At 30.5% G+C, this 72,089-nt stretch overlaps 5 protein-coding genes across 8 annotated transcripts in view; 3 read left to right on the top strand and 2 right to left on the bottom strand.

Moving 5' to 3' along the window:
- The window catches only part of LOC129313902 (transcription factor TFIIIB component B''), a 7,398-nt gene extending 3,716 nt beyond the window's left edge, over nucleotides 1–3,682 (top strand). Inside the window, exons 10-11 of the mRNA XM_054957296.1 lie at nucleotides 292–1,741; nucleotides 3,170–3,682. Coding sequence (XP_054813271.1) covers nucleotides 292–441 — 150 coding nt within the window. The 3' untranslated portion in view covers nucleotides 442–1,741; nucleotides 3,170–3,682. The remainder of the gene's footprint in view (nucleotides 1–291; nucleotides 1,742–3,169) is intronic.
- Nucleotides 3,683–27,343: 23,661 nt separating this feature from the next.
- LOC129313605 (SCARECROW-LIKE protein 7-like) lies at nucleotides 27,344–29,962 on the top strand. 2 transcript variants are annotated; one of them, XM_054956862.1, is made up of 2 exons: nucleotides 27,344–27,470; nucleotides 27,602–29,962. In XM_054956862.1, the coding sequence occupies exon 2, from the start codon at nucleotides 27,631–27,633 to the stop codon at nucleotides 29,509–29,511; it is 1,881 nt and encodes a 626-aa protein (XP_054812837.1). In that variant the 5' UTR covers nucleotides 27,344–27,470; nucleotides 27,602–27,630; the 3' UTR covers nucleotides 29,512–29,962. The 2 variants fall into 2 exon arrangements, with proteins under 2 accessions (XP_054812837.1, XP_054812836.1); XM_054956861.1 differs by having other exon boundaries at nucleotides 27,376–27,470; nucleotides 27,585–29,962.
- Nucleotides 29,963–36,454: 6,492 nt separating this feature from the next.
- LOC129313575 (D-xylose-proton symporter-like 2) lies at nucleotides 36,455–49,250 on the bottom strand. Its single transcript, XM_054956815.1, has 14 exons — nucleotides 49,052–49,250; nucleotides 47,986–48,083; nucleotides 46,971–47,049; nucleotides 45,854–45,913; nucleotides 45,633–45,699; nucleotides 45,429–45,553; nucleotides 44,671–44,772; nucleotides 44,107–44,475; nucleotides 43,977–44,024; nucleotides 43,817–43,879; nucleotides 42,632–42,712; nucleotides 42,327–42,425; nucleotides 37,465–37,602; nucleotides 36,455–36,966 (listed from the first exon to the last, which is right to left on the bottom strand). Exons 1-14 carry the CDS (start codon nucleotides 49,076–49,078, stop codon nucleotides 36,835–36,837), a joined length of 1,488 nt encoding a protein of 495 aa, XP_054812790.1. The 5' UTR covers nucleotides 49,079–49,250; the 3' UTR covers nucleotides 36,455–36,834.
- Nucleotides 49,251–53,570: 4,320 nt separating this feature from the next.
- LOC129312915 (probable NADH dehydrogenase [ubiquinone] 1 alpha subcomplex subunit 12) lies at nucleotides 53,571–58,240 on the bottom strand. 2 transcript variants are annotated; one of them, XM_054955700.1, is made up of 5 exons: nucleotides 58,061–58,235; nucleotides 57,676–57,702; nucleotides 55,048–55,139; nucleotides 54,035–54,144; nucleotides 53,571–53,941 (listed from the first exon to the last, which is right to left on the bottom strand). In XM_054955700.1, exons 1-5 carry the CDS (start codon nucleotides 58,147–58,149, stop codon nucleotides 53,789–53,791), a joined length of 471 nt encoding a protein of 156 aa, XP_054811675.1. In that variant the 5' UTR covers nucleotides 58,150–58,235; the 3' UTR covers nucleotides 53,571–53,788. The 2 variants fall into 2 exon arrangements, with proteins under 2 accessions (XP_054811675.1, XP_054811677.1); XM_054955702.1 differs by lacking the exon at nucleotides 57,676–57,702 and having other exon boundaries at nucleotides 58,061–58,240.
- Nucleotides 58,241–63,065: 4,825 nt separating this feature from the next.
- On the top strand, nucleotides 63,066–70,212 carry LOC129313784 (ERAD-associated E3 ubiquitin-protein ligase HRD1B-like). 2 transcript variants are annotated; one of them, XM_054957171.1, is made up of 8 exons: nucleotides 63,066–63,203; nucleotides 64,142–64,679; nucleotides 65,763–65,939; nucleotides 66,687–66,836; nucleotides 66,918–67,120; nucleotides 67,701–67,866; nucleotides 68,999–69,278; nucleotides 69,805–70,212. In XM_054957171.1, exons 2-8 carry the CDS (start codon nucleotides 64,147–64,149, stop codon nucleotides 69,952–69,954), a joined length of 1,659 nt encoding a protein of 552 aa, XP_054813146.1. In that variant the 5' UTR covers nucleotides 63,066–63,203; nucleotides 64,142–64,146; the 3' UTR covers nucleotides 69,955–70,212. The 2 variants fall into 2 exon arrangements, with proteins under 2 accessions (XP_054813146.1, XP_054813147.1); XM_054957172.1 differs by lacking the exon at nucleotides 64,142–64,679 and having other exon boundaries at nucleotides 63,142–63,203.
- Nucleotides 70,213–72,089: the final 1,877 nt, after the last annotated feature.

The raw sequence follows: 72,089 nt of genomic DNA, 5'->3' as shown, positions 1-72,089 counted from the left end.
TTGGAAGGACCTAAAACAATGGAAAACAAAAGTGTAGGGACCTAAAACACCAAAAAAAAAAGTATAGGGACCAAAAGCAAAACGCAAGTAAGGTACAAGTACCAAAAGTTATATTTAACCTTAAAATTATGACTAAAGCTGCTAAACTTGATGCCAATCTGGTTTCACAACTCACTCTAACTAATGTCTTCCCTAACAGTTTGTCTTTGATGCAAGTAGCAATGTCTTGTGGGAAGGGCGTTTCTTAACAATAAATTGACTAATTTATACCTTCTTTTAAAAAAAACTCAGGCTGTTCGGCAGTTTGGCACAGATTTTTCTATGATACAACAGCTTTTCCCAGGTCGAACGCGTCATCAAATTAAGTTAAAGTACAAACAGGAAGAACGTCAACATCCTTTACTCCTATCTGATGCTGTAAATAATCGTGGGAAAGGTTAAGACCTTTGCTTACTATTTTGGTCTGTTTTTTCTTTGCATGATGATTACATTTTCTGTGCTATATGTATTTTCCAAAGGTTTTCCCCAATTAAGAGTGATTCTACTTTTCTGAGTTTTTATTTGCTCTCTTTAATAATTGTTCCTATTTTAACAAGTTTGTGTCGCTATAATCATCAAACTATCCATCTTGTAGTGATCAGAAGAGGCATTTACTTTCTCGATCTATGGTAGTCTAACTTTATAGTAGAAGATTAAAACCCGCTACAATGTACCATATGACACTGTTTATTTGATTTCATTGACTATTGGATTATAAATTGCTTGATCAAACCAGTACTGCTCCTTGACGGGTTGATTGCTTCATTGAAAGGAATGGCATTTCAAGCTTTAAGGGTTAGTTAGGGTTTAGATGTGAATGCAATTGTATTTTTTATGACTCTACTACCATTTCCATTTCTCAAACCTTTCATGCCCAATGTAGCATCAACGGTCGATTAGGTTCTCACTGTGATTTGAACTTGGATTCTTTGGTTCCAATTCAACTGAGCCAAAGTTCATTTGTACCTTTATTTATTTGTTTTTTATGGTAGTGACTTGTGCTTATGACCCTTGTGATGTTTCGGTTGCTTCATAATGGTGCCTTTTTATGTTAAGTGAGGGATTTTTTTTCTTTAGTCTTGTAACTCTTTATTGCAAATCACTTTTATGCTGTGCTTTTTTTTCCTTTTTTTTAATCTTTTTTATCATTTTAAAAATATTTTATGTAATGTTTGCTATGTCTAGCGCTTCTACTCCATCTGTGACTACAATTTCTGGTTGTTGCCTTCATTGGCTGCTGTTAGCCTTTATTTTCTTTATATTTGCCACTTTATTTTGTTTGTTATATTACCGGGTAAAATTAGTTATATTGTCCTGTTTGCTTTGTTGAGTTCGTTTTCTCTTGGCTTCAATGCTTTGATGACTATCTGCTGCTCTAAAACTTTCCAGAAATGATGCATGAGAGGCCTTTTAAGAATATCGGTTATTGAGTTAATCATGTCAAATAGTAATTAAATGATTAGTTGGTTCATGGGGTAAGGCCTGTTGTTGTTGTTGTTTGTAACCCATTGATGAAAGAATATAAACTAACGGGAGCAAAACTGTACACTTATCTTTTTTTAGATCTTCTCATTTTAAATCGGTTATTGAGCGGCTGCAACTAGCTTCTGCTAAGACAGAACAAGACCCTAGAAGAGATTCCGCAGTTGACACAACAGAAGAAGTGGTGGGCATGACATCCTATCCTAATCCTAATCCTAATGTATGTCCCTTTGGCCCATTTGATTTATCTTCTGACATTTTTCTTCTTTTGGTGCAAGTAGTTTCTGCCATTTTTTTGATAGCATGCCAGTTTTATTTCAATAACATTCTTTGAACAGAAACCGAAAATTTTTCTGTATTAGAATATAGTGCCTACTAGAAAATGATCTTGTATATGCTGCATGATGTTTGCCAGTTGGTGTGTGGGACAGAACAGATCCCTGCAGTGATATACATTACTGGCCTGGCCTCAGTTACCTGATTGTTTATGTGAAACTTACTTCCATGTGTACATTTATTCTAGTTCATCTGATCATGATGATTCCTTTGGCTTCAATTTATTCATCATGCGCTCACAAACATGCAAGATGGCCGGCATGCTAATTTTCTTCTTAAAAAAACATGGGAAAATGACATTTAAGGGCCCTCTAAGAACCTTAACTACAATTAAGGATCTTGTTATTTTGGAATTTCAGAAAAGGAGTATGGTCCTTGGTCGGAATTAAAATTTTCTAAGTGAATTTCTTCGGTACTCTTTTTTCACATTTTCAATCCTTGGCTTCTAAATTTTCAGTACTCATATTTCACATTTTCTTTATTCATTTTTAGCATTTTCAGTATTCAATCTTTAGTTTTTCAATAGTCATCTTAAACGTTTTCAATCCTCATCTTCCATATTTTCAGCACTTATTTTGATTCTTTTCAATACTGAAAACATGAAAGATGAGCATTGAAAACGCCTAAGATGACACTATGGAAAATGTAGAAGATAAATGCTAAAAATATGGAGTATAAGTATTGAAAAAAAATTAACTCAAATTTTTTAATTCCAACCAAAGATCATGAACCTTATCTCAAATTTCAAAATTTCAAGTTCTTTAGATGTAATTAATGTTCTTAAGGGGTCTTTAAATCTCATTTTACCGGAAAACAATGTTCTGTCCAAATAACTAGATGTATGGGTACTGTCAGAAAATGACTTGCTTGGTTCAGGCACCGATATCATTCAATTCATGTTTTGAGGAAACCCTGATCACGGAATCATATCTGAGATGATTGATATTGCAGAGATTAGTGAAAACATCACTAACAACTAGCCTTTGTCAATTGCACAAACTGATCATGGGCCGGGCCGGGCTTGGGTCCTACACGTGTCAACCTTCGACGATCTTTGAAACCAAAGCCCAATAAACTTCTAGGAACAGCTTGAAGCCCGCTTGATGATCAGATTGCGATCATAACCGAGATAGTGCCAAGCCAAGATAGATCATAATAATCGTCATTTGACTCATTTCTCAAAGCTGACTAGTCTTACCCTTAAAATTATTTGATTAATAACATTTTGTTGAACCATTCATTTAAAGTTTTGTGGGGCCTACCCCCATCATAACAAGCCTTGCGAATTAACAACCGTTTTGTTTGGATGCAGGAAGAGAGCGATGCAAAACCTCAGCAAGACGGAGCTGTGCAAGATCAGGAAGATAATGAGTCATTTCATAGTGCTGAGAAAGCTAATGAAAGTGATAATGATGCCGACGACGACTTCCAAAGATGGTGTCAATATAAAAGCGATTACTAGTGTTATAAGATACTTTTTATCTAATTAAATTAGATTAGAATGGGTTTCAATCCTAGATGTTACGAAGTGGCCCGAAATCAAAAGCTTAGATATTACTCGCACCTAACCTAACCCTTATCAGTATTACAAAAGCTAATTCCAGATGGTAAAAAAATTCTTTTTATATATATATATTGTGTTTTTTCTTTCCAGTTACACCAGGAAGATTTGTACTTTAGGCTTCTCCCTACGCTCCACAACCACCCTTCCCATTTGAATTAGTCTCAAGTGACTTGCAAGCATTGTATTGAAAACCGGATAATAAACTGGTGAACTGATCAGATGGCAGGTCCAGAATTGCGTTTAAACTATTCTTTTGGTGAACTGATTGACTCACTGTAAGCTGGCTAAACTGATAGGTTGAATGGTTTGATGACTGGCTCAGTTTTCAATGACTTCATTCAATCCATTAACCCTTAAATCAATCATTTAACCAGTTCAATAATCGGTTTGGTTTCAATACTTTGATTCTTCTGTTCATGAGGTAGTTACTCCACAATTTGATTTCAGTTAAGATACTAGTTTGTCGTATTTCTCCATCTATTGCAAAGTAGTCTGAAATTTCTTTTCCCTGAGCTCTTAAAGAATGAAAAAAAATTCACATATAATCATTTCTGTTGGAATTTCAGATGTCTAACAAGTGCTGCAGGACCAGTGAAAACCAAAGGTTGGCAGCGTAATCAAACAAATGCAATAGGCAAACTTTGTTTTTATTTGCTTAATAAAAAAATAAAAAAAAGTAGTTAGAATTTGAAAGAAGCTGATGAATAAGTGAGCTGTGGCTGGTGGGAATTTTGTCAAAGTTTTTACTGTGTCTCCCACCATATCATGTGACAACGTCTCTCTGCTTTCTAAAGTCCAAATAATCAACAGACATCATCTCTTTATTGTAACCACTAATTATGTCAACCTGTCCTAATTTTCCGACAAAGCTAATTGTTTCTTCAACAAAGTACTTTACTACAACTTTGACTGGTTTTTCATTTCAGAAAATATTAATGAAAAATGAGTCTTCATAGCCATCATTTGGCCAAGGTTCGAGTTCCTTTTTTTTCTCTTCTTTTTTCTGGGGATGCTTCAACAGTGTAGTTGACTCATGGCTTAGGTTCGTTTCTGCTCATTGTCTCATTGACGTGTTTAAGTAAAACCTGTATTAAGAACGTCATGCATTACGTTGGGAAATTATTAAGATCTGAAGAATGCTAATTTTTTGAGGTAGGTTTGGGACTAGGTGATCTGTTGACTTGTGCTGTAATTATTGGTGCTTCTATTCACTGTAGATGATACTTGCTCGGGGAAAAAAATGTTTACTTGTTTAGAGGATCCTGAGGGACCATTGGTTTTTATGCCAAAAACATGGTGGATACTTTCTCCAATCCTATATATACAGGACAAGTTATTGTTTATTGTTGGTCTTTTTTGTAAGTTACTTTGCATAAAACGATATATCATAAATTAATTTATTCTAATTTTATTCTTTCACAATTTTCTATGAATAAAGTAAAGTGTTATATATGAGGGAGAAAATATTTTTAGAGATAATATATATAATAAGGATAAAGTGAAATTTTTTTTCAAACAACATCAATAATTTAACTATTTTTTCTTTATTTTGATGAAATAATCAAGAGTGACTTACTCCTTCCATTCCTGTATATTGGATATTTTTAATCGAATCACGCAAACTAATAAGAATTAGTTACCTAATTAAAAGCATAATAACATTTTAATTTTTCTCCTAATTATTGTAAATAAAAAATAACTCTCTTTTTTTAAAGTAAATTGACGAGAGTACTTATTTTTTTCTCTTTTCAATTTAATAAAGGTATAATGATCTATTTATTAAAAAATATACTAACAACCTCTTATATTTAGGGATAAAAAAAATTTAAAAAATCTCTTATATATAAGAAGAAAAGAAGTATATATAAAATTAAAAAAAAAAGTACTTTATACCAACTTGAATGGTAAATATTCTTGTCATTTAAGTAAATGATTAAAAGTTTGAATTTCATTCTGTAATAGAAAAAAATCTATCATTTGCCCTTACTCTCGAGGGAAATAATCTTTATTATTAACAGAACTTTTTCCTTGTACTTTGAAAAAAAAAAAAAAACAATTACTTGCATGGCCTCAAAAGTGTGTATCTATACATTTTGGTAACTATGAGGCCTGTTTCTTGCTTTACTAAGTTCTTATGTGTTCCTTCATTGTGGATGATAATTCCTCGGCAAAAAGGTTTCTTGTATAAAAAGATTCAAAGTGAAACTCAAATAACCATTTTTGATGCCAAAGCACACGCAAGAAAAATAAAAAGCGTTGGTTAAAAGTTGGGTCACACGCAAATAAGGGTATTAATGTAAAAGAAAAATGTAAAAGTATACGTTTAATCATTTTAATTTAGTTTCTTAATTTTATACAACATCTGTCTAACTCTTTAATTCTAATGTTATTAGTTTTAAATGATAATTTTTTATATTATATTAAAAAATTAAGCTTAACAGTCTGTTTAAAATTTCAATGTCATATTTTTTTTAATAAAACTAACAATTGTTAGGACTACAAGATTAAAAAAATATTTTATAAAATTAAAATATTACTTTACATAAAGTCAAAGAATCCAAGCATATTTTTGCCCAAAAACAAAAAAGAGGCATTGGTAAAAGTACCTACTATGTTGGTTACAATTTTTATTATAGAATATTTTCAATCATTTCACATATTTTAATAAAAATTAATTTTTTATCATAAAAAAATGAAATATGACTTTAAATAATGATGTAACTACATCAAAAATTATGGGTTTAAATTACACTATCAATGTGAAAACCTTGTTCATTAAAAATATTTTTACAAGCGTTTTTTGAACATGAAGATATTTTTTAATCTTGGTGAGCTTGAGGAACCTAATTTACTAAAAAAATTTCATATAAAAAAACAAGGGTAAAAAGAAAATTTGTTTTTAACCGATAAATCGAGAAGTGTTTAGGACCCTAAAAATATTTTTGGTGTAATATTTTTTTTTAATTTTTAAAAATGATGCAATATGACTCTTACGGTTGACAAAATTTAATTTTGATAGTTAATTGACTTTAAAATTATAAAAAAGAACTAAAAAAATCACAATAAATGACCCAAAAATTACAGAAAAATATCAAGAAAAAATTTGAGATCTTTTTCTGTTATTCTCTTATTAATTAATAATCAAATTTAATTTTTATTAATGATAAAGGCCAAGTTGTACTGTTTACAAAAGTTAAAGAAGAACATTACATTAAAAATAAATTTAGAATCCCAAACACTTTTAGATTTATAATTTAAAAATTAATTTGCTTTTTTTATGCAAAAAAAGAAAACAAAGAAAGATGTTTTTTAAAAGGATAAATCAAAGTGAATTTGATCCCCCAAAAAAAGAGCCAATTCAAAGTGAAACTCATAAATAACTATTTTTTACGAGCCTTTTTTTTTTTTCAGGGGACAAGCACACAAAAAGTTGGTAAAAATAAATCTTACCAAGGTTATATTATATTTATTATTTACTTTTGGCGAATTGGGTCTTGGGTCAGTTGGGTGAGGTTCGAACCAAAACTCTCGTGACAAATGAATGAATTGCATGCTTATTAATTAAACCAAAAATTTGACGACATTGGCTTCTATTTTAAAATTAAATGGCACTTAACTACTCTAATTAATAGTTTACTAAGTGAGTATTGAGGACATAATATAACCTTGAAAACGATGAACTAAAATCAATATTGAGGACAAAAACTGAATTGAAAAAGACTGAAAAGCACAGTATTCTTTGGTATTTAAAATTTTGTTCTGTTATATTTAATTAATTACGAATGAAACAAGAAGAGTAGTTTTCAAGATTTGGAGAGCATATGAGTTGCATGTGGGAAGACAAAAGTGGGACTTGTGACATATGAAGGTGCCTTGTGGGTTTTGTCTTCCAATGAATATGATGTTTTTTATTTTGCGTATGGCTCCTGATATCCTAGATGTACCTCACTTTAACAGGAAGATCTATTAAGAGTCTAGACTAACCTGAATTGAGTCAAACAGGACAATAAAGAGCGGCAAAGCCCTCGCTACCACGAATATCTTTTTCATAGCACACCTAGTATTTTGGTCATGTCCCATGTCAAACTAAAGAGACTTTAATAGTGCCTAGACTAATTCATATTGAGCCAAGTTAAGATATTCTTTTGAGCAAAAGCTCTACCATTAATACTATTTCATTCATAGAGCTTGAACCTAAGATTTTAATTAAGAGGGTATAACTTTCTTTATAGTTGAACCAAACATTCGGTGATCCGATCACAAATTATTTAACATTCGTATATTTTTAAAATTTCAACTTGAGATTTTTGGTTAAGTAAATATAACTTTTATTCTAGTTGAATCAAGTAATTGGCGGTTGAATATGATATTTTGGAGAAAGAGTACAAGTCATGTATGGCCCCTACACACACAAACACAAATTATTTGGGAACAAAAGGACACAAGAAGTCACATTTCACAGCTAAATAACAATGGACACTTCCATGCTCAATGTTTCATTGTCAATACTCACCTATCAATCTTTTTCATTCAAAATTAATCAAATTGTTTCAATTTCTCATGTATTATTGTTATACTTCGATTGGTTTCATATATATAACTAAGTAATGTTGTAGACCCATGTGTTGCACAAGATATAGTAGTATTCTGATAATGGATTGTACTCAAGTCATGTATGTATTACTTCTAGCTAATAATCTAATATTAACATGATAACGTCTTTGATTCATGTTGTAAAATTTGATAAAATTTTACATTGGCTATTAGAAGTGAGAAAAACTAAATTGACATCAAATATTTAAATTGAATCAAATTGAGTTCTATCTATTTTATATGGTTTGATTTATAAGTAAAGTCATATAGTTTGACTTTTTATAGAAGAGGAGACATAGTATAGAAATAAAGAAAAATGAAAGATTGATGTAATAAGAAAAAAAAAACTTTGTATATAACTTTATTTCTTTACAAAGGATTATTTTTAATTGAAACTTTTATTTATTGTTTAATTCTTATATTTTGAGTGGAATCATTTATTATATGTGTGTTATATAAAATTTGAGAAATATATTAATTAAGTTTTTTAAGAAAAATTATGCAAGACACTTTCTTGCTTGGAAGTTATAAACTTTGAAAAAGTAATTAGTTTTCTCGGGGGGAGGATTGTCCCCAGAACCAGAAGTCATTGGAAGTACAATTTAAGGAAGTGTTTTAATTGTAAATTTTGCGGCCCAAAAAAAGTTTGAATTGTAAATTTTTCTTTTGAAAATTAATATGATTTTTTATAATATTAAGTTGCAATGAAAATAAAATCACTTAATTAGTATGAAAGTTGGTTTAATTGGTGACAGTATGATTATATACTCAACAAGGGTATGGACTATGAATTCAAATCTTTTTGTTAGTAAGTGTTTTTTTTTTAAATACTTCTTAAATATTAAGGGCAATCTTGACCTAAATAAAAGTCTAAGGTAATTAACTTCATTATTTTAGTAAGTGTTCTTTAAATATGGAGATATGCCCTGGCTTAATAAGTTCTCAAGATCCAACTCATCTAAACTTTTTCATAAAAAAAAAATAAATTTTCACTCTAATTTAACAAAAGTGGATATGGATTATGCATAATCTAAATATAAATAAAAGGAGGCCAATTAATGTGAGGTTGGATTATCTAATCCTCCAACCACTTTAACTAAATTGATAAATTAGTTGATAAACTTGTGGGCCCGATAATTATTAATTTAAATTTTGATTTTAGCATGCCAGTTGGAGAGTAAATTCATAATTCACTGTTTATTTTTTTTGGCCAAACATAATTGACTGTTTGAAATTTAACATTCTTCAGAGTTTAATCTTCTAAAGATAAAAATTCCCGATTCAGCCTTCGAAATATATTTTCTTAATTTAGTCTTCCAAAAAAAAACTTTTTTAGTTTAAACAAAATCAAAATCACATTAAACTTGGCAAGAGCCTAGTTGTTTAAGATCTAAAATTTCATTATTTTAAATAAAATCTAGATTCTATCATATCACAGAGATATAGATATTTCTTAAAAGATCATCTTTAATCAAACAAAAAACATTTAACAAAAAAGATCGAGAGATTTTATCTGTAGATAATAAAACTGAGAATGACTCTTCTAAAAACAACTACATCATTAATTACTCCAACTTAATTATTCATGTAAGCTCAGAATACATTAGGGAATATTATTTTTTTTTCATATCTTAGAAAATTAAGATATTATACACGCTCATCAAGTCATCATCCTTAGCCCATAATCTCAATTTTTTAAGTTTAGAGCACTTTATTGATACATAATTTTTAAATATTTCTGGAGGAACTTTTGAGGTTATGAAATTCATTTTTGATCTTGGTGAAGTCTCAAAACTCAACCCATTGCAATTTTTGCTTTTAAAACATATGTAAATATTTTTTGTTAATATTAATTTTACTTGAGTTGATAAAATTTAGGGCTAATATTAATTATAGTAAACACTAAACAGTCACAATTCTAAGAAAAGGTAATTGAAATTTCATTGTTTTAAAAAATTATATATCTTTTAATTATATCATAAATCATAAGTTACTTTCATAATGATAATTGAAATCTCAACTGAGCATTTTTTTTCAAAGGATCATGTTCTCATCAGTTCTATTTATGAGAAGGGAGGGAGAATTTCTATTTATGAGAAGGGAGGAAGAATTTGTCTATAAATCATGTCATTAATTTTTATCATAACTTTTTTTTTATCCTCCATTAAATATTGATAAGAGAAAGTATAGATGGGGGAGAATTTGTTTATAAGTCATGTCATTAATTTTTATTATAACTTTTTTCTTTTATTCTCTATTAAATATTGATAAGAGAAAGTATAAATGTTATTCCATCCGTCTCAAACTATAAACACTTTTGAGAAAGTTAAAAATTTATTAAATATTTAGACAAAGTTAATAAGTTTTAATATTTTTATTGATTTTAATGAAACATGTTAAAAGTAATTTATAAATAAGATTAGATAAATAATAAATAAAATATGAGCATGGTGAAAAAAATTATAAGCACTGATCAATAATTTATATTTTGAACTAAATATGATTTCTAAAAAATACTCTATCCTATAATCCAGCAGGAGTATATATATAAAAGGGAAAAAAAAACAGGAGAAAAAAAAAAGATAAAGCAACGGTGTGAAAATGATAATGAAAAGAATGAACTTTTAGGGTGGATGAAAAAGTATTGATAAGGTTGAATTTTGATTATGGTGGTGGCTTTAGTGTTTAAAAGATAAGCAAAGTATGGTTTGCTTTGATTTCTTGTCTAATCATGTTACCATTGACTCTCATAATAACCTCTAATCTTGTCCCCTCTTAGTTTCCCATTAATTCTCACTTTTTTTGGTCAAATTCAACCTTTTAATTTTTTTTTCCTCATGTATGAATAATTCATTATTAATGCTCATATATCTCTCTAATAATATGTATCATACGCATCCCACTCAATCTATTGACTTAAAATTCAGACATGCAGTGTACGAAGAGATGTGTATCCATTAATTGTCATTGAGTTTGAAATATAATGTATAATTTATAATTTATAAATAATATAGCTTATTGATCTATTTTGTTATGAATAGAATTTAGTCATATTTAATTCAGTATCTAATTCGATATCTCGAAAGAGATATTCTCTATTATTAACAAAGCCTACTCTTTATATTAAAAAAAAATAGTCACCCAATAAAAGGCGCGTCTCCTTGTTTGTAGAGTTTGGTGTTTTTATTATTATTATTTTTACCGGAATGTAGAGTTTGATGCGGTTACACATGACATTTTATATGGCTAACGTTTTATATTATATTAACTCAATGACAATAAAACTATCATGTGAATGGGTGTTTATAGTGATTTTCTCAAAAGAAACAAACCAGAAAAAGGCTTATATCTTAAAAGCTAGAAAGTAAGAAGAATAATTACTAACTTAATATTCTTAATATTTTTATTTTTATTTTAAACCTTAAATGCACCATATATGCATGCACTGAAGATATGTATTGCAATCTCACTGCCGACGACAGGATTTTATTGGTTGATAATTTATAAATATTTTTTAAATATAAAATATAATTTAATTTTGATAAAACTTTAAAACCCAACTTACATAAATTTTTTTTACCAAAAAAAAAAGGAAAATAAACGTATGAGTTGCAAAGGAGAGAATCATCAAAATTTATAAAGGACCATTCAAGACCCCCACACAAATGTAATAATGAGTTATTGATCATACTTGCATCATGATTTTATTTATTTTTAAAATACTCATTCTTTTTTTTAAAAAATACACATACTTTGGGCGGCTTGAGGATTTATGTGGGCCCACAAAATGTCATCCAACGCTGCTTTTCATTTTTTTTATTTTCAAAAAACCTTTTAATAATTTTTTTATATGTATACATGGTAAATTAATTAACATATCCTTTAGAGAAAGATTAGGCCAAAGTTCACCTCTTTAACTTCAAATAAGTTATTTTGCTCTATTTATTTTATAATATATATTTTTAATCTTTTAATTCTAATACTTTTTATTTTAAATTATTATTTTTATACCAATTAATATTATTTTAAAAAATAAATTTAATTTTTCAACATTTAAAAATATTTTATTAATATTTAAAAGTTTAATGTAAAAAATTTTTTATTTATAATATTTATAGTGTTATATAGTTAAAGAACTGAAAGGTACTTTATAAAATTTAAAAAGTTAAACTAAAATTTTATATAAAATTAGGGATTAAAAGTATAGTTTAAACTGAATATTACTGTATAAGATTTGGATAATAAGTGACACTTGAGTAATCTATTATAACATTAATGATAAGAAATATTTTTTTTATGAATTAGGGGCGTCAAAAGAATAATAAAAACGTATAAATAAGATTTTTTTAAAATAAATATTAACAATTTAATATCGGATATTTATATTAAAAAACGGAATAGGGGTCATTGGGATTATAAGTTGGTCTTGGTGGGGCCCGCATTGCACCGCTTTTTATAGATAAGTGTTTCCCCAGTTGGGCCGTTCTGGACCGTTAGTGGGCCCGTCAACCGCCCCATCTCTTGTCCTTTCTTATTAATTAATAATTAATTAACTCAAAAACCCTAATCCTAATCCTCTCTTCCCACGCGCCGTCTTAGTACCCTTTTCCTTTTCTTGTATAAAAAAAAAAAAACTGGCCCTTTTACTAATATGACCTTAATGCATTTATTCAGCAAAATCAAGTAAATGTCATCCTCCTTCCAATTTTTTATTATAAGAGAAATTGCAAAATTTAAAAAGTATTTATTGCATTTTTTAATTACCTCTTGTAAAATTAAAGTTTATTTCATGACACAAACTTGTTTTGTTAATAACAAGGATATTTGAGTTCAAAATTTTAAATTTCAAATATAATTATTAATTATTAATATTAACAAAATTTTAAAATCATATGAATCAGTTAAAATTTGCTTATATTTAAAAACAAATGGAAACTACTAAGGAAAAAAAAAATTAAAATAGATCTCAATAGATAAAAAGAGTTAGTAGAAGAGATGAGTTTCACTGGGCAGGTTTCAAACGTCATACTCTCTTACTAGTCACACAATGTAATTAAGAATGTGTTTATGTGTATTCAAGGAAAAATGACATAGTTATAGCTAGGGTGAGAATAAATCAAGCTCCTCATACCCTAACCTACTTCAACCTAATATAGCATATTTATTAAATAAATTTATGTCCAATTCAGGCCTTTAATTAGGCTTATTTAATTAAATAAGTCAGACATAATTTTTTAAAGCCTAGCCTATAAATTCAACAGGCCAGCCTATTCACACATGCGTGCGCGCACACTAACTATGTAATATATTGCACACGCATTAGTTTTACAATTTGATTTTTTAATTTTTAATCAATTTGATTTTAATATTATTACTATATTGTATTGTAGTTGGTAAGTTTTTAATTATTATATATTATAATTAATAAATTATGCTATATATTTATACTAATAATCTTAATGTATATTTGAAATATTTAAAACTAAAATATAAATTTATTTAAAAATTTTACTTTTAAATATATTTTTAAATTAGATCAAGTTTTTAGTAAGTTTAAGTTTGAAGTGTAAAAAAATTCTCATATAAATTTCAAACTAAGCTTAGACCTATATTTTGACTAAAATCTAACTTAACGTTACCCATTTTTACCCTTACCTATGGCCAATGCTTCCTCCTTCTTCGATTGACATTTTTTAAAAATTATTTATTCTGATTCTATTTTTGATAAGTCAGGTAATCATGCTCACCCAATTACGGGAGAGAGGGGAGCTAGATAATTGTACACTCCTCCTATTTATAATTGTAAGCCTTTTTTTTTCTCTAAACTTTTTATAAATTCAAAATATAATTCTACTCTTAATAATTCTCATAACATTTAATTTTAATTTCTTTCCTATGTTTCTCTTATGTACAATTAAATATCATAAGTAATTAATATAGTCTTCGACTTCTAATAAAAATAATTTTGAAAAGGATTATATTTTTCTTACATTTTCAATGAGCTGACTTCTATTTGACAACCAACTTTGGTTCATGTGCAATGGCATAGATGGGGAGAAAAAATGACATGTATTGTGGATCAGAAGAGCAGAAACTTCCTGTTTCTCAAGTTTAAAACAATACGCCCTCCGTTTCTATATATAAAAAATATATATATTATATAATTTAAAAAAATTAATTAACCATGATAATTATATTTAAAAATAAAAAAATTAAACTAAAATATCTTATGTTAATTAATATTAGCATGCATTAATTATTTTTCATTAATGTAAATTATGAGGGGCAATTTAGGTGTAATAAATGCTTATTAAAATATGTGATTTTACTTATCTAAAAAACAATTAAACAGTTATAATTTTTCTTATAAATAAAAATGAAGTTGTATTAATTAAATGAATTAGATTAGAAAGAATATACTCTCTATCCCATTCGTAATATATAGAGTCTCTTCTAGTATTTTTCATTGGAGCTAAAAAGAAAATTAAGTAAAACTTTCAGTCAGCCTTCCTTAATTCAATATTATTTCAGTCAATATTTTAAAATTATGAAATTTAACCTTCATTAACCTTATTTAAAAATTTAAAAATTTCCTACTTTCCCATATCAACATTAAATAAGGATAAAGAGAAGATTTTAATAAATAATCAATGCAGTGTCACCACAAAACCTCTTCTTCGAGTGATTTATACTCTCTCTAGTCCTCTTCACAGGGTAGAGAGAGAAATTTTTTTATTCTATTTATAAGTTATATTATTAAATTTTTATTATAAATTTTTTCTTTTATTCTCCATTGAATGTTAAAAAAAGAAATTATATTATTAAAATATGAATATCTAATAGGAGCAAAGTTGAGAACTTATTAAATTTTAAAACAAATTAATGAGTTTTGAAGTTTTTTTAATACTGATAAAACATGTTGGAAGTGATTTATAAATAAAATCAGATGAGTAAATTGGATTGGCTGACTTAAGAAAGTAGACACTTTTTTTTTTTGAGACAAGAACAATTTAATACATTAACAATAAAAAGATTAAAATATAGATATGTAGTTTAAAAAACAAGGAGTAAAACTAAGAATAGAGAAGTAGTAGCCATCATGCAAGACATTAATACTAAATAAGCGAAATTTAGAGAGGAAATTCGAAATATCCGTAACAACAATACTGCTTCTGCACTTGCTTGTAGATTCAATTCTGACTTGAAATAGATACCAAAGGAATTAGATTTAACAAAGATATTCATTTTCCTTTCATCAAGCATAGGTGGAGAGAGAAATAACCATGGGTTGATGGGCCTTGTACACTAGGGAGGATCTATAATAATTAGAGTTAATAATTTAGGCGAAGCGAGTTTATTCGAATCAGGCTCTATTTAAATTCAGCTTATTTAAATTGAGTTTTTTTAAAAAAAGTTCATATTATTAAGTCTGGTCCTAATTTTTTTCGGCTGAGTTCGAATTGACTTGTCGGGTTTGGTCAAAATTATCAAATCTATATATATAGAGAGCTATGAATTCTAATAGTAGGCTTATTTGAATGGAGCTCAATGTGGACCAAACAACTTAAAGTATTATATTTTCTTAAAAAATTTATATAACCGAGCTTGATCTTAAATTTTTTTTGAATAGGTTCAAGTAAGCTCAAAATACTGCCTTTAACAATAATTATCAAATAATAATAATAATAATAAAGATTCACGCAAAGTGGATCTCATCCAAATCCAAATCCAACTCACTGACTTGAAAATCCACTTTGGCCATTATGGGCAGCTCCCAACTCCTACCTTACCTCACCTGGCTCATAATTTTCTTCTGAATTTGGTTTTGAGAAGACAGAGTTTACCTTTCTTGTTTCAGGTTCGGCTTTCAATTTTTTTTTTTTAAACCAAACATTGTTGATTGCTAACACTATCATTATGAGCTGACGTCACTTGAAGAAGCCAGCTAAGAACAAGTCACAATTCTCAATGGCTGACCAATTGTTAAATCCAAATAGAGATTTCAAAAATTTACCCCCTTTCTTTTTATATGTAAAATATTTTTAAATAAATTATATATATTAATAAAAATTTATTATTTAATTAAATTATATAAAAATATAATAATTTTTTAATTTTATCACTAATAATATTATAATTAATATTATAATGGTGATAGAAAAAATATACAATTAATAATATATTTTATTTTTTAAAATAAATGTAAAATTATTTAATTACTTAAAAGTATCATTGCTATCTCTTATATTTAAAAATAAAATAAATTTTTTAAAAATATTTTATATATGAAGACAAAGGGAGTATCATCTCCTCTTAATTCTCCCCCCTAATGCTAATAATAATAGAAAAAATTATTCTTTTAAAAAAATTTAATTTTAAAAAAATTAATTATTTAATTTATGTAGTTTTGACTAAATAGTAATTTATTTTTTAAATTTTAACTCATCATAATTTAATTCTTATAATTTTAGATTGATTGTAATTTAATCTATAAACTTTATCTCTTGCAACTTAGTTCCTATAGTTTTCATAATTTAAATATTAGTCTTTATATTTAAAAAATTATAAATATTAAAATTATTTTAAATCTTTAATATTTATAATATTTATAAAGATTAAAAGGTTTTAGTAATTTAAATATTAGTATTAAATTTTAACATAATCTTATTACTTATAATTTTATTTTTTTAATATATAGGGAACACTATTTAAATGATTAGAAATATAAAGATTGAGTCACAAAAGTCAAAGTTCAGTGATTAAGTTATCATTGAGTCAAAATTTTGAGGATTAAATTAAAATGAGTCAAAGTTTATAGTAAATTATAATTGAATCAAAATTATAAAGATTAAATAATTAATTTTTTTAATTTTTTAAGTTACTTTATTTAAAAAAAGTGAATTACTAATTACTTTTTTTATTCTACTCTTTTATAATTTTCAATGAGTAGAAATAAAAAACTACGTGAAAAAAAAAGTATTTTTAAAAATAGTGTATTTAACAAAGATAAATTGTAAATTTTGTTTCTTTTTTAAACAATATCTATAATTTAATTACTACTCTTAATTTTGATGAAGTGGTTAGAAATTAAATAAAAAATCAATTACCTACTACCTCATTTTAAAAATATCGTGAGATGTTAAGAAAAAAAATAAAGTGTTTTGAAACTTTTAAAATGAAATTAATGAGGTCTTCCCCCCCCCCAAAAAAAAAGCTTAATTCTTAGATATGTACTCTTTTCTATCTCTATTATAAGTTACCTTTTAAAAATATTTTTTAATTATTAATATAAGGCATAGCAAGGGGTATTAATTATATTTTTTTTAATATTATCTCTATTTAAACTCATTAAATGTGAGAGAAAATATAATTTAAATTTTAAAATTTTTCATTTAAAAAGTGATAAAATTGAAATTGAAAGTGTATTATATTTTTAAAAAATATTAATAATTTGACTACATTTTCTTAATTTTAATGAGATAGTTGGAGATGTCTTATAATAAGAATTAGAGAGAGTAAGTAATTAACAAATTTTTTAATTGAGACACCCTACTAAATAAAAATAAATATGAAAAAAATATGTAATTTTAAAGATAATTAATTAATTCATTGGAGGTATAATTTGATTAAAAATACCTTATAACCTTATATTTCCGAGAAAATGATAATTAAATTTTAAAAGAACAAAATAATAACAAACATGTTCACAATAAAATTATTTAAAAATAAATTATAAATATCAATTTAAATAATTATAAATTTTAAAATTTAATTGTAAATAAAATATTTAAATTTTAAATCCTATCTATAATGGTTTGAATCAGATATTTGTAACTCACTTTTTTAAAAAAAATTTATGAAAAACTTAAGTATTACAAATTTAATTTTTCAGAACTTTATTATCATTTCTTCTATATTCTAACCATTTGTAAATTATAAATTTTGTAACTCATTTTTCTTGATTATTATTATCATCCTTTTCCTGAAAACATCATCATCATATTTTAGGCTTCTTAATTTTTTTAATAGTTACAAATATTTTATTTTCAAACTATTCATTTTATTTTCTAAATATTTTATCCACTCACAAAAAAAGATTCTATAATATTTCTTAAGTTCCCAAAAAAAATAAAAAAAAAGTCGTCATGAATTGTGTGATACTCCTCCCATTTAAAAATATAAAGCATTTTTAATCAAAATTTACCTCAATAAAATAATTATCTACTTTTAAAATAACCCTATCTTTTTATATTTACTCCCATTAAACACTCTACAATAAATATAAAAGCATTCATAATAAGGGCACTTAAAAAAAAAGATAATAATTATATTACTTTCATTAAAAAATGTAAAGTATTTTTAATCGAATATAACATTTCAATAAAATAGTTACTTACTTTTAAATTAATCCTATCTTTTCATATTTATTCTTATTAAACACCTTACAATAAATATAAAGTTATTATCAATAGGGGCTCTTTTAAAAAGATAATGATTACATTTTAAAAGACTAAAAATATCTTATATTTTTTAATATTTTATATTTTAAAAAATTTCTCATATTTTTGAACGAATGGAGTATTTTTAGAGGAAAAAAAGCAAAAAGAGGAATATTTTGATAGTGTATATATATACTTTTTTGTTAAAAGATGTAAGGCATTTTTAGTTTTTAAGTGCAATTATCAATTTTTTAAATTATCTTGATTGATAACAACTTTATATTTATTATAACGTGTTTAATAAAGATAAATATAAAAAAATAAAATTAATTAAAAATAAACAATTATTTTATTAAAATAAAATTTAATTAAAAATATTTTATATTTTTTAATGAGAGTATATATTTTGCCAACATATTTTGGTAGTATATTTATTATTTAAAACTAAGAAAGTCTCCGTGGAAGGCGGCGCATTCACTAAAAAAAGGTGAACAATATATGACGTCTGTCAGACACGGCTTCAATTCTTCAGAGCGCCGTATACTGACGTGTCTGGGTCCCACTTTTCCTTTCTTTTACGAAACATTTAGTGGATGTCGTTTGTTTAAAATAAAAAACTATATATTTAAAAAAGATAAAAAAGTCAAATTTATAATGATGCTTTTCTAAGGATGTGTTGTTATTGTTGTATTCAATCTCTACAGTTAATAAATATTAATTTTAATAATTAATTCATTAAAAAATTATAAAAATCATTAAAAATTATATAAAAAAGAAGAAAATTATAAAAAAATTAAAAACTTATAGATAGGAATCCAAAAAATTGTTTGTCTTTTTTTGATAATTTTTTATTAACTAACAATCAAAATTAAGGACAAATTCTAATAACATCTCTTGAACATGTTTATTTAAATTCAAAGCTATCAAATTTTTAAAATTTTACTGCAGTTTTAGAGTATTGATTTAATATTAAATTTTAAAAAAATTATAAAATTATATTTATTTAAATTAATATAAGAATTACCCTATTTCACTTATTAATTATCCTACTTCACTTATTCATTTCCCCGATTAATGAAATCAAATGAAAGTTTGGTAATAAACAATTCAAATAGGGCAATAAACATGTGACGTAAGGCAATAAATAATAGTCCATAAGTAAAGGAATAACATACAGTATATAAATTAACAATTTTTTTAAAATTATTTGAACACATAAAATAAAAACACATTAAGTATGACAATTAATAACATTTCATAAATAAATTAATAAGTAAAGGAGGCCAATAAATAAGTGAAGTAAAAAAGTTTTGATATTAACTTGAAAGAGGGGCAATTTTGTCATTTATCTCAAAAATTTAATGTCAAATTAGTACCATTGAACTGCAGTATAATTTTAAAAATTTAGAGGTTTTGAATTTAAATAAGTGTGATCAAAGAGTCTTTATTGAAATTCTCCCCAAAATTAATACTCCTTTAGTTCATCAAAGTGGAGTATAATGTGTGATTTTTACCAAATGAGGGTAGGAGAAAGAAGAAGAGTGAAATTTGGTGACAATAGCACATTAAATCTCAATTTTTAAAAAATTTATGGATGTTTGTTGAAATTTAATAATGGGGGCGAAATTACCTTAATTTTAATTGTTTGAGATTCATAATTTATTTGTTAAAAGTTTAAGGTTTAAATTACTTTTACACCATAATTTAAGATTTAAATTGTATATTAACCCAATAAAATAAATATTTCTTTAAGCAATGTCAAGGGTTTAAATTTTATTGATAAAAAGATCACATCAAGATAAATACTTTCAATAAAACTTGACAATATTTGATTTTGATGATCATCACATAGATATCAAATAAGTATATGCAAAAAGTAATATATTTTTAATTTGCATGTCAGAATTACAATTAAGTTACTAGTTAGAGGAGGTACATCCTTTTCATTTTATATTATATTTTCTTATAAATTTACCTTTTATAATTTTTTTGTATACTACCTTTTTATAATTTTATTTATTGTAATTATGTTAAGCACGATGCCACTTCTTTGCCACCATTTTCAATTTCAATTAATAATTTGTTTATTTTATATATGAGTGTATGGACTGGCATTTTCAATTATTCATTTTATGAATCAACAGTGACTCAATTAACAATTTTAGCCTCATTATACTAAAAACAGGAAAAAAATGGACAGTTTTCTCTTGTATGGGTCTTTAAAATCAAACTAAATCCAGCACACCAAATCCAACAAGCAAAAGTTGATTAAATCTTGTCATGAATAATGTTCCGCTTTTGTTTTTGTTTTTGTTTAATTTAGTTATCTAACTATGTCAGAATGAGTTCTTTCAAAAAAGCTTTTTGCATTGCAGTCATATGGACTAACAGTCAATATCTTGTGTTTCAACGATTATAATCCATTTTATTATAACTAACACCCATTGGTGGTTTTGTTTTAAACATTCTCACATTGTAATTTGTAAAATCTGATAACAAGTTGAAATATCCCCTTTATCTAATCACGATTAGCTAACAAATTCAATATAATTAAGGATTTAACACCAATAAGAGTTACCAAATTTGTAATTTATAGAAAAGGGATCTCAAGTTTCATAAATTAAAATCACTTATTAAATTTTTAATTAGAGTAAAATAATATTTCAAAAGCACGTGATACCTTAGAGGAGTGAAAATATTCAAAGTCAGTTGAAAAATATCAAAGAGTGAGAAACATAGCAATGCGCTGCAGCATGTGCACTTGTGTTGCGGCTGTCCTGTTTTATGTCACACACTGCTGCATGTTGCATGTTGCAGACAGTAATTCTACTGTGATAACAAACTTGAGCAACTTTCCATGTGTCCTAATTCTCCGTCTAACACTCGAATGAAATGATTTAAGGGTTTACAGAAAGCTCTTTTCATAAACTAGTTAATGGCATAAGTTTGACTTTCAAATTAAGTCATACAAGGAAGTAAGACACCCAAAAATATGTTCAACCTTTTTCCACAATTTTCACACTTAAGGATGTTCAAAACCCTACACATATGCCAAAAGCCATCCCTAACACCCCAACCATACTTGATGGATTTAAAATTACATATACAACACATCACATACACCTATACACCATAATATCAAACTTTCATCTCTTAAACCCCTTTAATACCAAAAACAAAAGGGGGGTTTTGTCATTGCATTTTATAGTCAACATTTACAATTATAATCAAATCAGTAACTCTACATTTGCACTAATATTTTAGCTTTATCAATAATTTAACAATTTACATACAATATTTTTGGGCCTAAAATACATCACAATTTCATTAATGACAATATAATGCAAGTGTAAACTATATGCATCCTAATTGACAATATTTAAACTATTATACAAAATAAAATGAAATCAAGAGGCTATACAGAAGGAATCCTAGATTCCTAAGCCTCAGGAGTCCTTCCCTTTTCTACACTGGAGTTAGAGCCTGTAAAATATTAAAAGAGAGGGGTGAGTCTAACTACTTAATAACCAAGGTATACTTACCTTATACAGTTGTATATTAATTGATTTAAACACAAAAAGTGAGTCACTTAAAAAAATTTAATTACATGTGATACAAGTTATAATTCCACAAATTCATTTTACTTTCATATATTTCATCTCAAATCATATAGCACATTGCCACAAGACACACAGATATTTGACAATGACCCAATTCATTAGTTTTCTGTTCATTGTCACAATTTAGACGACCATATGACAACGGCACATTTACTATCACGATTTGTCACAAACTTAACAACCATGTAACGCATTGGATAGACACATATGCATGATTAATTCCGTCTTATACCCTTCTTGTTTCTTTTGATTGAAATCGTAGACTATAATATCAAACAAGGCTCTGTCTATGTGACTAGACTATCCATATGTGACCTGACCAAAAATCACATAACTCACTCTCGGACCACAATTTTTTCTACTCTCGAATCTTTGAGGTGTCGTATACCCTCCGCTAATCCCCTCAATAAATAGGTAGAGATAGCTAGGTTTTAGTCTATCAATAAACTATAGGACGGTCTTTCAAATAACAGTGGGACAAGGTTATACCTTCGTGTACTAGAAGGCAATTATATATATCATATGAATTTTATCTACTCCTCTCCCTAGGCTAACTCCCGCTAACTAATCATATAATGTACGATGCTTACTCATATCACAACTTCATTATTTCAATATCAACATGTCAGGCTTGTGATAATACACTGCTTAAGTGAGCATTAATATTTTTCACATATATCACATATACTTACCATTTTCAATCTCAAAACAATTATCTTTATCCTACGATACTTAATCATAATTTGAATTCATCATACCAATCATCAACTTCTCATTCCAATACAACATCGTAGCTCGAAATTCATTTCAAATTCACCTTCACATTTTAGTTCAAATTAAAGCGAATATACTGTCGCATGTTTCATAGCATGTTTACATATTCACAATCACAATTATACATGAAAATAGACACATTTCACATTACAATGCAATTAATAAACAAATATTCAAGATAAGGTTCTTCTGGTATTTCAAACCTTTAAGAGGTTAAAGGTTTATCCTTTGATGTCTTGGTTCCCAAGCCAAATGTGGTGCTTGGACAATTAATCTACCATCAATTAAGTTTGAATTCAACAACATTACTGAAAACACATTTGTAACTCTCATTTTTTACTTCTAAAATATCTAATACCCTTATTTCTCACATTTAAGTTTATCCATTGAATATATTAACATCTATCAAACCCCAACTAACTATTATGAATCTCATATGGAGTCATTAATGCCTCAACCATCCTCATAACTCACATTTAATGCCCAATTTTTAGACATTAATGAGGCTTGGCAATAAAAAAAACTTACAAAATCATCAATACTAGATTTAAACAACTTAAACAACTCTCATTAATTCTATTTAAGTTAATAGGTTCAGACTTGTAGCCTATAAGCATAAAAAAACAACTCTACACTTGAAACCCTAATTTCAAGCTAGTGTAGAAAGGAGGAGGAAGGATATAAAATACTTACCTTAGTGATTGAGAGCTTCAAATCCTTTCAAATCCTTCATAAAGTCATGCCTTAATAGAGCCCTTTTCACTTTCTTTGTTCTCTCCTTCTAATATTATGGTTTCTCTCTCTATTTTTTGAGTTTGCCATGCACTTAATTCTGTAGAAAGTGCACCATGCACCGTAGCAGTTATCCCCACATATCGCAGCATGTGGCATAGAAGCATTTCTTCTTTATTTTTCACCTCTTTTGATGTCCAAGTGACCCTATTTCACTTTGGACCCAAAGTTATGGTTGAAATCACATAAAAAACACTCATTATCCCTTCTGACCACATACTACATAGTTGCCACTTATTTATGCTTAATTACTTAATTGTCGGGAGTTTAATTTTTAAGATGTTACACATATCAAGCCAAATTTGAACCACACATTTTCTAAATTTTATATATCTTTTATGTAAGTTCATTTAAGGTGCGTTTGTATTCGAAACTTTAAAACTTGAATCAATTTGAACCACACATTTTTTTGAATTTTATATATATTTCATGTAAGTTCGCTTAAGGTGCATTTGTATGCCAAAGAATTTAGATTTAAATTTAAATTTGAACTAAACCTTTTATTTGAAGATATAAAATATAAATCTAGATCTATGTTTTTTGCGCTTTCAAATTATCTATAAATTTTAGTTATTTGAAATTTCACTTATTCATTCTCTCTGATTTGCTTCACACTTTTATTATAGGTGCCTTTTTTAGTTTTACCACTCTTCTCAGTTCTCATTCTTGTCTCACACTCACTGAAAAATAAAGATAAGTTTGTCACTTTCAATCTTTCATCACTTTTAAAATTTTGTGCATGTTGATTATGAACTTATATTTTCTTTGTATTTTGTGTTAACATCTCTAACAACCTTTGGATTGAGTCAATGATTTCTATAATACCACGTGTAGTACTGATCAAGTAAGAGGATTTGAGACATTTACTAAATTCAGATTCACTTGAGCATAAGGGTGAGCAAAACCAAATCGAAATCGAAAATCAAATCAAATCGAATCGAATTTTGTCTATTTAATTTGGTCTATTTAGTTTTTCAGTTCGATTCGATTTTCTTTTAATAAAAATTTCGGTTGATCGGTTTGATTCGGTTTGAGAATTCAAAAATCAAATAAACCAAACCAATCGAATTATCTATACTTTTCCTTTCATCTTTTTGAAAATGTGAATAAATTTTCATCTAGGTGAGTAAGAAATATCTTTCTACTACTTGCAATAATAGTATTTTTTTGGTTTAATGTGATTTTCTAATTTTTTATTTCTATAATTTAGTTTTTAGTGCAATAATACTGAATTTTATTAATTTTCTCACAAATTATGGTATAAGATTGTTATTTTTTTATTGGGCCTTCAACATCAAGGGAAAAAATTGAATAGAAGAATATATGAATAATTAAATTTTATAGACTTAAATCAAAGCCCATAAATTGAATAGACCGATCAAACCAAAATTTGATTCAGTTTTAATTCGATTCGATTATGTATTTTGATTCAATTCGATCCAAATTTTTTATATAATTCGATTGATCAATTTAAGAGAAACTAAAACTGAATTGACCGAATGCTCACCCTTACCTGAGCACGCATATAATTCATAAAAAAAAATCCTTAACACATAAATTGAGTGAATTTTGATCAACACATGAACCAAATCAATTTAAATTGATCAAAAAACTAAACAAAATCAATTAAGTCATATTTTGCATAAACCAAGCCAAAACAATTAAAATTCTAAAATTAAATAAAAAAAAACCCATCCATACAATATATAGAGGTCAAACAATGAATATTTCAATATTGACATCAATATATCAATTATAATACATCAACATTTCTTTCCCTTTGTATAAAAAATAGCAATACATTAACATTCATATTCTCTCTGTCGTTACATATAAAGTGTTTTCAATTGAATTCACATATTAATAAAATTTATTATTTATTTGAAATTACAATAATTTTTAAATTTTGCCCCTAATATGTAAATTAATATTATAATGATAATAGGTAAAGCATACAATTAATATCTTTTATTATTTTTAAGATAATAAGAAAATTATCTAATTATTTAAAAATATCATGACACCTCTTGTATTTAAAAATAAAACAAACTTTTAGAAGACATTCTCAATAGAGAGAATAGAATACGAGTCACCTGTTAATTTTTTAAACTTCATATAATAAAAAAGATAATCTTTTACATCATCTCACAAACAACAACTTATAATAACATATTTTTTCTCACAATTATGGGTGAATTTTTTATTAATATAATAATGTTTTAATATATATATATATATATATATATTTAAAAAATATAACTTTTAGTCCACTTTTTCAATCATGATTTGATTTCTTAATTTTAACTCAAAATAATTTAATTTTTATGAGAAAAATGATAATAAAATCTCTTTGAATTATGTGAATAACATTTTAATTTTTTAAAATGTCATAATTTTTTTAAATTTATTAAGAATTTTTTTATCATTAAGAAATTAACATAAATGTCTAAATTACTCTTAATTCAAAATATCAATTACCATTCACAAATTTTATTTTAAGATTCACAACTTTTATTCTTAAAATTGTATGAATTCAACAATAATTCACAAGTGTTCATTTAAAATCTTGATATTTATTAAATGTTATAAATATTAATTATTATTTACAAGTTTATTTCAAGATTCACAACTTTTTTCTTAAAATTGCAAGAATTTAATAGTAATTTGTAAGTTTGAATTAAAGACAATTTAGTTATTTATATTAATTATTTGATAACAAAACAATTTTAAAAAAATTCAAAAAAATTATGATATTTTAAAGGATCAAAATTTCATTTACATGATTCAAAAAAATTTTATTGTTATTTTCTCTTCTTATAATTCCTGAATTCAAAATATTTTAATTGTTATAATTTATTGAATTGTAATGAGTTATAATAGTTCAGGAAATAAATTAATTATTGATAAAAAAATTTATAGATTAAAAATTATACTAGCCCATTTTTTTTTTATAAATATAAGATGTGAAATATTAACAAAATGTAAATAGTTAGATTAAATTTTTAAAAAAATGATAATAAAATATCTTTAAATTATATAAATGATAATTTAATCTATCAAAATGTTATAATATAAATGAAGTCTTTAGGGACTTTCTATCATCAAGGAATTAATATAAATGATCAAATTACTTTTAGTTCAAATATCAATTATCATTTACAAATTTTGTACTAAGATTCATAACTTTTTTTTTAAATTATAAAAATTCAATAGCAATTCATAAGTTTGTATTTGCAATCTTGATATTTCTTAAGTGTTGTAAATATCAATTGTTATCATAAGTTTTGTCACAATATTCACAACTTTTTTTTAAAATGATAAAAATTTAATAATAATTTATAAGTTCGCAATTAAAATTATAATATTTTTTAAGTGTTGTAAATATCAATTATCATTTATAAATTTTATTTTAAAATTCACAACTTTTTTTTCTTAAAATCGTAAGAATATAACAACAATTTGCATTTTGAAATCATAAATTAAGGATAATTTAATTATTTATGTTAATTTTATTAATAACAAATTTTTTTAAAAAAATTTAAAAAAAATTACAGCATTTTAAGAGATTCAAATGTTGTTTATATAATTTAAAAAAATTTTATTATTTTTTAAATTTTAAACGGAAAAAGAAAAAAAAAAAGAAAGAAAGAATGCAGCAGCCATATCTAATATTTGAACGCGAGAAAAAAGTGGGACCGTTGCCCTTGGCGCTGGCGAGTGTGTGCCTCTCTCACTCCAAAGCTGCTTTAGCCTGCTTGTCATTCTCTCTCCTCTGTTCACTGCTCAGTTTCTCACTCTCTCTCTTTCTCTCTCATCCTCAACCCAACCCAGGTACCTACTCTGCCCTACTCTATTATCTATCACTCACTCTACGTCTATCTGACTCACTCAGCTCTCTCTCTCTCATATAAATTTCTTATCACTCTCTTCTCTTTCCCTTGTGAGTGTGAACGTGATTGCAGATTTCCTTTCTCCAGATTTGGCCTCACAAATGGCCTACATGTGTGCTGACAGTGGCAATCTTATGGCGATTGCTCAGCAAGTCATTAAGCAGAAGGAGCAGCAAGAGCAGCAGCAGCAGCAGCATCAGCATCAGCATCATCAGAGCCATAATCACCACCACCACCACCACCACCACCACCAGAATCACCAGCAACAGCAACTTCTGGGGATTCATTCGATCGCTCTTCATCCATGGACGAATACTGCGCCTCTGGGTTATGGCCTCGCCGGAGCTGATTTCTCCGACCCTTTTCAGGTTGGGTCTGGTCCCGATGCCTCGGAGTCTGGTTTTCAGTTTCCTCATCTGGACCCCCACCACTCCACTGGGTTTAGGTTCTCCGATTTCACTGCTGATGCTGGCGGTGGCGCGTGTGGTGCTGCTGGTGAGTTTGATTCCGACGAGTGGATGGATAGCTTGATGGGCGGTGCTGGTGGCACTGGTGATTCAACGGATAGTTCCAATCTGCCTTCTGCGTGCGACGCGTGGCAGAACAATGCCGATTTTGGTCTTTACGCCTCCAACCCCTTCGCCACCTGCCCTACCCGACTCTCGCCTCCGTCGGACCTTAATCGGGTCATTTTCTCGTCGGAGCCTGCCACGTGGACCTCTCCGCCACCGCCATCTCCACCGACCTTAGTGAAAGAACCTGCTGAAACTAAACCAGCACCAGCTTCGCCGCCAACGGCGGAGCCTGCCGTTCGCCGAAACGACAGTGGCCACGGCGTTTCGTCGAGCGTCGCGGAAACTAGTGAGTCCACACATCCGCTTCTAAAAGCACTCATCGACTGTGCCGGACTGGCCGAGACCGAACCGGATCAGGCCGAAGAATCTCTAGTTCAGCTCAGCAAAACGGCGTCGCAGCACGGAGATCCTACTCAGAGAGTCACCTTCTTCTTCTGCGAAGCTTTACGCAGCAAAATCAAACCAGAAACAATGGAGGCTCCTACTTCTACTACTTCAGAGGAGGAGTTAACACTCTCGTACAAAGCTCTGAACGATGCGTGTCCTTATTCGAAGTTCGCTCATCTAACCGCGAATCAAGCTATACTGGAAGCTACCGAAGGAGCCACAAAGATTCACATAGTGGATTTTGGGATTGTTCAAGGTGTTCAATGGGCTGCTCTATTACAAGCATTCGCTACTCGATCTTCAGGGAAGCCTGCAAGCATTCGCATTTCTGGAATACCTGCGATGTCTCTGGGAACATCTCCTCGTGCTTCTTTGCTTGCCACAGGGAATCGTCTCTCTGAGTTCGCGAAGCTTCTGGACTTGAACTTCGAGTTCGAACCTATTCTAACTCCAATTCATGAGCTGAACCAGTCCAGCTTCGCTACTGATCCTGACGAGGCCTTGGCTGTGAACTTCATGCTTCAATTGTATAATCTGTTGGATGAGAGTAACGTTGCGGTGGAAACTGCACTTCGATTGGCTAAGTCTTTGAAACCTAGAATTGTTACTCTAGGAGAGTATGAAGCTAGCTTGACCAGAGTTGGATTCCTGAACCGGTTCAAGACTGCGTTGAGGTACTTCACAGCGATTTTCGAATCTTTGGAACCGAACTTGCCGCGAGACTCGCCTGATAGGATCCGAGTGGAGAGACTTCTGCTAGGCCGGAGAATTGCTAGCGTGGTTGGATCAAGGTCGCAGGGGACTGTAAGAGAACATATGGAAGATAAAGAACAGTGGAGGATTTTGATGGAAAGTTCTGGATTTGAATCTGTAAACCTCAGCCATTATGCAATTAGTCAAGCTAAGATTCTTCTATGGAATTACAACAGTACTCTTTATACATTGGTGGAATCTGAACCTGGGTTTTTGACTCTGGCTTGGAATGAAGTCCCTCTCCTGACTGTTTCTTCTTGGCGTTAAAAGATTATTCCTTATTTGCTTTGATTGGAAATGGGTTTCCACCTGGTTCTTTTTTCTCTGGCGTGGAACAACTAATTGTCTATATGCCATTGATGATCATGCTTGGTCCTTAGTTAAGTTATATACAGACTGATGTTATTGGAACTACAATACAAGCCATCTTTGAGGATTTATAGGAGGATTGCCAATATGGTGTGCTTTGTGCAGCTTGATCATAGTTCCACGCCTTTCTCATCTCTCCTTTCCAATTGATTTTCCTTTTGTAGTATTTTGATTTCATGTTCTGGTGTTCCTAGGTTTGAAGACTTGATAATTTAGTGGACAAGGGAATGCAAATGAAGAAATGGGAGGAAAGAAGTTTTCTCTCCAGTTGGTGTCTGTAACTCTGTAAATCTGAATTTGTTGTATGGATTTAATTTGGTCTTTAAATGTCAAAGGATTTTCATCTTTACTTTCTTTCTGATTGAGACTGAAACTATACTGGAAGTTATTCATAGCCCCTTCAAATCTTTACAAGTTTGAGTAGGATTATAGTCAAGTTGTGAGTTCTGTAAATGTATCTTCCCAGAGTTCCAAATCTGCAACATCGGTTCTTTCGCTTTACTCTGATCAATGGGTTCGATTTCTTCTCGCTCAATTGAATTCGTACTCAACAAAGAGTGTCACTTTTTTTTGTTTGAAGTTTAGCACCTAATCAATACCTTTGAACTATTTGCCCCTTTGATTTTATTTGATGACCTATATTGTGCCGTGTCCATGCAAATGGTTTGGTGATGCAGAATCCTTGGTCAGATGTTACAGAGTAAACTGCAGGACAAGTTTTTTACCTTTCAGTGAGACTGTGACTCACTTGTACTATTCTGTGTGGAAGGGGGAAAAGTATTTGCTCGGTCCTAGCATTGATTTTCCCTTCACACAGTTTGCAGAGACTTGGATCCTTCTTCATGAAAGTGTGGATTACTTTCTGGCCAGTTGCATGCTGCCTTGCAGACCAAGTAGTTGTGGCTTGAGTGTTCCATATTTGATACAACAACAACAACAACAACAACAAGCCTTTATCCCACTAGGTGGGGTCGGCTACATGGATTGCAAGACGCCATTGTGCTCTATCATTTATTAAGCTTTTAGAAATATTATTAATTAAGAGATCACGTTCAACAACTTCCAAGAGTGTTCTCTTAGGCCTTCCTCTACCTCTCTTAATCGGACTCAAAGTTATATGTTCCACTCTTCTCACTGGTGCCTCCCTTGGTCTTCTTTGTACATGCCCAAACCATCTCAACCGATTTTCTACCATTTTTTCCTCAATAGGTGCCACCCTCACTTTTTCACGTATGTGCTCATTTCGAATTTTATCTTTACGTGTATGTCCGCACATCCATCGTAACATTCTCATCTCTGCTACTCCAACTTTATGCTCTTGCTGTCCCGTTAGAGCCCAGCATTCACTACTATATAACATTGCCGGTCTGATAGCAGTACGATAAAACTTTCCTTTAAGTTTATTAGGCACCTTACGGTCACAAATAACTCCTTTAGCTTTTCTCCAATTAAACCACCCAGCTTGAATTCTATGTGAAATATCTCCACTGATTTCGCCATCATTTTGGATAATGGCTCCCAAATATCTAAACTTTTCCACTTGAGGTATAATTTGATCTCCCAATTTTACTTCCAAATTATTTTCGAATAGTCCTTTATCAAATTTACAATATAAATATTCCGTCTTACTTCTACTCAGACGAAAACCTTTCGACTCCAATGTCCTCCTCCATAACTCAAGTTTGCAATTAACCTCTTCTCTTGTCTCTGCTATAAGAACTATATCATCCGCGAAGAGCATACATTTCGGGATTTCCTCTTGAATATGTTCCGTCAAAACATTTAAAATCAAGTTGAACAAATAAGGACTCAGAGATGATCCCTGATGTAGCCCAATCTTTATAGGAAAATCCTTTGTTTGACCACTAGGCGTTCTTATACTAGTTTTTACCCCCTCATACATATCTTGTATGGCTTTAATATAAGCAATCCGTACTCCCTTTTTTTCCAACGCTTTCCAAAGCACTTCTCTTGGTATACGGTCATAAGCTTTTTCCAAATCAATAAAAACCATGTGTAGATCTTTATCTTTACAACGATACTTTTCCATTAATCCCCTTAGTAGATAAATCGCCTCTGTAGTTGATCTACCTGGCATAAAACCAAATTGATTCTCAGAAATACTTGTCTCCAATCTCAACCTATGCTCAATTACTTTCTCCCACAATTTCATTGTGTGGCTCATGAGTTTAATCCCTCTATAGTTAGTACAATTCTGAATATCTCCATATTTGATGTTTGTTAATTTTTTTAGGGCTTATAGTTAAAAACCTAAACAATTTATGTAAAATGAAAAATTAGAAACCTGACTCTATTATGGAGTGAAATGCCAAACTAGTATTCATTGCCATACTGTGACTGTCAACTTAGTACTATTTTCTGGGAGGGTAAAGTACACCCTTGCTCGGACCTGCTGTTACTTTCCTTCACACTATCTGCAGAAATTTTTGTTTCTTTTACTTTTTTCCATGAAAGTGTTGATTGCTTTCTTGCCAGTAGTGCTTGTCCTTCTCAGACCTATGGACCAAATTTAATGGCTTTGTTGGCTGTCTCTTTCATACTGCAAATCAAATTCCCTTTCTTTTTTAGAACAACATAGAGGTGTAAGAGAAGTAGGAAGAGCCAGCCCCTTTTGAGTCTCTGATACAGTTGGCTAAGATTGTGACAAAAAAAGACTATGAATGAAATTGCTGTTTCTGGTGTTCTGTGATTGTGACAATTCAAGTTGTGAAATGGAAAGTTATCTTATTTGAACCCCCTAAAATTAAAGTTGAAGGTGAAGAGATAGTGATATATAAGGAATGAAAATATTTATGGGCTTTTTTTTAATTTTTCTTTCTTTGTTTTTCTGAAATCCATTTCTTTTTCTGTTTTATCCTAGAAGTACTTTGTAAGCTTTTAACTTAGAGAGATAATGATATTTGAAAAATAATTCAGGAGTGAAGTAGAGAAGAAACAGAGAAAGTGAAGTGAATCTCAATTTTGTAAGATCAGCGTATGTGAAAAAAAGAAGGGTTTTCCTCATTAAATCCATCTTTTCTTCACTTTACCTCTAAATTACTTTGAGGGTTTACGAGATTTTAATCCATTTTGGCACAAGATTCAAATCTGCACTTTTTCCTTAGACTTGATTTCTGTTGAAGGGTCCCATAAATGTAGAGTATAGGTTACTAAACTAGTGACTGAAGCATCCTCTTCCTCATATTTTACTTGTAATTCATGACTCATCATTTACATGCACCATCCTCACCTAAAAGAATTCATTCAAAATAAACGCAAGGACTTGGTGAATTTTAGTTAGAAGTTTGAAACTGAAGTTTAGAAAACTTGGTTTATCCTCTCATGTTCTAACTCCTAATTTTTCTAATGTTGGGCTGGCTTGGATCAACATTAGTTCTAGTAGAAAAAGTTATGACTGTTCGACCATGAGGTCTTGAGTTTGAGTTTGTATAAATATAGAAAATATTTTTGAAAAAACTATTTCTTGGTTGAACCTAACATTGCTTAAATCTAATCTAATTAGATAGTCAAAAAAAAAAAATTAGGCTCATGCATGATTCATAACCTTACTATACATTTTTTGTCTCGCCAGTGCTTCGACCGGAAAACATTTTCCGTGCACCGTTTCTTAAACTAATATCCAAACATGTTGATATAAATTTTTAAACTGGGATACTTGTGGATAATTTGCAATCTGTAATCTTTAAGTAACTTAAAGACACATTTGTAGCTGCTCCACTTGCTGTTTACAAAATCAATAATAGGGAAATGAAGGTCTTGAAATTTGTATAATGTGTAGAGTTCATTTTAATAGTAAAATTCCGACGGAGAATAACATAACAAATTGAAAATATGTATCAGATTCAACTGTCTTTTGTGTGCGTTTTCTCCAATAATGCACTGAGATTAACGTTGGATTGTTCATTGTTATTGCCATATTATATGCAAATCACAGAAAAATTATGAGCAAGAGGAAATTTCTTGTTCATTAACTTTGGTGAAATTAACTTTAACCCAAATCTTATCTCTAAGGTCTTTCTTAGAATCTTCCTATGGAGGAAATCATTACTTCCTGTTTCCAGTTCTAGTTTTTCACGTTTTAAGGTAACTTTTTAAAGTTCTTCAACACTCTCTCTCTCTCACTCACTCACACACACACACACACACACACACACACACACACACACACACACACACACACAATATTGAAGAGTTCTTAGGACAAGTCTTTTTAAAATTTTTCTCTACCGTTTTTTTTTTAAATCTTGTAAGCACATTCGTGAGTTGATTTTATGTAACAAAATTAATTTAAAAAAAATTAATCTTTTAGTCCTCCAACTTTTAATTCACTTATAACTCAATCCCTTAATTATGACTCGCTTATTACTCAATCCCTCAACTTTTAAATCACTTACAAATTAATCCCTGAACTTTTGTTAATTTTTTTTTCACGTTAGCTTATATCTCACATCAATGAGCAAGAAGAGGGTATGTTAGAATAATATATGAGCATTTTTTTATCCCTCTTATTTGATAAGAAATGTTTTAAAAAAAATTAAAAAATAAGGATCGAATTATAGGTGAATCAAAAGTTGAGGAACTGAGTTGCAGAAAGTCATAGTTGAGGGACTGAGTTGCAGCGAATTATAGTTGAGAAACTAAGTTACAAGTGAGTTAAAAATTGAAGGATTAAAAGATTAATTTTTTTTAATTTTTAAATAACTTCAAGTGAAGTGTTGAGGAAAAAAAATGTAGGATTTACTTTTTGGAGACTCATTGTAATACAGTTAATGCTGTTAGGTTGATGAGAAAAAAGTTCACATTGGGGGGGGGGGGGCATATGTAAATATTTGATATTGACATCTCATAATTATATTCATCTACCATACTTCCCTACATTTCTCTTTCTCTTCGTAAATGCAAATGATCTGGATTGAAAGAGAGCTCTATCATTCGATTTTGGATATTTTTAATACGTCTTAATATTTTATTAGAACATTATAGGAAAAATGCAATTTTTAGTCCTTCTAATTTTTTTCAATTATCAATAATGTCATACTGCATTTAAATGTTTTCATTAAGATCAAATATACATCCAATATAATTATCTTTAATAGAATAATACATGTGTGTAAAAAAGATTAAAGACATGTTTGATTTTTGTTTTTGAAAAATACAATTTTTAGTCCTTCCAATTTTTTTCAATTATCAATAATGTAATACTACATTTTAAATGTTTTCATTAAGATCAAATATACATCCAATATGATTGTCTTTAATAAAGAATACATGTGCGTCAAAAAAGATTGAAGACATGTTGGATTTTTGTTTTCAAAAACTGTTTTTTTATTTTTAAAAAGAAAAAATTTAAAAACTTATTTGCATGAGTGCTGTGAATCCACTTGTTTTAAAAAATGTTCTCAATTTTTTTTTTTAAAATAGAAACGTCTTATTGTTATTTTCATTTTTTTTTTGTTTGTTTTCAAACTACATTACATTTGTTTGACAAAAAAAAACTATATTACATTTGATTATAAAAAACTACAATTACCTTAACCAATAATTATCATAAACCACTATCATTAATTATTGGTAACCATCACTATCAACTGATTTTTTAATTCTAAACAACTAAATAAATTTTCTTTTTGTTTTTTAAAATAATTTTAAAAACTGTATTGCAAAATAATTTTTAAAAACAAAAAGAACAAAAACCAAACAAGCCATAAGCCTCACATTTTTATTCATATTATTTTCTTATGGTATATATTATTTTTTTAAAAAAATTAAAAAATTGTGTTGCCATAAGACACTGAATTAGAAGCCTAATTCAATCAGAATTTCCAATTTGGGTGCTACGCTTATCATTGTCGACTTGTGGTAAAATCTATCTGCTTTAGATTTTTCAACTTGAACGTTTTTAGATAATAAATTCTCTTTCTATATTATTTATAGAATGACAAATAAAAAAGTATCTTTATTTTAAATTTAAATTATGCATTTAATAAAATAAAAAGGGATAATTAATTCGTAAGTCCTTATACTTTATTTAAAAAAAAATGGGTCCCTTATATTTCAATATGTTAAAAGCATCCACCTTCGTAGTTAAAATTCATTTTGACACTTTTAAAGTGAGATGATGTGACTGATAACACTATAATTTGGAGGATGCCTCTAACAAATCAAAGTATTAAGGGCCTAATTTAAAGAAAATAGTAAATTATAGAGACTTGATTCAAAATAGAAACAAACTATAAGGACTTATGAATTAATTTTCCTAAATAAACAAACTATTAAAATATAACAATAAGATAACATCAAATCCAAATTAATCCACAAGCATTCTCACAATCACCTCACTTGTCGAGAGGATAACGATGTTTAATACTCCCTCCTGTCTTTTTCATAAGGCCCTATTTAAGTATTAAGTTGGTATGGCAGGGATGAGACAAGCATTTTTGGAAATTACTTATAAATATTTCATTAATTTTTGTAAAGAGTCTTGTAGTAAGGACCAATAGATGGGGCTTTATAAATAAGACAAGAGGGAGTATTACTTTTTTTTTTTTTTATTCTATTGACTGGTAACGTAGAAAGCCACCACTCGCCTAGACTAATTTAGACCCCTATCCTGTGAGACTGTTATTACTAACAGCAGCCTCACGAGCATCTTGAAAATATTTTTGACATTTTTATTTAATGCAGCCGCATATTTGAGGAATCAATTCCAAAATCTCAGGATAAACTGATTCTACTTTCTTGACCAGTTGAACCAAGTGCCCTTGACAAAAGGAGTATCACTAAGCTGCTTCAAAACATTGACAAGATTGGATCGAGGAAGTGCAGAACAATCAACGACAAGAACAATAATGTCTATTAATTTAGGTGGTCCACTCCATGCATAACAGACAATAAGGACTAATCCAACTTAATAAATACATTATCTACTACGTTTCCGAAATGATACATATTACTACTACTCATCACTCAGTACCCAAAGAGATATGCTTTCAATCATGATAGGATTAACAGTACCATAATCACAAAGCTATCAGCACATAAAGCATGGATACCCTTCACATTAATGGAGGAGCCAAGTAAGAGAGATAGAGAGAGTAATGCAACCCACATGACATGGGTCCCACTACTCTCTCTAGTCTCTATCTTCTCTCAGTTATTGTAGAAGATCTATATTCATAAGAAGTCATTAAGTGACAAACCTTAGAGGCATTTGGCCTCAATCTCCTCCAGAGTAAGCCCCTTGGTTTCTGGCACCACAAAGAAAATGAATACAAGTGATGCCACGGCTATTCCACAAAATATGTAGAACAAAATTCCTGCTCCAACCAATGCCTGTGATAAGAAAAAAGACAGTCAGATAAAAACCATCTCAACTTATCTATTATATCAAATCTGTCATGCTGTATTAGAATATGGACTTGACACAATATGGACACGGTAAAATGACAAAGTTTAAATGTAATTTGAAATGTCACGTTTTAGATCATTAGTTTGACTTGACACAATGTTTTTGAAGTTTCTATGCTTGATAGTTATTAGGTCAGTTCAATAGTAAGTTTAAATATTTTTGTCTAGAGAAAATATGCCAATAGCATATATGGTACTGGCCACATCTTTAAGATTGACACGAGCTTGATGTTTTGGATTAAATCGGTCTTTCTCTTTCCTTAATCCCCTTGGTTACATGATGAGTGTTAGATGTCAAGATTAGCATGTGAGAGAATAATCTGTCATCTGACTCATCACGACGCATCTAGAAAACAGGTCTGCGGACTATACGATCTCCATAATCGCGTTTAGAAAAGTAAAGAGATTGAAGATCATCATCACCTTCAGTGGGGAGAAAGAAAATGTCACCAAGGCATTTGCACCAAAATTGACAAGTACTGCTAAACTTAGTCCTCGTCCTCTTAGTCGCAAGGGGAAAACCTCTGATATCATGAGCCATCCAATTGGACCAAAGGAAACCTGCAAAAAATGAACAAAGAATCACATTAAGCAATCTTATGCAAGCAAGACAAAAGGATTTTCTTATATCAGTGTGATATGACCAGACACAGAAAACAGAAAAGACACAGAAAAGTAGCTGAGATTGATGCTCCTCCTTTGAATACTTCACTGTCAAGCCTTCAACAGAGAACCACTCTGTTATTGGTTTCCTTCCATCCTTCTCCTGATCCTCTGTTTGGTTTATGTCATCTGATATATAGACTTTTCATATCCTGCAGCGTTGCCATCACATTTTCCACATGTCTTGCACACTTCCTCAACTTCTTCATTCTCCATCATGCAATTTTTTTTTTCCAATTCTTCTTGAGAGTTTCCCATTCCCCCCACCCAAAAAATAAAAAAATAAAAAATAAAAAAGATTGGACTACTTTGATACCAAAAACTGATGGAAACCAAGCTCCAATGGTATTCAAAATACTAAATAACCAGAAAACACAAGAACAAGCTCAAACATAGCACTTTCCTCAGGTATTCGAGAGACCAAAGACTCCACACACAAACCCGCTGATTTCCTACCTTTCACTAACCCCACATCCCCTACAATATATTCCCCAATGCCTCTCTCTCACTCACACACATCACACCTGACGGCCCATTTGTTATCGAGTTCCAAAACCAAATAAAAGTGTTGCAGCATTGTGTGAAAACCAAATCCCCTTGCCTGAATTCATGAAGTTGGCATATAATCTCAATAGGGTAGCAGTGTTCTCCATATAAGATTATGTTTTCTCGACAACTTGCATGATTTCTTTTATGGACCTGCCTGATATAAAGTTTATGCCAATTTAGGTCGTCATTCAGTTGATCAACCAAAACATAACAAGATTGTCTTCAGTAATAAGAATACTTGAGGACCATCAAAGATAATGTTCTAGATGTCCAGTAATCATGGCGTGAAAGTTCTAGGAAAAGAGTCAATGACAGGGCTGCGGCCCTCAGATGAGGAACACCATTCCTTGACATTCAGCACCATCACGAAGCCAAAAGAGATCATTAGAATATCTCGAGTCCTTGTGGCTCCCGATACCAAAAAATAAATCGCTAGCCTCTGAGAGGCTAGCTCTCTTCCTCTAGAACAATGTCATCTCAACTTCACATGTCCAGAACCCTAATACTCCCTGCCGGAAAGCCTCGTGCTATCTACCCCAGTAAAGTGGCAGCAGGTAAAGCAAGCCTAGCACTAACCCAAAAGTTAAACACAAAATCCATTCATGAATGGGACCTATATCACTCATAATATCTTGAGCATTGGGCTCCAATCTATCAAGAACAACATACAAGTTTGAGAAATAGACTACCAAGTCATGTCTGCAGCAATCAAAGGAGAAAACACGGCCACAAAATGTGCATATTTTCTGCTTGTATTCTCTGAAATTTTCCCCTGGTTTGGGATGCCTTACAGGTAAGAATTATGTTCCAGACTACTCTAGCATGTTCACACACACTAAAATGTCTGCAGCAATATAAGGATGAAATATGACCACTGGTAGGGATTTTGTTTTAGCTTCTCCATGGTGTTCACACACATGCATACACAACTCTGTGCAGTCCACACACACACATGCATCCACTTACAAACTTAATAACTTAGGGATTGCTTTTAATAGGCTGACTACCGAACTGGTACAACAGGTCAACCCAATTGAATACAGGTACAGTCTATCAATGCTTGCTAAATTTCTCTTCTAAAGTTCCTTTCTTTGATAGTGATCTATCTTTCTTCCATAATTCTGCATCACTTCTAGGAGAATTGTGACCCATTGGCATGCGAAATAAGCGCACACCATCATCATTTCCTTTATTTTTTTAAAATGGACAATATTCGTGAAGGTACACCGTAACTACATCATTGGACATTTTATATAAGGTACACCATAAGGTTCACTTTCTTTGATTTTAAGATTGCCAACACTTGTTTCAAGAAGAGAGATGAGCATCTCATCACCTACAAAAGTGGAGCCTCAAGGTCGCAGATTGATTTTCTTTTGGTTAGGAACACAGATAGAAAACTTTGTAAAAATTGTAAGGTGATCCCTGGAGATGCTGTAACGACACAACATAGGGTCCTAGTCCTTGATGTGTGTATTATGAGTAAAATCCAAAAACGTCGACAAGTAGTAACACCAAGGATTAGGTGGTGGCAATTAAAAGGTGAGAAGCAAGATATTTTCAAGCGAAATCTTTTGGATAAAGGAATTTGGGATTCTCAGGGAAGTGCTAACATCATATGGGAGGATATGGCTAAAAAGATACGGGAGGTTGCAAAAGTAGTTTTGGGAGAATCGAAAGGTTCTGGTCCGAGAGATAAGGAGTCTTGGTGGTAGAATAATAGTGTACAGGACAAAATCAAGTATAAGAAGAACTGTTTTAAAGCCATACATTTGTGTAACAATGAGGAAAATTGGGAGAGGTACCGTATGGCTAAGAAGGAAACTAAGAGAGCTGTGGGTGAAGCTCGTTCTAAAGCTTTTGAAGAATTTTATAAGAACCTTGAGACGAAGGAAGGAGAGCAAAATATTTATAAGATTGCCAAGAGTAGGGAAAGAAAATCAAGAGATCTAGAACAGGTAAGGTGTATTAAGAATGAAGAGGGAAGAATTTTAGTTACAGATGATGAAATTAAAAATAGATGGGAGACTTATTTTTTTAAACTTTTCAATGATGGAGAGGATTCATCTAGTAACTTGGAGGATTTCGTAACTGGTGAAGGAGAACAAAATTTGTCATTCTATCGAAAAATACGTGATAAGGAGGTAAAGGAAGCTCTTAAGAAAATGGCAAATGGTAGAGCTAACGGACCTGATTGTATATCTATCGAAGCGTGAAAATGTTTAGGTGAAGAAGGGGTGAGATGGTTAACTAAGTTATTTAATGTGATTTTACGGTCCAAGAAAATGCCTGATGAGTGGAGGAGAAGTACATTAATTCCTATTTATAAAAATAAAGGAGATATTCAGAATTGTACTAACTATAGAGGGATTAAACTCATGAGCCACACAATGAAATTGTGGGAGAAAGTAATTGAGCACAGGTTGAGATTGGAGACAAGTATTTCTGAGAATCAATTTGGTTTTATGCCAGGTAGATCAACTACAGAGGCGATTTATCTACTAAGGGGATTAATGGAAAAGTATCGTTGTAAAGATAAAGATCTACACATGGTTTTTATTGATTTGGAAAAAGCTTATGACAGTATACCAAGAGAAGTGCTTTGGAAAGCGTTGGAAAAAAAGGGAGTACGGATTGCTTATATTAAAGCCATACAAGATATGTATGAGAGGGTAAAAACTAGTATAAGAACGCTTAGTGGTCAAACAAAGGATTTTCCTATAAAGATTGGACTACATCAGGGATCATCTCTGAGTCCTTATTTGTTCAACTTGATTTTAAATGTTTTGACGGAACATATTCAAGAGGAAATCCTGAAATGTATGCTCTTCGCGGATGATATAGTTCTTATAGCAGAGACAAGAGAAGAGGTTAATTGCAAACTTGAGTTATGGAGGAGGACATTGGAGTCGAAAGGTTTTCGTCTGAGTAGAAGTAAGACGGAATATTTATATTGTAAATTTGATAAAGGACTATTCGAAAATAATTTGGAAGTGAAATTGGGAGATCAAATTATACCTCAAGTGGAAAAGTTTAGATATTTGGGAGCCATTATTCAAAATGATGGCGAAATCAGTGGAGATATTTCACATAGAATTCAAGCTGGGTGGTTTAATTGGAGAAAAGCTAAAGGAGTTATTTGTGACCGTAAGGTGCCTAATAAACTTAAAGGAAAGTTTTATCGTACTGCTATCAGACCGGCAATGTTATATAGTAGTGAATGCTAGGCTCTAACGGGACAGCAAGAGCATAAAGTTGGAGTAGCAGAGATGAGAATGTTACGATGGATGTGCGGACATACACGTAAAGATAAAATTCGAAATGAGCACATACGTGAAAAAGTGAGGGTGGCACCTATTGAGGAAAAAATGGTAGAAAATCGGTTGAGATGGTTTGGGCATGTACAAAGAAGACCAAGGGAGGCACCAGTAAGAAGAGTGGAACATATAACTTTGAGTCCGATTAAGAGAGGTAGAGGAAGGCCTAAGAGAACACTCTTGGAAGTTGTTGAACGTGATCTCTTAATTAATAATATTTCTAAAAGCTTAATAAATGATAGAGCACAATGGCGTCTTGCAATCCATGTAGCCGACCCCACCTAGTGGGATAAAGGCTTGTTGTTGTTGTTGTTGTAGGTCTCATCCATGAATCATGAACTAGCATCCCAAGGATTCAACTGTTTATATTTTATTAAACAACTTATATTTCTAAATCTTTGAATACATAAAAACCAGAGACACAAAAAACTAAATATTTTCCTCTTTATATCCCCTCTTATGGTCACTTCAGGCAGTTCTTATTACAAGGACTGTTCAGCGTCAAGGTGTTGTTTATACAAGGAAAATTATCCCATATCTCAGGCGACCCAGGAACTACCAAAAACAGCATCTTTACCAGTCTTTTCAGGTCATTGATTTCAACAAGTATTCATAAATCTTGGGTTATGCAATCCATATCTCCTCCTTGATTATGACAACAAACATTGAACTCGTTGAAAATAAAGCCAAAATATCTACAAGCAAAAAATCCTGGACTGAAAAATCATACAAAAAATCAGAAGGAAACTATTTAACCTGATAACAGCCCACGTACAACAGCAGACCAACTACAGCAACAGCTGATGCGTCATCCAAGAACGTGTAATACGAACCCAGAAGGAATAAAGAGACAATCTGCAATGCATACAGTTCATCAAATTTAAAGATTGATGTTAAAATTCCTGTTTTTTATTTTTTATGGAAGTTAATTTTGATGCCAATCATGCAAAAATGGCTGATAAGTGAATTGGTCTATTGATTTGATATAAAAATTAAAAAAATAGGCTCTGAGTAAATTGCCACTAAAACCAACCAACATTTAGAGATGGGTATTAACTTACCATCCCTGAAACTCCTACAAATAGTAGAGGTCTCCTTCCGATTCTATCAACAACAAAAACAGCAACTCCTGTCATGATCAACTACAACATAGAAAGATGAAGTTGCTGTCAAAAAGAATTTGTGAACATGATAGGAAAGTATTCTCATGGACTTAGTAAGAGGAAAAATAATAGAAAAAGGAAAAATGTTTTTAGAGCGTTCTTAGTGAATCAACAAACAATGTGAAGACATTTTTGGATCATTCTTTTACTTTTCTTTCTCTTGAGGAGAATGTGACTGATATGTTGCGTTGATAGATTGTGAATTTAACTTAAGCTTTCATATTGGTCTAAAAAATCTTATACTTTTGCCTAGATACATTGGAACACCCTCACATAATTTAAAACAAGAGCTCTATAAGTTAAGAAACTTAAAATGGATACTAAGAGAAAAGCAACATGAAATAAAAAAGGGAAAAAGTTCACTAATTACATTGTTTTGATTCTGCACTATCATTTTCAATTAGCTTTTGGGAAATTTTCAGTTAAATTTAATGTTTCTGAGGTAAGCTTCCCGCCCTTTCTATAGAACACAGTTATGATTGGCAGTTTTCAAGCTTTTTCCAGAGACAACACAATTTTCCAGGTTCAGTTGCCAAGCCCAATTTCTATAGCTAACTGCCTACTTCCCATCCAAAGTTAGCATGCCCCTACTGGTTTAATAATGGCATCTTCTCTGTTATTACTAATACCTTCATTAAAGTAGTCGCTAGTGAACCTCACTTCAGGCTATTTGAGGTCCTCCTCTCCACAAGGTCCACGAGTTCTTGACTCAAAAGCATCTTACCATATTTCTAGTAACAAGTATCTTTTCACTAATCTAAATAGTATTGTTCACTTCCTTGCCACCATTACTCATCTAATGGATCGCCCATAAAAATGCTAAAGGCATTGGCCTATCTCATCTCATTCATTCTATGCTTGTAGATGCCATTAACTATGTTCCAGAATGCCTGTTTAAATTGATATATCTCAGCAAATTGACTCACACCCTTCAATGTTCCATTACGTTTTCCTTCTCTTTCTATAGTTTCTACATAGTCAAACAATTCAAATTAGAATTTAGTATCCGCAAAGTACTAATAAATGTGAAATAAGGTAATAGCATTTAATTAAATTTACATATTATGAAAGCATAAACTTTACCTTCAATACACCAAGGAGAATTGATACACGAGTTGCATCTGATGCCGCAGAGAATCCCGCACTCTACCAAAATATAGGATTTCAGTGTTATTACATTTCATTAGCACCTCGGTTTTTACTACTTAGACCAAAGTTTCCTCAATCAAAATTAGCAAATTACCTTGAGGATTGTTGCTGCATAGTAGAGCACGCTTGGTTGCCCAGTGATCTGTCACGATTTACAATGTAAAAATGCAAACCTAGTGGTAGCTCTGATAATTTGCATTATTTGACTTTACAAACTGCAATACCTGTTGAAACAAGACCAATCCTACACCAATTGTAAGGGCTTTCAAGTATTTTCCCCTGAACATCTCTGCAATAGTAACTTCTTTTTCTTCACCCGCATAAGAAAGTTCTTCTAGAATCTCATCCACTTGCTGAAGAGCTGAATCACCAATAGCTGGACCCCGAAGTCGATACAAACAAGAAACTGCAGAATCTTTCAAACTCTGGGCATTCCCTTTTCCCTGTATACAGCGCAAGAGTATCCATCTAGGAGATGATGGGAGCCACCACATTCCAATTCCCATGATTATTGCCAAAGGACTACTAACTCCATACATATAGCGCCACCCCGCAACAGTGTCTACCAAAAGGCTACCTACTCCATACCCTGCCTGCACAAGATGATATGAAGCCAGTTCTAAATGCAGGTGTGCTCAGAACAGAAAATAATATGAAATATATTATTTACTCAGAATCCATAATACAACGTTACAACAATGTAAGGCAAATTTTAAGAAGCTTGTTGTCTTCATTTCATTTATAGATCCAACAAAATTGAATTCAAGAGGAAATATATAAGAACTTACAACCATCCCAAGTACTATGAAAAACTCTTTCAGTGAGATTAATCGACCACGAATTGGAGCTGGAGCAGTCTCTGCAATGTACATAGGAGCAGCATGCATAGCCTAAAAGAGACAAACTGGACATCATTTATATTGCTTACACTTCAGGGAGAAACTATAAAACTGTATTGATTAGATTTTATCCACAAAAATTCTCTAACAATTCCTTTATAATGCAGTGAAATCATTCTTCCATCTTGTTCTTTTTGTGCATGTCTACAGCAATGTTAATACTTCTGACATCCATAGAATTTATTTTTGTTTTAAAATAAGGAAATACAAATAACAACAATAACAAACCTCATCCGACTAATTGGGATCGGTTATATGAATTGTATGATGCCATTGTACTCTATCATTTACCAATCTTTTAAGAATGTGGTTAACTAAGAGGTATCGGTAGAACAAAAAAACTGAAGAGATGATACAATTACACATAGTCTGAGAGACATTATATTATGTGATAGCTCCAACATGCATAAGTCAGTAAAGCACATGCAGTGGCATAATTTGTTTTGATAGAATTACATAGGAAAGGGTGGCAATGCATGTACATCAATACATGGGCAAAAAAAATAACTGCAAAGCTTGAACCCTATCCAGCATGTAAGAGGTACACAGAAACTCTCACCTCCAGATTTGTTAAAAGGTTTCCTACCTTATCAAAACAAACAAATAGATACGAGGTAACATATATCATATCTGTTAAAAAAGCATACCAGTCCAATTCCTAGACCAAATACAAATCTTCCAATCACCAAAACAGCAAAATCAGGAGCAAATGCTTCTACAAGAGCTCCAACAAAATACAGTGATGCAGCCACAATCAACTCCCTTCTTCTTCCTTAAATAACACCAGTCATTTAACCTTTGTCAAGACATGAAAATATCCAAAACAATAGTTGACACATGACAAAATTTACCTAAGAAGTCAGCAACATTGAAGGCCAACACAGAGCCAATGAGCGCACCATACAATGATCCACTAGTCTGCAAAAACACCATAGAATGATTTATAACGAAACCAGAGTGCATTTTCCTGATCATTGTATTAAAAAAATATGAACATAATAAAGGATGAAAAGAATTAACGAAATTGCCATAACCAAAGACAGAAAATGTTCTGAATCTAACATAAACTTACCACAAGGCCAATTTCAACGGAAGACAAATCATACCATGATACTCCACTTAGTGTTGCAGACTGCAAAAAAGAGAAATGATAAGTAAGCCAAGCAAAGAACTGAAATATACAGCAGCTGCATTAATCAGCTTCCCAAGAAAATTTCAAGTGCAACAGTAAGTTCAACGAAAAAAAATAGAGTTAATAAGATGCAGTATTTCTACATATTAAACATCCTAATTTTGTTTATGATAAATTACAAGACAGCAACATATATTAAACAAGTTTCTATCATACACAAAGGACTGAATTGTTATTACAAAAAGCAAATAGATTTCAAAGAGGCTTCATTCTTTTTTTTTTTTTTTTTTGCGGGGGGGGGGGACCCCTAAGACTAAAATTTTCCAAGTAACTTATTCTGTCAATCTGTCTCACCCTTGGGTAACAACAGTAATCGCAAATCTTCTAAAGATCTACGCCATTGTTTTTCAGAAGATTTTTCCATGACAGACTATCTTTAGCCTTCCTGCTTAATGAATGAGAGAATTAATGCTTAGAAACATAATGTACCAAGCATACTTGGACTTTCAAACAGTTAAAGAAAGCGTGATCTCTATAGTTGTCCTGTTTACTGACAGTTTAAGCCTTTGGAACTACAGATCAATGAAGAAAATAGGTGCTCCGTATGAATAAATGTGTTATCACATGCCCGCATACCACCTCAAAAGGATTAAAGTAGAACTAAATGAAAATATTATAAAACATTTTATGTCTGTCTAGCAATGATGAAGATGACAGAGGAATGAAATTATTGGACTAAAAAATGCTTAATATCCTTTTTATCGTCTTTCTTATTTTTTTTATTTTTGACAGCATTGTGAATATGTAAAAATAAAACCCCTCGTGTATATGGATCATCTTTTCCCCACATACCTAAATGAAGTTCATGTGAAGCCAAAGCAACCAAATAAAGATTCTAAAATTTGATTTCAATGCTAATTATTTTGATTTATGATGATAATTTTATAATAACATGGAAATTAAAAAGAAGAAACAAGAGTATTAAAGATATACAGGATCTATTCATTCAAGCCTTCATTCATCTCTTGAATTGTAGCATGTGATCATAAGGGCGTACCTCAATGACAATTGTAGCACAAGATGTGGCACCAATGTCATAGCCATACAGTAGCCCTCCCAGAGCTGGAAAGAGAAATCTGAGAATTTCAAAACTCTGTTAGGTATAACTGTAGAAATCAAGCTTCCACTATCAGAAACTCGATATGAGCACTATATCAACATGACATCTATTTCATGAATTTAGTCAACCCAGTAGCATGAATGCATGCTAAATTGAGCATTTATATATTAAACAGTGACTTGAGTTTAGCCCCCCCGAAAAAAAAAGTATTAAGTAGTGACAGTGTACAAGCTCAAGGCACCATTTAATAATCCCTCAAAACACTATCTTGGGAACACAATTCTTATCATCGCCTCCGTCTTATTTATAACAGTTGCTTTGAGGAAAGATAACAAAATATTACAATTTCACAGAAATCCTAAGTACCAAACTAAACATGTTAAACTTCATTATCTAAATATATGGCTGAAATTGTTCAGAAGAGGACGCATAGGATTCTGAGAAGTGAGAATCAAGCACCTCTTCAGACATAAGAAGCAAAAATTATGCAGGATAAGATAAATTACCAAGTCCCCCCCCCCCAAAAAAAAAACTTATGACAGTGCAATGAGCTCCAGCCATTCTCAAATCTTAGTAGTTAAAACATTTTCAACCTTGGAAACACTAAAAGCATAAAAAGGCAGACTTTTTTTGGCACGAGGAAAGAAAAAATTTCAGCCCATCTAATCCTATACAATTTTTTATTGGATAATAATATATTATTAGGTAGAAAAAGAAGATAAACACAAATAAGGAGGATAACATACATTCCTGAACCCTAAACATAAACATTGGGCCTATGGGCTTTGAAAGTGCAAAATCTAACCTCTCTGCATATCAGGCAAGGAAGTTCCTCAAAAACAACATGCAGAATGTCATTTCTAAGAATAAGTAAAACTCTATATATGCTTATCTATATCATATAATAATATAAACTTGCACAGAAGGGGGTAATCTAATAAATAACACTTACGGGAGAATTGCAGCATAGATGGAATAATTTTCAGAACCATGAACACCATTAAGAAGAGGCTCTCTTGAACTCCCAGTCTCACCGGATGTCTTTCTTTTCTGTTGAAAGTCAGTGAATTTCAAATGTTATGAGTAGTGAAATAAATAGATTAGTATGGTTTATAGGAAAATAGCTTGTAAGCATATAAGCATGACTATGTGCATGACCATGCATCTGATTGCAGGCATTCAGCTTTTTTCCTTCATTTAACACACTCAGTCATATCAGTGCACAATGAGAGGAAGAAAATATTATTTCTTATCTTGATTTTATGATATAATTATCATTTGGGATTTAGGGTTAGTAATTGGAGTAGTTTAAGGTTTAACGTTTAATTATCCGTTCGATCAAAAAAACAGTTTAATTATCAGTAATCAGGGATTGGTGTTTGAGCCTGAGAATATGTTATCCCAAGGTAGTACTCAAGCATTTGCATTTGAGTCTTAGTAAGATTAACAGTGCCTAAAAAAGGAATAGTCGGTTTAGAAGATTAGACTCCCTAGATGATATTTTATCGTAGAAATCATTTCCTAATTGTTTGAGTTCAAGATATTTTTCTTCTACCTCTTTTCTCGTATTTTTCATTGCATATACACAAAAAAATGAGCTTAGCATTAGTAAATTCAATTCTCTTATTACTGCCAGCACAAAAACTCCCTCGAGATGCAGGGAGCCAACAAAGAACTCACATATGATACTACCCAAAGAAACCCAAAACGAAGTGGGTCAGGAAGAACAGAGGTCGCGAACCATTTGCACGTTTAATTTCCAACGCAATAACAAACAGAATCATGGGAAGAGGGGGGAACAACATACCAATTGCTCAAGTTGAGCATCAACTTGAGAACAAAAATGCCGAAATTCTTGAAGAGAAAAAGAAATTGCTTTTCAATGAACCTAGTAATTGTTTGGTATTCTTCTGTTTTCCATAACTTAATCAGAAACCAAAGGCAGTGATTCTCTCAAGCGTCTGCATACTACAGCGAAAGCAGATAAATCGGAGGCTTTAAGAGAGAGATAACCATACCGTAGGTTGATCAAGATCGGACGCCATTGCTTGGAATGGAAGGCTGAGCTAGAATTGTTACAAAACAACAATGAAAGCGAATTGAAGTGGAAGGATTACATTTATATGTAATACAAACGGGACATCCAATTATCCAATCATCATTGCAGTCAACATTCTCAAGTTTAAAAAATTACTAAAAAAAAAACCGCTTTTTTGGCAGCGAGAAAAGGAAACAAGGATTTATTTAAATAAGAATCTTTTAAAATATCAAATTCGCAAAGTCATTTCACAACGAAAGAGATTAAAAAATAACGCAAACTCAATTTTACAGGATATAAATAAAGAGAAGATTAAATAAGTGAAGTAGTAATAATTAAGAGAGTAAAAGATTAGGAGTGTTGGAGGGCGCCACGATTCACAGACGAAGTGCTGGCACATGGCGTTTAGTTCAAATTCAAACTGAAAATTGAAAACGACGCTTAGCAAACGGCAAAATTGAGTGCTTCACTAGCCAACAAGACGTGAAACAAAACTACATTTCATCTTCTTCTTCGCTAAGCAACTGGATCCAATTGGTAGTTGGAGGGAAATTCAAGTCGGTTGACATTTTTTCCCCACTACATCGAAATCTGACAAGCATGAAAAAAAATTAAAATAATAAAAAGATAAAAATTTTACTGTGATAAAACAAAATAAAATGTTGTGCTGCTAGCTAAGGCAAATTTAAAAACGTGAATTTTTTTATTTATATTTCAGGTTAAATAAAATTTTAATTATTTTGATTTTTATAGTCAATGTTTGTTAACATAAGTCTTTCTATTTTAGAATGGGATTTCTGCACTGTTTTTTAAATTTCACGAGCAAAATTGTACGATAATTTATTACATGATGGGTAGTGCAGCATGGTAAATGGGACCATGACCTTACTGAACAAATGTCTAGATTGCTATGGATTGGAAAAATATTTAGATAAATTGAGTCAATTATGTCATTTATGATCTGTTTAATTAAAATATTTTAAATAATTTAATAAGATTTTGTGTGATATTTTTTAAATTAATTTTATTATTATAACAGAATGCACATTTAATTTCTTACATATTCTCTCTCTACTATCATCAATATCAAAATTAATTTATATTTAATGCTATATAAATGTCATATTTTATTGAATATATCACAAATGATATAATGCACCCAATCTACTTAAATATTTTTTTATGAATTGAGAAATTTTGCATTATTTTTACAATTCATGTGTAAAATTATAACATACTTGAGTTAAGGATAGATTTGCACCTTAGCTCATTTATAAAAACTAACCAAAAAAAAAAACTACAATTTCACAAAATTGCTACGCATGGACAGTAAAATCGCTATTAGGTCTATTCTTTTACACCCACTCCATTCATTTAAAAATATAAGATATTTTTTAAAGAGTTGTATATTACATTTTTAAATCTTTTGAGATGTAATCATTATCTTTCTTTTAAAAGTGTCCTATTGATGAATGACTTTATATTTTAATAAAAATAAATATAAAAAAATATAATTAATTTAAAAGTAGGGAATTATTTTATTAAAAAATAAAATTTAATTAAAAATATTTTATATTTTTTAATAAAAAGAGTATCTTTCGTATTAAATGTGAATTACTCCTCTAATAAATATTTGAATCTTGATTTATGATGTTAGAAGAAACTATTCTGTTAGACCGAATTTTAGGTTAGCTTCTGCACTCCACATGCTAGCCCCCATTCAAGATGAGGCTTTCCTGTTACCTCACTGCACCAACTTTTTGGGGAGACAATGGAACATAATGGACAATTTTTCTTTTTTTTTTTTTAACCAGATGAAAATTAGATGAACATAATAGACAAATAAAATGACTAATTTGAGCCTTACTGCATCCCAATGTTTTATAATAGAATGAAACTGCTACTGTATCTGAGTGCTGAAATGTAAAAGTTCGAGCATAGCTCAGATAATATTTGATATTATTTTTTATCAGGTCCTCCTGAAATATCTTTCCCCATAGAAAATAGGGAGAAGAATTATTGCTTTCTCACTCCTTCAAGCATATTAAATAACGGAGTGGGTATTTTTTTTTTCTAATTTTTCTTGGCACTCTTGAAACATGAAACTTAAAAATAAGATTAAGAAGTGAATTATAATTTCTTAATGCATTGTTTGGTACTGAAAAAAACGAAAAAAAAATGAAAGAATACAAGAGAAAATAGAAGACTAGAATATATGTTTATATATATATATATATATATATATAAAGGACATGTATGAGTAAAATAGTAACTTTTTCCATATTTATTATAATCAATTAAATATTCACTATTAATTGAAATAAAATATAAAAGTTGAAAACCTCTCCCTTCCATCTAGCATTTCAAGGATCAAAATGTTGTATTTGATGAACATATTACAAATATTTTTGCCTAAAACTAAAATAAACAATAGTTGTTATATTTTATATCATGACTAAAAATATTTTCATTTTATTTAAAATAAAAAATAATTTTTGCCACAAAATTATTGACTAGATGTGAATTCCCATGTATTATATAAAAGTTAAAAATATATTACTAATTTATAAATAAGAAACATTTTTATAAATGTTATATCTTGTATAGTATATTAATTGTCTTTTTCTTACCAAACTTTCCATTTCCATGATAAACGTTTACACCTACTTCACTACTTGTACAGTTGCATATGTGGGCACTTTCTAACCAAGTTTGCTATTTGCTTTTCTAGTGTAAACTATAATTTTTCATTAAACTATTTCAGTACTTCTTTAATGCTCTTGAAATGTCATATTATCAATACTTACACTTTTTAACAGCAAATATTTTAAATGAAATAATTTTATTATCTAGGTGTGCATTATGATAGATAATAGATAATATAATATAGGTCTTTATAAAGGAGATAATTTAGACCAAACTTGACTCGCCAGCTCGAATAAACCCGAAAACTCATAAGTTCGAGCTTAAAAGTTTAGAATTTTTTAATTCCAAGCATATTCAGGCTGCCCAAATGAACTCAAAAAAATATGAGCTAAGTCTGAACTGACTAGCTCAAATAAGCCTAAAAACTCATAAGATCGAGCTTGAGAGTTTAATTTTTTTTTATTTCAGGCTTATTTAGTTCTCTTGAATAAACTCAAAAAAATTTGAGTCAAGCCCAAATACCCAATTTCTTTTATTTATAAATAAGATAAAAATTGAAAAAACATTTTTAAATAAAAATTGAAATTACAAAAATAAAAAATAATATAATATAATATTCAACAATTTAGGTATTTGAGCTATTTTGAACATATGAGAGGTTAGAGTCAAACTAAACTCTATAGGTATTTTTATATGTCAAGATATTTTTTAAGCATAACTTGAATTGAGTTTAATTCAAATAAGCTTAATCTACCTGAATTATCAACTTTGAGTCTTTATGACATCTCATTACAGTTGTAGAGTATAGCTACTCTAGGCTCTAGCAATGTTTTGTAAAAATATGGGTTAATTTTGTTTGATTTTGATGTTTTATTTTGAAGAATAAATAAATAAATAATATCCAAAATCTCAAATTAAAGATATTTATAAAGAATTTTAATTTTGAAATATTTTTGGAAATAAGTTAGACAAAATATTAACTTAAAATTTTGGGCTATAATTTTTTCCAATTTATTTAAATTTATTTTAAGATTCTTCAAAATAATTTCAAAAACTAAGATTAATTAACACTACTTGGATCGAATAAAAAATAAATTCAATTTTCCTTCAGTAATATTGTTTATTCAATTCCTACCAGAATATTGTTTATTCAATTAGTGTGGGGGAAAGAACATGTTGGAGAGGCTGTTACACATTACATCCAATAATGCCCGAATTTAATTTAGTAATATAAAAGTATCAAATAATCATGCCAAAATGGAAAAAGATAAAGTTTTTTAGTAAAAATATCTTCAATTTGATGTCACCTACTACAACTGTCCCCCACCATATATTACTTTAGTATATTATACTTTCTATTCAAAACAATTCTTAATTAAAACAAACCATATCTTCGCTTTTGTCTCTACGTAGAGATCCTTCAATGTCATTTTCCTGACCCTTGTCAATTATCGTTGGAGTCTCTAGATCATTCATTTTGACCCTTCAAAATTTGCAAGTGAAAAATACAGTCTTAAAAAACCAAGTTAGTGACAGTCTAATCCCAAAACATTCTAAAATTCCAATAAAATCCCACAAGTCCTTAATATAATGCTCGGTTAAAATGGAGGAAACAGGAGAGAAGGGAATTAATAATCCATCCCTTCAAATTCCCCCACTTTTCAAATAGAGGGATTATGAGGAAAGAAGAGAAGAAAAGGAAATCCAAACAAGGGAAAATAGTAACTCTCCTCCAAGTTGCTATAAGGGCAAAAGAAACTACTTAAATGCCTTTCCTAAATCACAAAAAAGGAGCAAATCCTTAGAAAACAGTTGCCTCAGATCTGTTATAATTGTGTATTTGGTCTGCCTCATAATAGAAGAACAAATCCTTTTGATGAATATTGGAAATATTTCAAGGTGATTTTGTCTACTTAGATGTCTCAGACAAGATCGAACTCTTTATAAAGATAACTGAATTTCACCAGTTAAATTTGAATACAACCCATTTATTCTCACAAGGTAAGAAAGAAGAAATATCCAAGATATCTTGCAGCTCAGTCACAGCTGAACTATGCTCCAAAGGTCAGCCTCAGGCTTTGGACTGCCATGACTGGTACCGGGTCCAGTCTCTCTGACCCGGATTAAGTGCATGTCCCTTGGAATGATAGATATACTGTTCACCTTCTCCAGACAAGTTCTCCTTGTGTTCAACACCATACCTTCTAGGTTTCAGCATGAGAAGCTGCGAAGAATCCATTTATTTATTATTTCAAGAGCAAGAATTTGGGATTCTTGGCCTTATGGCACCACCACAGTAGGAAAGTAATGAATTTACCTCATCTCCTGTGTGATCAGTTATGAAATGGAGCCAACCATGCCATTCAGGTGGAACCTGAGAAGCATTATACCTATCCTTCTCTGCATATTCGACCCACCTGTGTCTTCCTACAAGTTTTTAAGGAAACCACAATATGTAACAGTTCTTCGTAAAACTAATGAATTTACAAAATCTAATAAATTTGATTCATAAACTCGTTAAGAGATTATATGATCACAGAAATAGAAACACATGCATAGGTGAAAGAATACTAACGTTGTTTGTCTGTTGAGAGCCAGTTGCTTAAGTTCTTGAGTTGATTGTCGAGTTCTTTTATTAAAGTTGTTGATGAATCTTAATTTTTCTTGAGTAGGATTTTTTTTTTTTTGAATAAATTATTGAGTAGGATTTTATTTGTAACAAGCAGCAAGTTTATTAGCTTTATATTCATGGGTGTTGCGAGGCATTAAAGATTTTGGGAAGCATTTTAGGTTCATTAAAGAGTTACTACTAGTGCAACAAAAAACCTAATGCTTTGTAGTTATAACTAGTACAGTTGAGTTTGGTCCATCTTTTCCCAAACTTCTGCTCTCATATTTTCTCAACACTGCCCTGAACAAGGAAAGCCTTGGAAAGCTTTTAGGGAGTTGCTTGGAGTATGAACATGGTAAAAGGTACATGACTTTGTATGGTCATACAACTAGCATATACAGAGGATAAGGATCAGTGTCCAGTAGAAAATAGGTAAGTCTTTTAGCAATAAATTTTCTTTATTCCCTTCTCTCCCCACAATTTGCCATCACATTTTCTCAACACAGCTCTGTACAAGAGTCTATTTTGAAGCAGAAGATTAAAAGCCACAGCTTTCGGCATTACCGTTTCTTGTTTATTATACATCACAATCAGAGTACCGTTTCTTACTATTCACAGAAGCTCAAATACTAGAGGTTACATTTCAGAAATTTCAGCAGTGAGAAAATTATAATAATAGCTATATTAAACAAAATCATGTGTGCAGAGAAGAAACTAACCATATTGCATATCTTCAAGTCTCTCATAATACTTGTTACCAAATCTATCAACGCCAACAAGCCTTGCCCCAATATTATGGATCTTTGTTTGCCTGCATAAATTCAGAAAAGAGTCTGAAATCGGAATAGCAGAGGAAAAAGGACTGACAGAGTGTAAACCCCCTTCTAAAAAAATTTAAAAAAAAATTGAAAAATAAAAATGAATATCATTCGGGGCAGTTACGTTAATATTTTAGGAAACTAATTATTATAAAACATATAAACCTTCTGAAAGAAAACAAACCATACACATTCAGTCAACTCAACTTTCTATAACTGTTGGACTGACAACTCTCTCAGGAGCTTTTTTCTCTTTTGTATTGGGGATAAGAAGGAGATTCATACAATACCAATGATGTTCTTGTGTCAGTCCTTTCAGGCTCCAACAAATACAATTCTAGCTACATAAATGCACTCATTCAGAGTTTCCATTCCTTGGAATTAACATTGCCTGGTAAAAAAATGTTCTGTCAAATTCACATTGAAAAACGAAATAGTTGTTCTCTCCCATGAGTCTGAAGAACTTTTTTTGTAAAATCTTGTCTACTCAAAGTAATAATAAGTTTCTATTCAGACACAAACTAGAATAAAGATATTCTTCCCATCTCTCCTCCATTTCTTACTATCATTAGTATCAATTACACTCAGCAAAAACAATGCAGACATACAACTTAACTTTGGAGGGAGCTTCAAAATTACAATGGGCTTATCGAGATCTTATTCCCATACAGGGTAAGTGCAAACTTGGATCTTTGAAGAATTATTTATATGAATAAATAACAGAAGAGGCAAGAGTCCATGTTTTGTTATGGAAATTGTGAAAGGCGAAGGATAATAGTAATGCTTAGTATTTTGAAAAGGGCCAGCTAATGAATTTTTAAGACTCAACTGCTACAGACAAAAAGCAGGTTCCAAAGTAGAGGGCACAAGAAGTTTGAATGTTGGATCCAAACCAAACCAGAAGGCTCTTTCATTGAAAGCAGATTGTTGCTCTTCTTGTTGATGCCCCGAGAGCTAGTTTGGTGATGTGTGCTGCTGGATGGCACAAGAAGAGGCTAAAAATGGAGAACCAATCAAGACTGGTTCAAGAGGGTCTGTTGGGAATGGAAAGGGCATTTCAGAGGAGGTGGGGCAAAGTTCTGGTGTGCAGAATGAGAAAGATGTGGTTTTGACCGAAAAGAAAGCATAAACTAGGTTGTTATATCAGATTGTGAAATGGATATGATGTATTTTACAAAAATAGACTGCAAACAGCGTAAGGAAAGGAGTGAATTTGAGTTTGTTCCAGGGGAAACAATAGGGGATCATAGTAGCAGAGAAAAGGTCACAGTTGTTAAAAAATAATCAGATTCTAAGGCTGACGGGGCCCAACATTCTGATTTTTCTGATAATTCAGCTTTCAGTATTCAGATGATTTCAGATGAGGTTTAGTGAGGATGACCTTATTGATTTAAACTTCAATGCAGAGGAAGACTTATTAATTGAATGGATTGCTAATGAGTGTTTTCAAAGGGAAAAGAAGGCCGAGTATAGAAGAAGCACTGATGGAGATCTTTCTGAAACTTTTAACTGAATATAATACCAATGAAGCTGAAATTCATCTAGGATAAACTATTTGGAACATATCAGGGTAAATCTATTAGATAAAACATTACTTGAAACAGATTCTTAACTCATGACAGGAACTTCCTTGTCTACCCAGTGTCCTTGAAATACTCTTTGCTTGTCTTCCCTAGTGTGTTTTCATAAATCCTAAATCCAATGTTATGCTTTCTTATATGCATGTTGGACAGCTTGCAGGGGTGGCTTGTAGTAAGTAGCAGTGATCTTGAATGTGGCATCCTTCATTTCCGTATGGAATATGGATCATCATCATGTTTCTCCCTCATCTAGCATTTTGAAGCATAAGGCTCCTTGGAAAACAACGGTTTGGTCATTTAGTGGGGAAGGAAGACAACTGAGATCCACAAACTTTGCCTCACTAGCTTAGTCAATTGTCAGATAAATATTGGCAAGAGATAAAGGTAAAAATGCAACCTAGGACCTATGGGAGGAAAAGGTGGCTACCTCCATCAGCTATGGAGGTGGCCAAGGAGATAAGGACAAATCATGTAGCCATGAGAATCCTTATCTGGAATGTAATAGGATGGAAAACTGTTTAAATCATATGAAGCTCCAGGAGGTAGTTGATAGGCTACACCTGACATAGTTCCCTTTCAAGAAAAAGCAAGAAAATTCTGGATTAGAAGTATATGAGCAATCACTTCAAAGGTTGGGATTCATTCCTTCTGATTTTTCAGGTGGTCTTTTAGTTGTTTGGTTAACTTAGGTAGCCTCCAAAGTAGATGTTCAGATAGTCCCCCCCCCCCGGGGGTTAGTCTTCAAATTCCAGTGCTGAAAGTCGATAATGATTATAATATACCGACATCAATCTATGGTGCACACACACACACACACACACACACACACACACACACAGACACAGCAGAAAGGAAGGCGCCCAGACTAAAACACAGAGGCACAGATATGCATTCTAGAAACGTAAAACATAAATGCAACTACGTAAGATATGCAAAATAGACTACTTACAAGAGGTTTCCATCGCTAAGGCATCTCCTGGAGGTTCAAATGACAAGACAAAATCAGCACGATCCAAACTTCTTAAAATAACTTTGAAGGGGAAAAAAATTTAAAGTGCCCCATATAATTTCTAACAGCATCGGGCCATAACTTAAAATTAAATCTTCCCCATAATGTGAAGTGAATAGGTAGAGTTATTAAACAAATGACCAAAAGCAGAACTGAGATTTTTCACCCACATCACAGCATCTATCATACCAAAGACTTTTTCAATTAAGCCCCAAATTCTTGGAATCAGACATTTTTTCTTTGCAGAATTTGCCGGCGATTTCTGATGCAACGAAACAAATTCGGATATCAACTCGCAAAAGCAAAAGGAAAAAAAAAAACTTACAAGTAGCCTTCTTCCTTGAGGGTTCTAAGGAAGGCACTGAATCCCTTTTCTCTGATCGAGCTGATCACGCTCTTCACTACCGACGCCATTTCTCGTCGTCCCTTCCCTCTTCTCACTACTGGTTTCGTGAGGTTTCAGCTGGCTTCTTTGGGTGATTTGTTATGGGCTTATGGCTTCCATTTTTATTTTTATTTTATTTTTTTTTTGTGTTGCATTAACTACTTCATCGACTGGGAATATATCATAGATTAGGAATGGTGTTAGTTTTTCATTTTCGATCTTCTTTCAGAAAGAAAAAAAAAAAAAAAGATCTACATTCCGAAACATTTTAAGGGAAAAACAAGAAGGGTTAAAGGTCTTTAATTTCTCAATTTTACCTAAAGAATTATTAAACACCTTAAACTCAATTACAGATTAAATTTATCTTTTAATATTAAAAATTTACCATCTATTCAACATTATGCACTATCTTACAATTTTTTATTATAAAATATTTAAATTTAAGGTGCTTGGACTCTTCGATATAAAATTAAGAAGGAAAATTATGCTTAAACATGTATTTTATAATAAAAAATATTAAAAATATAATGTGAACCTTACTCATAGTAAAAAAACTATGAGTTAATGATAAAATAATGAGGAAGAGAATCTTTAACATTGAAAGATAAAATTAACAAAACTTAATTAACATAATTAAATTTATAATGTTCGTGTCCTTTCGATAAAGTTGAAAGGTAAAAATGTATCTTTAAGAAACAAAAAATTAAAATATACTCTCTTCGTTTAAAAATATAAGACATTTCTAATTGAATCTCATTTTCAATAAAATAGTTATCTACTTTTTAATTAACTCTATATTTTTATATTTATCCCTATTCAACACCCTACAATAAATATAAAATCATTATCAATAGGGGCACTTTTGAAAAAAAAACAATGATTACACTTTAAAAGACTAAAAATATCTTACATTTTTTCACATCTAATTTTTTAAAAAATGTCTTATATTTTTTAACATTTAACTCCTTAAAAAATACCTTATATTTTTTAACAAATGAAGTACAAAACTTTAGCAAGTTGCATGGAATTCCTCACCCTTAAAATATATAAAAGTAACATACCAAACCTTTTATTTTTTTTTTTACAATGGACTCCTCTAATATTATTTTTTGGTTATCTTTAACATGTCATGTTTAAAAAAAAAATACTTAACCCCTTATGTAGCATCTGGTGTAAGATAATAATAACAGTAAAATTGTGGATAAATTTTTTTAAAAAATGACTTGGCAACTTCTCTTAGTACGATAGTTAAAAAATAAAAGTAAAAAAGTTTGTGATAAAAAAAAGATTAAGAATGTTAATTTTAAAATTTTAAAGATGATGGAGTTATGTGAAACAACATCAATTTTGAGGAGAATTTTGTATATTTAACTTTTCTTGATGTAGTTTTTTCTGGTAAAGTTTTTACCCCGTTTAGGTGAAAATTTCTATAATTTATATCAAAATATCTAAATATTTTTAAAAGAGCGTTTTATGTGATATAATAATTTTAATCACATTAAAATAAGACTAGTTAGTTAATTAATTTTAGTTTGCATGTAGTCGAATTTTAAACACAATTTTTATTCAAAACTATTTTTTCAAAACAGTCAAATATTTTTTAAATTAAAAAATTAATAATTTAAATGTCAATAGATTAATATACACATGAATATAAAAACTCTAGTATTTGGCGGGTTTAGTTGATCCATTGATGGGTCTCATATATATTTTATCTATTTAAAAATATAAGATATTTTTAAAAAAAGTTGAATGTTTAAAAATGTTGGGCATTTTTAATCTTTCGAGGTGTAATTACTTTTTTTAAAGTGCTCCTATTAATCATGACTTTATATTTATTGTATGATATTTAATAGAAATAAATATAAAAAGATAGGATTAGTTTGAAATTAAGTAACTACTTTATTTGAGGTGAGATTTGGTTAAAAATATCTTACATTTTAAAAAAGGAGAGTATTTCTTATTTTTTTTGAAATATTTAAGCAAATGTAAATGTTGTGATATGAACTTAAAATGAAATTAATGTTAGAGTTACGGATCCAGAAATTATAAAATTTAAGGGTACCACACACATACACATATATAGTATCTATACGTGTGTGTGTGTATTTTATGAGGACATTAGATCTAATATTGTTAAATATTTGAAATCATTTATATACATTAAACATCTAAAATTGAGTGAAATAAACAAAAAATCGTGGGAATGAAGGTGGCTGTGAAAATGGATCGTGAAGAGTTGTTCAAAATTATGGCTGGATTGGGTGTATATGGTGATTGGAAATGTGCTAATTTATTGCATAAGCTTTCTGACCTACAGAAATTCAGCAAGTGACTTAGGTTTTTTCTTGCATTAAAAGTTATTTTTTCCCTTAACTTAATTCAAAAGATCATTAAACACCCTAAATTTAATCATGAGTAAATTTTGTCCCTCATCGTTAAAGATTTTCTTTATTGTCATTGTGTCATTTTCTCACCATCTCTTTATTGTTAGTAAACTTCACATTATACTTTTTAAATATTTTTTATCACAAAATATTTGAGTTGAGGGTGTTCACAAATCTTTTGGATAAAAGTTGAGCAGAAAAAAATTATTAACTCATTAAAAAATAATAAAAAATGATAGCAACTATTGACGATAAACAGACGTTAGGCATTTTTAACATCAGGATGATAAGAAAAAGAATTTTAACTTGGAGAAAAACAATTGACCCATAATGGAGTTTAAAATGTCAAATGATTCTCCTAGTAAAATTAAAAAGCAAAAATAACCTTTAATCTTTTTTTTTTAGGTGTGTTGCCAAGGTAAAAATCGGCAAACATTTTAGCATTGGCTAGAGTAAAGGGATGTGTCCAAATGGATGGTTTGTCATTTTTTTTTGTTTTTTATATCATGATATATACTCTCTCTATCTTAAATTATAAGACACTTTTAGACAAAATCTTACATATAAATAAACTTTATTAAATACACTTAACAACTTAATTTTTTCAAAACAAAAATATAAATTTTTAAAAATGTCATCATTTAATATATTAAAAAGAGAAGGGATAAAAATTTATCATAGAGAGAAAAATGATAATATTAAAATTGATATATTTAATAAAATTTTAATCTATCCAAAATTTTTTATATTTTGAAACAAAAAAATTATTTAAAAGTACTTTATAACTTAAGATGGAGGGAATATTTTTTTTTTCTACCATGATAATGATAAGTGTTTTAAAAAGTAGAAAGAGGCTTTAATTACTATACCTTGGAGTTAACGAGTTTGAGAATTCACAGAGGCACGACCTGGATATTTAAATTGTCAATTTTTAATTTACAATTAAATTTTTTATTATTATCAAAAAATATAAAATATAACATGTGGAATAAATAAAATTAAAAAATGTAGAAGACCCAAAACTTTTTGAAACTAAAATATATGATATCTCAATATAAAATCAACTAAAACTTAAAAGATTAACTAATAATTAACATTATATATATTTTAAAAAAATCAATGTATTATCTAGGTATTTAGCCAAATTCGATCAAGCTTGACTCAAAATTTTTGAAGCCTCTTTGGATTGGTCTAAATAAGCCTAAATATTAAAAATATATTTTATAATGCTTGGTTCTAAATTTTATCAAATTTATTTTGACTGGTTTAAATTACTAATTCTAAATTGATACAACATTGTAACACCATGCTTCAAGGTTGTAAAGACATCTATTTTAGTTGTATTCTAGGTTTTTTATTTTCTTTGGTAAGTTGTGGTATAGGCCAGAGGTTGCATTCTCTTGTGATTAATAACATTGTTTTTTTTTAAAAGACCTAAAAATGAAAATATTTTAAAATTAAAATGATATATGTAAATCCTTCTACTTTTCCTTTTAAAACTCAAATCTTTTTAAGCATGAGCTTGATGCATTGAGCATACTTTAATTTCCAGCTTTAATCACTCAAGTTATATATTAATTAATAAATATATAGATAAAAATTTATTATTTGTTATCCTAAAATATTTAATTTGGGATTAAGTTTTTTAAAATGAGAATGCTGGACATTTATTATATATTCATATTTTTTTATATAATATTCCCTCCTGCCCTATTTGTAGGACATCTTAAAATAATTTTTGATTTAAATATAGGACATTTTATAATATATAAACCACTTTTTTCAATTTAATAATTTTTAATTAGCGAAAAGATATTTAATGTAATTATATTATAGGAGAATCACATTCAATGAGCTCTCAAAAAAATTATTCACAGACAATAATTAATATATAATTAATTGTTGTTAAAATAGAAACATGAGTTGCTTTTTCTCTAATAGGATTTGTTGTTAGTTCTTATTTATAAATAATTTTCTTGAAGAGTCTTTAAATGAGATTCTCCTTTATATTATTATTTAAAGTTAAGAATAAGAATAAAAGTATACCCTTTTATCTCAATATATATAATATTTTTTAAAAGTTTATTTTATCATTAAATATAAAGGGCGTCATGATATTTTTAAATAATGGATAATTTAGCCCTTGTCTTGAAAAAAAAAAAGAGGTATTAATATACATGCCTTATGTATCACCTTCATAATATGAATTGACATTATTAGATGTAAAATTAAAAAATTATTGTGATTTAGTATTATTTCAACTAAATAATAATTTTTTATTAATATGTAAGATTCAATTAAAAACACCTTATATATAAAGATGGAAGGGGTATCTCTTTTTTTATGGTATTAAAAAAATTAAATTTTTTAAAATATTTAAAATAATTGAAAATGTCTAGAAATTCTTTTCATACAAAGTAATCTCTATTTTCATCTATTTATCATTTTATTTTATTTTTTTAATCAATAATTTTATTTCACTTAATGCTCGGAGTGATGGTTATTAATGGTTAATTAATTGTGTGACTCACCGAACCAAAGCCAATTGCAACAACAGATGATGTGGCAGATTGTCATTGGATAAGCATACATCATCAATTTTTGAGTTCGCAGGACACAAAAATCCGAGAGACCGAACGCGAGTTGCCGAAGTTGCTGATCACCAACGTTTGTCTGACAATTTCAAGAGTTGTTAGGTGTGGATTCTTTTCATGTGAAGATTTTGGATTTTCCTCTTACAATTGATTCATCAATTTTCGCAGCTGTATTGATCTTGCACGGTGATTTGTTTCTTAGTTTAGGGTTCATCCTCTTGGGATGCATTGGCAGAAAACTGGTGGTGGGATTTGAGTTTTTAGTTTATTTCAGCCTTACATACCGATCTAGCATCTGTCCTTTTCGTTGAAATATTCGGATTGCTCCTTCTGTTTTGTTTCTTGTATGATATATTTCTCGGGACATCTGAATGCGTCGTTCAATCGATTATACCGTTCATGTGGCGTCATTATTATTCTTTTCAAATTTAATGGGCCATTTTACTTATCGGTTTCTGTATTTTTGGTTGCTTACGTATCAATGACATAGTTGTTCTTGACGAAGGAGAGAGCATAAAATTTTTGTTAGAGGGAGGATAAATTTTATCTGTTTCAATTTTAGAGTATAAAGTAGTAAAATAAATTTTTTTACTTGACGAAGGAGTAGGGATCCATTTCTCTTCGTCCACGAACAGGCAATCCACGCTTGGTCGAGCACGCCGTCGGGCGCCGTCCGCCGTTGTCAGTCCTGCGTGGTTGTTCTCGGGCTACTGAAGAAGATTGGAACCTTAGGGCTCTCTCTACCCCCAAAATCCTGCGAGTATGATTAGTTCAATCTGACTTTGAATCTAGATTTGAACTTATTCCCCGCGTCATCTGTTCCTGCGTTGTTGTCAACCCTAGTGTCGGACGGCGTCACCGTTTCTTACTTTGTTTTTATTTTTTTATTTTAATTTGGCTTTGAATCTGGTCGTGTAATCGTTTGGATATTGACGCTTTTGAAAAAAGTTTGAAGGTAACCGTTTTATGTTGAGTTAGGACTTCTTACGCATATGGGTTTCCAGATGTTGATTAAATTGTTGCTGTTTCTGTGTGTATAGCAAAAATGATGAGGCTACAGTCGTATGCGGGGCTTAGTTTCATTGCAACTCTAGCTGTTACGTATCATGCATTCAACAGCAGAGGTCAATTTTATCCAGCAATGGTTTTTCTGTCAACTTCCAAGATCAGCTTGGTACTTCTTCTCAACATGGGTCTGGTCATTATGTGTCTTTTATGGCAATTAACAAAGAAGGTATTTCTTGGCACACTCCGAGAGGCAGAGGTTGAGAGGCTTAATGAGCAATCATGGAGGGAGGTTATGGAAATCCTTTTTGCCATCACCATTTTTAGGCAGGATTTCTCTGTTACATTCCTTGCTATGGTCACAGCACTGTTGTTGATCAAAGCTTTACATTGGTTGGCTCAGAAAAGAGTTGAATATATTGAGACCACTCCTACAGTGCCCTTGTTGTCTCACATTCGAATTGTGTCTTTTATGGGTTTCCTCCTCCTTCTGGATGGACTGTTTTTATATAGTTCCGTGAAGCATTTGATACTGTCATGGCAGGCTTCAGTTTCCCTCTTTTTTGCTTTTGAGTAAGCCTTCCTCTCTGTATTCTCCCTAAATTAGTTGCCAGTTGCCATATGCTTAATTTGAATTGAAAAATGCTTCACTTTATGTCAATTTTAAAGTTTTTGTATCTACATTGGTTGTGTCAAGATTAGAATGATGTATGGAGATTAAAAAGTATACCATCTTTAGCTGTTCTTAAGTCCAGCTAGTCCTTTTAAATATATAGAAATCTACAATATTGTTGAATTTTTGAATTCTTTGTCTGATAAAAAGCCATTTTACTGTAAGCAACCAATCATTATCTTTAATTGACCTTGGTTATAGGATTATTGATGTCTAGAAGTTATAAATTTCTTCTTTTGTTCTTTGATCAAGATCCTTTTTATCTGGGAAAATATTGGCATAGCAAAGAACAAATTATAAGGGAGGAGTATATATCTACAATAATAAAATTATAGTTGGTTGGCTCTGGGAAAAAAGTAATTGCTAGCATATAGAGTTAACCGGTCAACCATAACTCAGTGGTGGTTGGCTTAGTGGATAAGGAGTTGGAGGTATGCTCCTTACGTTTAGCAACTTGGTTTCAAACCCTGGGGCAAGTACCTAGGAGAATTTATTCTCTTACATGCACCAAGACAATGTTAAGGGTGCTCCTTTTTTATCGCTGGAGGTGAGCCTTAGTCTTGGATTGTATGCATTTCAGCCCAAGGATACCATAATCGTACAACCAAAACAAGTCAACCATTTTACTCTAATTACAAATTATAAGTTTACATTGATTATTTTATTGGGCTATGAAGTTTAAGTTGTTAATTGTTATTATTACCTTATCAAATAATAATAAAATACTTGATGATCAGATAAATCATGATTTTTAAATTGCTGCATGTTGATATTATTCCTATAAATTAATCAAGTTATGTGTCTGTGGATCTTATGTTAAATAATTAAATTACACTAAAAAAATTATAAAATGCCTATATATATATATGTGAATCACTTCACCTACTAGGAATCTATTTATCCTAACATGTGGTTGAACATTTCTGTTTATTTCTATCTATTTCTTGGGGATTTGTCTTTGACACTATCCATTTCTATCTCAGGTACATGATACTGGCAACAACAACAGTGTCAATTTTTGTAAAATATCTTTTCTACGTTAGCGACATGCTTATGGAAGGACAATGGGAAAGGAAACCAGTTTTCACATTCTACTTGGAACTCATCAGGGATTTGCTTCACTTGTCTATGTATATGTGTTTCTTCCTTGTGATTTTCATGTGAGTGATCAGTCTACTCTTGTTTTGCATATGCATTGTAGCCCTCATGAATCTTCCTAGAGTGTTTACATGGAGGAAGATGCAATTTAAAATATTAAAGGCTGGAATTGATGTTAGCGTTTTGGTTTACAAACATGAATGTTGGTTCAAGAATTGCACTTTGAAGGTATATTATGTCTGAAATCAGACAAACTAGCTGCTGGAGTTTTTTGTGCAGCACAGGCCCTCTGTAAATTATTATTTGGAAATTAATGGGTGAGAGAAACATATTTAGTTTTTTACAAAGCTGATAGAAATCAATCCTTTAAAATAGTAAGTTCCAGATTGAGTTGCAATGGCACTGAGATTTTCTTTAACGGTAACTTCCTTATTGGCGCTCCCCTAATCTCTAGTAACTGGTATATGTCATCTCCTTTTCAGATACTTTGAACAATAACCAAGGGAAGGTCCTTCTAAATTACTTAGCTAATTATAATGTTAGTTAAACTAATGGTTGCTGTGTTTGTCATGGAACTTGGCTTTTATCTTACTGCTTTATCATTTGTTCAGAGATATTATATAAGGTTATGGTCACCCGTCACCTACTGTTTTCTTCTATTGTTCTTTAGTAGTGAATGTTATTTTAAAATAGCTTGTCTAGCTTTTGGTTTACTTGCTTGTCCTGTTTTTGTTTTGATTTGATTGTATGTTTAGTCTTCACAGCTATTTGTTACCTACTAAGTGCTAACCTTAAATTGGCTTTGGTAGAAATTATGGTGTGCCTTTACACTTAATACGGGAGCTGTATGAGACATTTAGGAACTTCAAAGTTCGTGTTGCTGACTACATTCGCTATCGTAAGATTACTTCAAATATGAATGATCGGTTTCCAGATGCAACCCCTGAAGAGCTTAACGCGTTAGTTTTTAAAATGTTACACTTGTTAGTTTTGTAGTTAAGCTTATACAATAGTATTGATTTTTTTAAATGGGTATGCAGAAGTGATGCTACATGTATTATCTGTCGTGAAGAGATGACTACAGCCAAGAAACTTATATGTGGACATCTTTTTCATGTGCATTGCCTCCGATCATGGTTGGAGCGACAACATACTTGCCCTACCTGTAGAGCCTTGGTTGTACCACCTGAAAATGGGGCAACTACTGCTGGAGGGCAGCATGGATCACAGTCAGATCGACAGGGTAATCATATGAGAACAGATACTCTATGCGTAGTTTGTTAGCATATTAATGATTTCACTATGCCAAAATTGAAATTATACTATTTCTGAGGAAATAATGCCTTTAGTAACTAAAATGGAAAATGGGAAAAGTGAGGGTCATATAGTTTGATATCGGCAGATTAGTCCTCTTCGGATACGCCCCTTCCATACAAGCCCTCTTCGGATACGCCCCTTCCATGCAAGAACCAAACATTATCCTTTTTAAAGCATTTCAGTTTAGAAATTTTTTACTATACAGACTTTTTTTAAAGACTGGGATCATTTCTGTCCCATTTTCTTTTATATTTCTATACGAGTTATAAAATGGTGTATTGTGTCTGTTGAAGATTGAAATAATTTATTCAACTCTTAAAACCATGTTTTCTCTTTTCTTGGGACAGTCATGTTTTCTTACTTTTTGTTTAACGTGGTATCATTTTGAGTTTAACACTACCTGTTTAAATATTTATGAAATTATAAAATAACATGAATGAAGTAAAGATTGCAGCTTTGGATATAGCTGAACTTGATTGAGGCTGGATTATTATAACTTGGAACAGGAACAGGAACTAATACTGGAAACTCATCTCAAGCTGAAGGTGGCAGTGGGGTGGCTACTGATAATTTGAGTCGTCATCAAGCTAGACTCCAAGCTGCTGCTGCTGCTGCTGCAATGTATGAGAAGTCTTTTGTGTACCCATCACCATCTGCAACTTCTTTAGCATGGTATGGCAATATCTCTTTTTTCCTTTCACCCAATTTAAATATCAGTGATTTGCCCTCCACCTTTCTTTTTATATATATATATATATATATATCCTTAAACAGACTGATTCAGAAACAATGAATTTAACTGAAAACACATTGTGTGCCTGGGTTGTTCTTGTTGAAAAAAAAAGAAATTAGCAGGTGCTGCAAAAGGAATATATTATATATTTATATACACTTGGTATACTCTATTAATCTGTTATAAAGGAGTAGCTAACTGAGGCAACACTCTCGTATGTTTGCAAAGATGGCACATGAGCTTTTGGTTGAATCTGAGACAAACGTCTAATTTTTCAAAATTTTCTCTCTTTTTCCAGATCTAATCTTAAGCATTCTAGTATTTTCGAAAAGAAGTTTGAACACTGGTTACGTATGTGGAAGTTTTCTGTGACAGTACTGAAGCTATTAATATGGTTATTACCAGGATTGGCAATCAAAACCATCTGTTTGGTGGTGTTATTGAAATTGCTAGACTCTTCCTTGGAAGAGATTGGACTGTTTTTTTGATTTCGTATACAGGGAAGCAAACATTTGTGCTCACTTATTAGCACAATTATTTCATAGGTTTACTGGATTAGTGTTGATTTTTGTACCTATGATCATTCACCACCTCTTTATCAAAAGTTGGTGAATGATGATAGGAGAGTTGCTCTTTGTATTCATTAGTTTGTAATGTCTTCTATTAGTTTGGTTAATATACGTTCCATATTTATTTAAAAAAAAGAAAGAAATATTTTGAATTTTGAAATCCTTAACCCATGCTTCACCTGCAAAAGCATGAATAGAAGCTAGTTAAGTTTTAATTCTTTGATGATGATAAAATTTCTTTGGATTTGAAGGTTAAAAGGACCAGCTTTGCAATTTCGAGTCTTCTATTTTCTCAAAATTCAAACTGTCTTTAAATTCAGTACTTGTATCCAAATCTGTTCAGTAAAATGTGAGTGAATTTGATTAACGAGGCAACAATCAATTTCAAGGTCCAACTCATGTTTAAGTGCACTATAAAATTGATAACTTCAATTGCCTACAGGCTACAGCCTGTTAAACTATTTAATTGATTAATTGATAGGGTTTGTTCTCTATTTTGCAGCGCCCCTGGATATACTGTATATCCTCCTGTTCATAGACCTGCCGCTGAATCTACTAATACAGAGCTTAATGGAGAACATACTTCATGTGAACAAACACAACGACAATTTGTCATCCCTGGTGGACCAATGAATGTTTCCTTTCATCCAATGGGACCGTTTCTTATCCCTCCTTCTCTAACACATGTAGCAAACGTGAATTATGGAGAGGGATCTGGATCTGATCCGAATGGGCCAAACTCTCTTCTGGAAGCTCAAAGAACAATTCAATACCAGATTGAGGTACAGTTGCACTGAACTTCTTCAATGGTAACTTGTTTATCACTACCCTGCCATTGTAATCTCATTGTACTTCTGTAGAGTGGTCAAGTTTGGTAATTATGTTTGCCACCAAATGAGTATTTACACTGTTGCTTTTCTCAGCCACATCTGTCTAGTCGTAACATCGCTGATATTATGACTACTTTCTCGCAATCAGTCTTCTATAAGCATGTGTCATGTCACATGCACATATAAAATTAGTGGATGGCATTCCAGGATATATTAGATATAAACCATGAAGCATGATTCTAGATGGCATGTTGGTAAATGCCTGCATTTTTTTATTCAGGGTTTGTGAAAATTGAAGAGGTTTCGGAAACAGATGCGTCCCATGTATACATAATATTAAGTACACCTTAGTCCCTAACGTGGAAGTTTAACTCTTGTGTATTGAATTAAATCCGTGAATGAAGATTGAAATCCATCCCTGTTATAGTTATTCATGAAACTAATCTGTATTTTTTTTTTGGGGGTAAAATCAAAACAGATTCTGCAAAATCAGCTCCAGATTCTGCAGAACGCAAATGTAAATGAGGGCAAGTCGTCATCATCAATTAGCAAAGACAAGGAGGTTGCTTCCTCTTCATCTCTGCCTGATAATGGTCGTAATGAGGGGATTCAAGGCGGTACTCGGTAGTGTATAAAGTAAACTGTTTTGCTTATTTTGTGTCGTGGCTGTATAATAAAGGAGACTTTCAAATGTAGATATAGGAGAAGTAGAGTACGGCAATTATAGCATTGTAGGTCACATCATCGATTTGAGAATGCTTGAGGCTCGTCCTTTGTTTTGCTAATCTTCGTAATGCATAGTGCCTCCTAAAAAATCATTTAATGTTTCTGACATTTTATTTTTGGCAGGCTGTGTTATCGTAATTCAAGTATTTGGTTTATTTCATTTTCTTCTATTTTACAAGTCACTTTTATTTAATGTGCTTTACGAAAATTAAAGAAAATTTTAAAATTTATTAACTTTATTTTAAAATTTAATAAGTTATCTTTACTTTTAACAAAAATTGAAAGACTTATTTTTTGTAATTTTTTTTAGCATTTGATAAGGGTAAAAAGATAAATATAAACAAAAAATAGCGAAGTGTTTTATAAATGGGATAAAAATTAATTTGTTTTTTTGCCTTAGAATTAGAGGTGTGTGTATGACATCCGCTATTGAATATGTATGTAATAATTTATATGTAATTACATTAGTAGGTATGTAATTATTCAAAAGCGTGTATGTTGACAATATCTTTTCTAAGATTAAAATGTTTTTTTTTTCTCCAAAACCTGATAATAATTGTAATTATTGAAAATTGTTGTTCGGGATATTTTAATCTAAAATTTATAAAGTCTTTCACCAAGATGATAAAATAAAATTTACAAAGTCATCATTGTTTCAAGTCATTTTATTTTTTCTTTATCTTAGCATGATCCTAGTCAATATGCATTAAAATTAATTGTAAGAGCATCTACCTTTGGTTGGATTGAGAGAAAAATGGAGAAGAAAGAAAACTAGGAAAAAAAATTAAAAAAATGACAGTTAAGTTTTAAGATAATGAATTAATAATAGTTAAGTGCTCGACAAATTTTTTTGAAAAGTAAGTTGAAAATGTCGACCCAAATTATTGCAATTAAATATTAAATGTAACTGTTAAATCATAACAAAAATTTTTGTTTGTAACTGTTTGAATTAATATTTATAATTTATTTTTTTTAAAAAATTGCTCAGAGACTTGACTGATATTAATTTACTATTTTGGGATCTAACTATTTTTTTCAAAAAAAAATTTCCAAAAATAATAATTTCATCCCACTTCACTCTCCAACCAAAACAAGCCTAAAGGATCAATACATTCTAAAATTACTTTTCAAGAATTAAGGATCAAATTGAAAATACGTTTACGCATGAAAACGGTTACTATTTGATTACTAGAAAAGGAACACTCCTTTATTGCCATTGCCATTGCCAGAATTCCAACGTTGATTCGGCTGCTAGAGCCTTGCCATTGGTAGTGCTGACGGCCAATCCATCATTGGTGACTACCGGAGCTTCAACATATTGTAGTTCGTATTTTGACAAGTACTGTCTCTAGTTTTTATTATAAAATATTTTTAACTGTTTCATATATTTTAAAAAAAGTTAGATGTTTTCTTGTATTATAAAAAAAATGATATGTGCTTTTATTTTTATCCTTGAATTTAAATAATAATACAATTACATTAAATATTTTCACACTAATCAAGAAAAAAAATTAAAAAAATGGTTTAATTATTGAAAAGTGTTTTATATTTTAGATCAAAAATTATTTCTGTGTTTTATAAATAGAATTAGAGGGAGTAGTTCACATTTTAATAAGTTGCCATGTTGGAGGGGTCATAAGAGTTTTGTCAATAACTTCTAATTTGAACTTTAACAAGTTATAATTTACATTTTTACAAGCACTCTATAGCAGTGTCCTGTATTAGAATTTGGTATTCGATAGGTCAAACTGTTGCAGTGAAATTGTCAAGCATTGCGTTCAACTGCACACCTGGTTTATCAATTATTATTGAGAAGTCAAGTTTGAGTTGATCTGGTTTTTTGTATGGAAAAAGATCTTGCATAGGATAGAATTTAGATTAGAGAAGAAGTATATTAAAAAAAAGGACCTATATATTTATTGCTTCAAGATTTTGGATTAAAATATAATATTATGTCTATTTATATGTGTCTCTTTAGAACTGTCGGACCAAAATGTGTTTTTCTTCCTTTTCATGCTATCTCGTCCAACAATTACT

This window comes from Prosopis cineraria, unplaced genomic scaffold, assembly GCF_029017545.1.
Source record: "Prosopis cineraria cultivar Desert tree isolate PC_DT_omini unplaced genomic scaffold, ASM2901754v1 PC6, whole genome shotgun sequence".
Taxonomy (NCBI): domain Eukaryota; kingdom Viridiplantae; phylum Streptophyta; class Magnoliopsida; order Fabales; family Fabaceae; genus Prosopis; species Prosopis cineraria.
The sequence above is the reverse complement of the archived record's forward strand: the minus strand, read 5'-3'. Positions and strand labels throughout refer to the sequence as shown.

Bases quoted from the DNA above. Each gene is read 5' to 3' on its own strand.
- LOC129313605 (XM_054956862.1), top strand. From the start codon at position 27,631: ATGGCCTACATGTGTGCTGACAGTGGCAATCTTATGGCGATTGCTCAG.
- LOC129313575 (XM_054956815.1), bottom strand. From the start codon at position 49,078: ATGGCGTCCGATCTTGATCAACCTACG. The intron at 48,084-49,051 runs GTATGGTTATCT...GACTTTCAACAG, and splicing joins CCGATCTTGATCAACCTACG to AAAAGAAAGACATCCGGTGA. The intron at 36,967-37,464 runs GTGATGATGATC...TTCTTATCACAG, and splicing joins TTTCTTTCTCCCCACTGAAG to GCATTGGTTGGAGCAGGAAT.
- LOC129312915 (XM_054955700.1), bottom strand. From the start codon at position 58,149: ATGGCGTCGGTAGTGAAGAGCGTGATCAGCTCGATCAGAGAAAAGGGA. The intron at 57,703-58,060 runs GTAAGTTTTTTT...TTGAACCTCCAG, and splicing joins CTCAAGGAAGAAGGCTACTT to GAGATGCCTTAGCGATGGAA. The intron at 55,140-57,675 runs GTAAGTAGTCTA...GAATTTATGCAG, and splicing joins CTTAGCGATGGAAACCTCTT to GCAAACAAAGATCCATAATA.
- LOC129313784 (XM_054957171.1), top strand. From the start codon at position 64,147: ATGATGAGGCTACAGTCGTATGCGGGGCTTAGTTTCATTGCAACTCTA. The intron at 67,121-67,700 runs GTAATCATATGA...AACTTGGAACAG, and splicing joins ATCACAGTCAGATCGACAGG to GAACAGGAACTAATACTGGA. The intron at 69,279-69,804 runs GTACAGTTGCAC...AAATCAAAACAG, and splicing joins CAATTCAATACCAGATTGAG to ATTCTGCAAAATCAGCTCCA.